Below are 71,623 nucleotides of genomic sequence, written 5' to 3'. Positions count from 1 at the left end.
ATAAGTTTTATATATTTTTATGTGTGTAGAAGATAAAATTATTTTCTATAACATGAAAAATATTAATCTCATAAAAAAATAAAAAATATCAAGAACATTGGCAATTTTCATGCCATGGTACCTTTTAAAAAATGTTAACATAATCACATGTGAAAAATTCAGGTCAAAATGTTAGCAATTAAAATCATCATTTCTTATTTTCCAATTTATGAATTTTGTCATTAAAACTAATGACTGAAATTTCTCCCATAAAACATGTAACACCGTTAATATATGGGGAAAGTAATTCTACTGTTGCAGCAAAATTGATGCTCTCCTGTGGGTGAGAGTTCAATTTGTGTGCCAACATTTCATTTCATTCTTTTTTTTCTTTTAAATTAGTGGGACCCATTTGATTGTATCAGTTGAAAATTATTTTCTTCTTCCCCTTTACGACAAAGTCAATAGGATTTTTCTACGACAAACTCTTGAGGAGATTGGCCTCCATCAACAGATAGTTGAGTTAATTATGGAAGTAGTGTCCTCAATGATATCATGTGTTGTGGGATGGAGCTAAAATGAACTAGTTTATTTACAAAAAAAAAAAAAAAAAAAAAAAAAAGAAAAATGAACTAGTTTACTCTAACTAGAGGCATAAGACAAGGAGACCCTTTTGTCTCCTTACCTCTTTGTCCTATGCATTGAAAGGCTGGCACACATCATATTGGAAGCAACTGACAAAAATTGTCCTTCTCAAGGGAAGGCCACCCTCTCACCCATATTTTTTTTTTTTTTTGCGGATGACTTGCTTCTGTTTACATAAGCATCCATTAAGCAGGTCATGATCATTAGCAGCATATTAAGGTGTTTTTGTGAGTCCTCAAGCAAACAATCATCGAGGAGAAGACAAGGATTTTCTTCTCCAAGAATATAAATCATACCAGAGCTAATGAGATAGCCCAAATTAATTTTTATTGCACCAAATTTAGGAAGGTACCTTGGGATATCGCTAATGTCCACGGTAAGAACCCGCACCGTTAATTAAGGAATTTAATTAATAAATTATGAGAAAATAGGAAATGATTCCATAATTGACCCTAATAATTATTATGAGGCTCTAATAATTATAGTAAGTGAGTAAGAATGTTGAAAGTCGCTTTTCGGAAGAAAAGTGCAGATACCGGTTCTGCTAGTCGGTATAAATGCGTACCGAAAAAGTATCCCGAAAAATTGTAATAAGTACATGATAATTACTAGAATAATGTATAGGACTTGTAGAACGAGTTTCAAGTCCAAATAATGAGAACTGGTGCCAGAAACTGGTACTGGCTATGAAAAGCGTGTACCGGAAAGGTGCTCCGAAAATTATAAGAAAAATATGATAATTCTTGTAAAATTGAGTAGGTTAAGAAACCAAAGTTTGGGATTAAAATGCTAAACGTAGCAATTAAAGCTAATATTGTGTGTTAGTGACTTAATCGCCTATAAATAGTGCTTGGCACTAAATCCTAGGCTAATTTTTCAGCCACTCTACGTGTAACTTGGAGGCCAGCTGCTGCCACCACCTTTCCTTAGCCTCCCATGCTTGTTTTGTGCAAAGTCTTCATCTTTTCTTCTTTGTTTCACCATCTAAACACTTGGTTGAGTGTGTGTGAGCTTTGTGAAGAGGGTGGGTGCTCCATTCTGAGTTGTTGTTAGTGAGGTGTTGATGGTCAGAGTTGGTGTTCCTTTGATGGGAGCTCTTGTTCTTGGCTTCTTGAGCTTCAAGAAGCCACCTTTTGGCACAAAGAACCTTACTTGTGTTGTCATTTTCGTGTGCCTTGAAGGTCAGACCTGTAGAGGCAGTGTAGTGAGCTCCAAGAGCCATTGTTGCTATGTTTTGAGCTTTGGTAAGTTGTACCAACCTTTATCTTGTGTTTTGATGAGTAAAAGAGATGTCTTGGTATGTTTAATGAGTTAAACAAGTAACCAACTGTCATATGAACATAAATGAACCTTAAGATGCATGTTTAAGCTTCTGGAAGTGTTAAAAATGGAACCTTGGAGGGATATCTTCGCGAAATGCAGAAACTGCATTCTGTCGCGAAATATCCAAATATTTGACGTGGAATATCCGAATATTGATATCCGGATATGGATATCCGGATATGGGAATTTGGATATCCGGATATTGCCAGAGTGATATCCGGATATTGCCTGTGAGATATCCGGATATTGCATATCCGGATATGTCCCCGAGGAATATCCGGATATTCTGGGTTTGTGAGGAACAGTAGCCTACTGTTCATCCAGAACTGATCTATGGGTTTGTGGACCCTAGTTTGAGGAAGTTGAACTTCTGTAATTAATTAATGTAAGTCAGAATCATATGATTAAGGGCTTATGGTTTGGTGAGAAGCCTTAAGACGTAAAACGTAATGGAAAGACGTTGTCTTAATATTGTATGTTTGCGGTGCATGTTATTGATATATTGTTGGTCCATAACAGATTGTGAATCTGCTGTGTTTGGACTTTGAGCTGTGGACTCTTGGCTTTGGGTGTTAGCTTACAAGGTAAGCTTTCGTGTCCTCGGTTTAGCCATGTTTTGGTTCCACCATGTCCCATGGGGGTATGGTTATATGCATGCTGTGTTACATGCTTTGAGATATATGAATTGCTGTTGAGCTTTATGTGTTAATGGCTTTTAATATGCATGTGTTGTTCCATCTTGACAGTAAGCCTGGGTATGTGGCGTCATACAATACGGTGATCCGGGGTGGATACAAACGGCATCTTGTACTTATTGTGGGGTTGTAAACGTACATCCTGCATTTCTCTGGCCAGTAGAATAGAATTGACACATATGACATGATTATCTGCTGCATTGCACTGATTTAGAACTGATGATGATAAACTGCTTTTGAACTTATATTGCGCATGTATGTGAGCTTGGGGTGGAAGATCCTTGAGGACCCCTTGTCTTACTGAGATTTCTTGTTTAGAGATCTCACCCCACGTTTGGGAAATGCTTATTTCAGGTTCAGGTAGTATGGTGACTGATACCTCTGGCGGCAGGAGGCCAGAGCTTAGCTGATTATGATATTACTGCTTTTTGCTAGCATGACTGGACTGGATGCTGTTTACTTTTTTCGCATTATTATTATGTTGTTGATGTTGAGACTTATGTTGGGCTTTGTTGCCTTATTTGGGTGAGCATGGGAGTTGTCCATGCCACTATGTTGTTAGTACTTTTGAGTTGAGTTGTATAAATTGATAGTTGGTCTGGTCTACGTGTTGTAGTTCCGTGACTAGAGACATACTTTATGTTGTTTTAATTAATGAGGTATTTCAGTTAGCTGTTTTATTGCAATTGCATACAGGCGATGTTTTATTAATTGGTTAATAAGCAAGTTGGTAATGATAATGACTTCATAATTGAAAAGAAAAAGATATTCCGCATTTTTAATTAAGCGCAGCTTAATACGATAGTATGATAACATTACTGGATATATACGAGGTGTTACATTTATGGTATTAGAGCAATGGTTCGAGGGAAAAGCCTGTATGTATTGCAATAGCTAGGATGTTTGGTTGTGTCTGTCTTGTGTGTTTACTCTGTTGAATTTTATTATGATAATGCATATGTAATCACATTGCGTGGGCCTGATCAACTCATAATTTGTGTAACTTGTGCAGAGTCATGGTAAGGTCCGGGAGAACACGAGAGACTTCTGAGGATCAATCTGATCCTATTCTGACTGCATTGGCTGAGATGCAGACGACTAGGTTAGCCGATCAGGAGGCCACTAGATTGGCCAACGCGGCAATGATGGATGTTGTTCGCGAGGCGAACCGGATAGCCGCAGAGGAGGTTCGTGAATCGAACCGGAGGACCACTAAGGATGTCCTCGAGGTGAACAGGATGGCGAACATGACGATGATGAGAGTCATGTTGTAGGAGATGAGGGCTGGTCCTGCTGTAGGTCAGTTTCCACCGCCACCGCCGTCGCCGCCTCCACCTATTGTTCAGGATGAGAGCCTGAGTCACATTGGCAGTGCTGCTCATGTCGCTGAGACGAGGGAGACTCTTGTAGAGCCTGCTGAGGATCGTGATGTGATAGATCACCGGCTGAATGCTTTCAGGAAGCATAAACCACCTGTGTTTGAAGGATGTTTGGATCCTATTGCTGCGGCGAGATGGCTGGAGTCGCTGGACAAGATATTTTGGGTCATGCAATGTATAGACCCACAGAAGCTGATGTTCTCGACTTACATGCTGGAGGGCGCTGCCCATGGGTGGTGGACGAACACCTCTCGTGCTTATGAGATGCAGGGTCGTGTTTTGACATGGCCATTCTTTGAGGAATGCTTCTTGGGTAGATACTTTCCCTACGATGCGCAGGAGAGGAAGCAGTGGGAGTTTGATAGATTGGTTCAAGGCTTGATGTCTGTTGACGAGTACCTGGCCAAGTTCAATGAGCTTGTGAAGTTTGCGCGCTTCCGGATGGTTCCTCTTACTCCAATGTTTTTGGCTGCTAAGTTCCGCAGAGGAAATAGTGAGGTGATTGCTGAGCATATTGCTGGAGCTGCTTCGAGGGATTTTGGTACACTGGTTTAGCAGTGTAAGGACATTGAGGATGTCTGCATAGCGAGCAAGGCCAAGAGGGTCAAGGTCGGCGAGACCAAGGGGACTGTTAGTTCCACTCCTGTTCCTACTTCTTGGAAAGACATGAAGTTTGCTGGGAAGGGCAAGGGTAAACAGTTGGCGACTAGGCAGGCGCCTGGTCAGTTCAAGAAGACTGCTTCACAGCAGGGGAGTTTTGCTAGGCCTCCTTCCACTCCGAGATGTGCGGGGTGCGGAAAGGAGCATGCTAGTCGTTGTGCTTCGGGTCAGTTGATCTGTTTCCAGTGTGGCAAGGAGGGCCACTTCTCTAGAGACTGTCCATCGTCGACGGCGAGAGCTGCAGCTTTTCAGGAAGTTCCTTTGCAGATGGTTCTGATGGCTTCTACTTCGGCACCTGCGGTGCCACCTTCTGTTGGGAGTGTGTACACCTTGGATAGGCAGCAGTCGGACCGCGCTTCGAACCTTGTTAGAGGTACTGTGTCTATTGGTGGTATTGCTGTTGATGCATTATTTGATTCCGGGGCTACGCATTCGTTTGTTGCTACCCCAATTGCTTTGGTGCTTGAGTTGCCCATGTCTGTGCTTTCTCCACCGTTGCGGGTAACTACCGCCACCGGAAAAATATGTGATTCTACCACTGTACATCGCGATGTAGCGTTTCAGTGGGATGGCCGTGAGTTCTCGGTAGATCTGATAGGATTGCCGATGGCCAACTTGGAGATTATTCTGGGCATGGATTGGTTGTCTAGAAACTGTGCACTGATTGATTGCAGTGCAAAGCGCGTGGTGAAGTCTCCGTGTGATTCCACAGCTAGTTCCTCGCCATATATTTCATTGTTGCAGGCTACGAAGGCCTTGAGAGCAGGGGCATTTGGTTATGTCATGTTGAGAGGTTTGGTGAGTGGGACACAGGAGGATATCACTGGCATTCCTGTGGTGTGGGAGTTCCTCAAGGTGTTTCTTGAGGAGATTCCTGAGTTTCCGCCACAGCGGGAGATAGAGTTCTCAATTGATTTGTTGCCTGGTGTAGGGACGATTTCATTAGCTCCATATCAGATGTCGCCACCGGAGTTGGCTAAGCTTAAGAAGCATATTGAGGATCTTTCAGCGAAAGATTTCATCCAGACGAGTGTGTCTCCTTGGGGAGCACCGGTCATCTTTGTGAAGAAGAAGGACGGGACAATGCGATTGTGCACCGACTACAGGCAGTTGAACAAGGTGACGATCAAGAACAAGTATCCCCTTCCTCGGATTGATGATCTGTTGGATCAGCTCAGGGGCGCTTGCGTGTATTCCAAGATTGATCTCCGTTCCGGATACCATCAGATTCGGGTGAAGCCGGAGGATGTTCCTAAGACCGCGTTTCGTTCGAGATACGGTCACTTTGAGTATTTGGTGATCCCGTTTGGACTCACCAATGCGCCGGCAGTGTTCATGGATTACATGAACCGGATTTTCCAGCCGTATCTGGATCAGTTTGTGATCGTCTTTTTTGATGACATTCTGATTTACTCCAAGACTGAGGAGGAGCATGCGGAGCATCTGAGAATTGTTCTGCAAGTGTTGAAGGAGAAAAAGCTTTATGCTAAGCCTTCTAAGTGTGAGTTTTGGCTCAAATCAGTCAAGTTCCTTGGGCATGTGATTTCAGCGGATGGAGTTGCAGTGGATCCCAACAAGATTGAGGCCGTGCTAGATTGAGAGAGGCCCAAGACAGTTACGGAGGTGAGGAGCTTCTTAGGTTTGGCAGATTACTATCGGAGGTTCATCAAGGGTTTCTCCATGATGGTTCTCCCTTTGACTCGCCTTACCCGAAAGGAGACTCCATTTGTGTGGACTCACGAGTGTGAGGATTGCTTTCAGGAGTTGAAGGAGAGGTTGACTACCTCACCTGTGTTGATGCTTCCTGATCCTGAGGAGCAGTTTGAGCTTTACTGTGATGTTTCTAGAAAAGGGCTGGGCTGTGTGTTGATGCAGTCTGGTAGAGCTGTTGCTTTTGCTTCGAGGCAGTTGAAGCCTCATGAGGAGAACTACTCGACTCATGATTTGGAGTTGGCTGCGATTGTGTTTGCTTTCAAGATTTGGAGGCATTACCTGTTTGGCATGCAGTTTGCGGTGTTCAGTGATCACAAGAGCTTGAAGTATTTGTTTGATCAGAAAGAGCTGAACATGAAGCAAAAGAGATGGATGGAGTTTCTGAAGGACTACAACTTTAAGTTGAAGTACCATCCTGGCAAGGCCAATGTGGTAGCTGATGCTTTGAGTCGGAAATTCGTGAGTCTATCCAGTTTCACGATGGGTGACTTCGACCTCATAGAGAAGTTTCGAGATCTGGAGGTGACAACCTTGTTTGGGGGTGCACTTCTCGAGATGGAGACTGTGAGAGTCAGGAATGAGCTTATGGAGAAGATCCAAGAGGCGCAAGTGCAGAGAGAGTGTCTCGACTACGTGAAGAACCAAGACGGTGTGTCTTGGAATGGGGATGGACTTCTGTTGTTTCAGAAGCGTGTTGTGATTCCTCGAGGTCCTTTGACCGAAGAGGTTATGGCGGAGGCCCATAAGGGACAATTTATTGTTCACCCTGATGCTACAAAGATGTACCAAGACCTGAAAAGGAATTTCTGGTGGCCAGGAATGAAGAAGGACATAGCTGTGTATGTGTCCAAGTGTTTGATCTGCCAGAAGGTGAAGATTGAACACCAGAAGCCGTCTGGTAAACTTCAACCTCTTGAGATTCCAGAGTGGAAATGGGAGAGCATTTCCATGGACTTCGTTGTAGGTTTGCCGAAGACTCAGGTTGGCTGTGACTCGATATGAGTCATTGTGGACAGACTAACGAAGTCTGCCCATTTTCTTCCAGTGAATGTGAGCTTCTCTACTGAGCAGTTGGCTAAACAATATGTTCGCGAGATCGTGAGGCTTCACGGGGTGCCCGAGAGTATCATCAGTGATAGGGACCCGAAGTTCACATCTCGGTTCTGGGAGGCGCTGCAGGGAGCTTTTTAGACTCAGTTGAGACTGAGTACAGCCTATCACCCTCAGACTGATGGACAGACTGAGCGGACTATCCAGACCTTGGAAGACAAGTTTTCGTATAACAACAGTTTCCATGCTAGCTTAGGCATGGCACCCTACGAGGCGCTCTACGGTAGGAGGTGTCGTACACCTACCTGCTGGTCTGAGGTTGGGGATCGTGAGTTGTTTGGCTTGGACTTTGTCCAAGATACCACCCTGCAGATTCAGATGATCAGGGAAAAGCTGAAACAGGCGCATAATCGCCAGAAGAGTTACTACGATGTCAAGCATCGTCCACTGGAGCTCAGTGAGGGTGAGCACGTGTTTGTGAGACTTTCACCTGTCACCGGTGTTGGACGGGCACTCGGAGTAAGGAAGTTGAGCCCGCGGTTTATTGGGTCATACCAGATTCTTGGTAGAGTAGGACCTGTTGCCTACCGGCTTGCCTTGCCTCCGAACCTAGCCAACATTCACGACGTGTTTCACGTGTCTCAACTTCGCAAGTATGTAGCGGATCCGTCGCACGTGGTGCAACCGGATGATGTGGAGGTTCGGGAGAACTTGAAAACTCACGTCGGACCACTCAAGATTCTCGATCGTGGCGAGAAGCAGCTGAGGAGCAAGATCATTCCGATGGTCAAAGTGTAATTGTAAAAACCCGCACCGTTAATTAAGGTATTTAATTAATTAATTATGTGAAAATAGGAAATGATTTCATAATTGAACCTAATAATTATTTACGAGGCTTAATAATCATAATAAGTGATTAAGAATGCTGAAAGTCGCTTTTCGGAAGAAAAGTGCAGATACCGGTTCGGCTAGTCGGTATAACTGTGTACCGAAAAAGTATCCCGGAAAATTAATGTAAGTGCATGATAATTACTAGGATAATATGTAGGACTTGTAAAACGAGTTTCAAGTCCAAATAATGAGAACTGGTGCTAGAAACTGGTACTGACTTGGAAAAGCGTGTACCGGAAAGTTGCTCAGAAAATTATAAGAAAAATATGATAATTCTTAGAAAATTATGTAGTTTCATAATCCAAAGTTTGGGATTAAAATGCTAAGCGTAGCATTTAAAGTTTATACTGTGTGTTTAAGTGTGTTTGGGCTATAAATACTCCCATTATGGGCACAAAACCCTAGACTCTTTCATTCCTGCGTGAGTGAGCTGATCAGCTTGGGAGGGAGCACTGTTCCATTGCTTTCTTCTCTTGTTCTTGACCAAAACTCAACCTTGAACCCATTTTCTTGGTTGTTTCATCATCCTAAACACTTGGTGTGAGTGAGAGACATCATTGTGGGTGGGTGAGGGTGTTCTTCAGTGGTACTCCAGCTGCTGTTGGTGAGAGTTTTGGGGCTGACTTGGTTGGCTTGTTGGTGGAAGCTTGAGTTGGGCATTTTGTTGCTTAAAGAAGCAACCTTTGGGTAGAAATGTCAAGTCTTGGTGTAGCATTTTCGTACACCATATTTCCAGTAGTTGTTGAAGTTATTTTGGGAGCTTCTTGAGCAGTTGAACCTCTGTTTTGGCCTTTGGTATGTTGTACCAACCTTTAACTTGAGTGTTAAGGCTTAAAAATGGTAGCTTGATGCATGTTAAGGTTAAAAGATGATAACTTGTTGTTGGGTAATGTTGAACACGCCTAGAAATGCATGATTAGGTGCTTAAAATCGGTAAAAGGGAACCTTTAAGGGATATCTTCACGAAAATGCAGAAACTGCATTCTGTCGTGAAATATCCGGATATTTTCCCGTGGAATATCCGGATATGTGTATTCGGATATGGGGTTTTGGGATATCTGGATATTGTATATTCGGATATGGGATTCTGGATATCCGGATATTGCATATCCGGATATGTACAGTGAGATATTCGGATATGGGATTCTGGATATCCGGATATTGCATATCCGGATATGTACAGTGAGATATCCGAATATGGTCCCGAGGAATATCCGGATATCCTGGGATTTCGCAGAACAGTAGCTGTGCTGTGCGTACAGTAGGCTATTGGGGGTTTGTAGACCCTAGATTGATGAAGTTGAACTTCTGTATTTAATGGATTAAGCCAGAATCATGGGATTAAGGGCTTGTGGCTTTGTTAGAAGCTTTAAGACTTGAAAACGTAATGAAAATGCGTTGTCTTTAATTTGTATGCATGCGGTACATGTTTATTGATTTATATTTGGTCCATATCAGATTGTGATCTGCTGTGATTGGACTTTGAGCTTGTGGCATTGGATAGCTAGCTTAGAGGTAAGCTTTCGTGTCCTCGGTTTAGCCATGTTGTGGTTCCACCATGTCCCATGGGGGTATGGTTATATGCATGCTGTGTTACATGCTTTTGATGTTTTGGAAATGCTGTTGAGCTATTGTATGTTAGTGCCTTGTTGATATGCATGGAGGTGTTCCACCTATACGGTAAGCCTGAGTATGTAGAACATACAAGAGGGTGAGGCTGTGGGTGAGGTGCAAGCGGTGTTCCTTGTACTACATGTGGGGAATAGACGTATTCCTACATTTCTCTGGCCAGTAGATAGTGATTACACACATGCCATAGATATCTGTTGCACTACATAGTTTTGGAACTGATAATGATATAAATGCTTTTTGAACTTATATTGCACATGTAAGTGAGCTTGGGGTGGAAGATCCTTGAGGACCCCTTGTCTTACTGAGATTTCTAGTTTAGAGATCTCACCCCACGTTTGGGGAATGCTTATTTCAGGGTCAGGTAATGTTGAGACCTCAGGCGGCAGGAGGTCGGAGCTGAGTTAGATTGCTGTTATATTATGCTGCCATGATTGGATGCTGGTTTTGCATGCTGCTTATGCTTATAGCTTCAGTTTATGTTATGGAGTTTTATGTTGAGACTTGTTGTTTACTATGTTTATTTGGTGAGCATGGGGATTGTCCATGACACATAGTATTTTTATGTCTTGGTTATGTCTTGAGTCTTTTGGAGTTGTAATAATGTACCAGGATATTGTCCGGATTACTTGATGTAATGCCGTGATTTAGATACACACTTTATCTATATATTGAGGTATTTCAGTAGATGTCTTAGTGCAATTTACATACAGGCGTTATTTTATGAAATTGATTAAGTAATCAAGTTGGTAATTGATAATGACGTCATAATTGAAAAGAAAAAGAATATTCCGCATTTTTTATTAAGCACCGCTTAATACGATGTAATGTTAATATTCCGGGTATACACAGGGTGTTACAATAATGATTAGGAAGAACTCCTGAGGAGTGTACCTGGGAGCGAAAGGACGAACTTCTCCGGTAGTATCCCGACTTCCGAGACAGGTATATTCTGATTTTGAGGACAAAATCTTAAAATGGTGGGATGAATGTAAGAACTCGCACCGTTAATTAAGGAATTTAATTAATAAATTATGAGAAAATAGGAAATGATTCCATAATCGACCCTAATAATTATTATGAGGCTCTAATAATTATAGTAAGTGAGTAAGAATGCTGAAAGTCATTTTTCGGAAGAAAAGTGCAGATACCAGTTCTGCTAGTCAGTATAAATGCGTACCGAAAAAGTATCCCAGAAAATTGTAATAAGTACATGATAACTACTAGAATAATGTATAGGACTTGTAAAACGAGTTTCAAGTCCAAATAATGAGAACTGGTGCCAGAAACTGGTACTGGCTATGAAAAGCGCGTACCGGAAAAGTGCTCCGAAAATTATAAGAAAAATATGATAATTCTTGTAAAATTGAGTAGGTTAAGAATCCAAAGTTTGGGGTTAAAATGCTAAGCGTAGCAATTAAAGCTAATACTGTGTTAGTGACTTAACCGCCTATAAATAGTGTTTGGCACTAAACCCTAGGCTGATTCTTCAGCCACTCTACGTGTAACTTGGAGGCCAGCTGCTGCCACCACCTTTCCTTAGCCTCCCATGCTTGTTTTGTGCAAAGTCTTCATCTTTTCTTCTTTGTTTCACCATCTAAACACTTGGTTGAGTGTGTGTGAGCTTTGTGAAGAGGGTGGGTGCTCCATTCTGAGTTGTTGTTAGTGAGGTGTTGAGGGGCTAAGTTGGTGTTCCTTTGGTGAGAGCTCTTGTTCTTGGCTTCTTGAGCTTCAAGAAGCCACCTTTTGGCACAAAGAACCTTGCTTGTGTTGTCATTTTCGTGTGCCTTGAAGGTCAGACCTGTAGAGGCAGTATGGTGAGCTCCAAGAGCCATTGTTGCTCTGTTTTGAGCTTTGGTAAGTTGTACCAACCTTGATCTTGTGTTTTGATGAGTAAAAGAGGTGTCTTGGTATGTTTAATGAGTTAAACAAGTAACCAACTGTCATATGAACATAAATGAACCTTAAGATGCATGTTTAAGCTTCTGGAAGTGTTAAAAATGGAACCTTGGAGGGATATCTTTGCGAAATGCAGAAACTGCATTCTGTCGCGAAATATCCGGATATTTGACGTGGAATATCCGGATATGGATATCCGGATATTGCCAGAGTGATATCTGGATATTGGATATCCGGATATTGCTTGTGAGATATCTGGATATTGCATATCCGGATATGTCCCCGAGGAATATCCAGATATTCTGGGTTTGCGAGGAACAGTAGCGTACTGTTCATCCAGAATTGATCTATGGGTTTGTGGACCCTAGTTTGCGGAAGTTGAACTTCTGTAATTAATTAATGTAAGTCAGAATCATATGATTAAGGGCTTATGGCTTGGTGAGAAGCCTTAAGACGTAAAACGTAATGGGAATGAGTTGTCTTAATATTGTATGCTTGCGGTGCATGTTATTGATATATTGTTGGTCCATAACAGATTGTGAATCTGTTGTGTTTGGACTTTGAGCTGTTGACTCTTGGCTTTGGGTGTTAGCTTACAAGGTAAGCTTTCGTGTCCTCGGTTTAGCCATGTTTTGGTTCCACCATGTCCCATGGGGGTATGGTTATATGCATTTTGTGTTACATGCTTTGAGATATATGAATTGTTGTTGAGCTTTATGTGTTAATGGCTTTTAATATGCATGTGTTGTTCCATCTTGACGGTAAGCCTGAGTATGTGGCGTCATACAATACGGTGATCCGGGGTGGATACAAGCGGCGTCTTGTACTTACTGTGGGGTTGTAGACGTACATCCTGCATTTCTCTGGCCAGTAGAATAGAATTGACACACATGACATGATTATCTGCTGCATTGCACTGATTTAGAACCGATGATGATAAACTGCTTTTGAACTTATATTGCACATGTAAGTGAGCTTGGGGTGGAAGATCCTTGAGGACCCCTTGTCATACTAAGATTTCTTGTTTAGAGATCTCACCCCACGTTTGGGGAATGCTTATTTCAGGTTCAGGTAGTATGGTGACTGATGTCTCTGGCGGCAGGAGGCCAGAGCTTAGCTGATTATGATATTACTGCTTTTTGCTAGCATGACTGGACTGGATGCTCTTTACGTTTTTCGCATTATTATTATGTTGTTGATGTTGAGACTTATTTGGGTGAGCATGGGAGTTGTCCATGCCACTATGTTATTAGTACTTTTGAGTTGAGTTGTATAAATTGATAGTTGGTCCGGTCTATGTGTTGTAGTTCCGTGACTAGAGACATACTTTATGTTGTTTTAATTAATGAGGTATTTCAGTTAGCTGTTTTATTGCAATTGCATACAGGCGATGTTTTATTAATTGGTTAATAAGCAAGTTGGTAATGATAATGACTTCATAATTGAAAAGAAAAAGATATTCCGCATTTTTAATTAAGCGCAGCTTAATACGATAGTATGGTAACATTACCAGATATATACGGGGTGTTACATCCACTAGAATGAACTCTTTAACTTTCAAGCATGTGTTACAAAGGATTGATAAGAAGTTGAGTAACTGGAAGGGAAACACTTTGGCCCTAGCGGGTAGGTCTACCTTAGTTCAGTAGGAGATTGTTGCAACCCCCTTATACATAATGCACACTTGCTACCTACCTGTAAGCACGTGCATTGCGATTGAAAAAAGATCAAGAGATTTCCTGTGGGGCTCACCGAGTGGGAAAAGGAGAATCCCCCCCGTGGCTTAGGAGAAGGTGTGCCAACCTAAAAGGACTGGGGGGTCTCAGGTAGAGGAGGATGAAGGAAACTAATCAGACTTTTTTTTAATGAAGATTGGCCATGGTTTACTAACTCAGAAGGATAGCCTTTTAGGCTCGGGTGGCAAGAAACAAATATAGGGTGGAAGCTTAAATAAAAAAAGCCAGTCAAGCTTCTAACCTTTGGAGGGGAATAATTAAAGTTTGGCCTTCAGTTATTAAAGGATCAAGAATTCAGCTTGGAAGTGGTTTGCAAACACATTTCTTCGGGGAAAACTGGCTTCCTGACAATGGCGGCATGCAAATTAAAGAGAATGTGGAGCTTTCAGAGCAGAGTAAGGTGTGAAGTGTGGGAGATTTTGTTAATCCCAATGGTAGGAGGAACTAGACTAAGCTAAAACAATTTGTGACTCAAAATACGTACGATGCAATTGCCAACATCATGCCTCCCCAACCTGATCATGGCTCTGATTTTGTATATGAGGGCACACAAATAATGGTAAGTTCTCGACAAAATTTGCATATGGTCTTCTTATGGAGGAAGAGGAGGAGAATTAGACTTTGCACACGGATGTGGCTTGGTCTTGGAAAGGAAACAAGAGAATTCAAATGTTCATATGGATGTCCTCCAATAATTTTCTATTGACCAACCTGAGGAGAGGTCAAAGACACCTTTCTAATAGTGATCTATGTCCAAGATGCAATGAGAAAGCGGAAGACATGCTTCATATCTTAAGAGATTGCAGGTGGAGCAGAGAATAATGTGCCTATTTTAGGTTGGAGCAGCAGTGATCTGATTTTTTCCAAGTGCCTCTCATTTCTTGGTTAAAACAGAACTTGCGAAGGAAAGTGAGAATCCACAACTATGACTGGAGTACACTGTTTGGAACCCTTTGCTGGTTTACTTGGAAAGCACACAACAATTTGGTTTTTGAGAAGAAAAATATATCTCAACAATCAACCATCTGCAGGGCAAAAGCTTTTGTTTCTCAACCAAACGAGGCCCACAGGATCCTTTGCAACTAAGGGCTCCAACCACGCATCAAAGAGGAAAGATACATTAGGTGGGAGTTCCCTGCCGATGGGTGGTATAAACTAAATGTGGATGGTTCAAGTCGTGATGGAGGTAGGAGATCAAGTTATGGGGGTGTGATTAGAGATGCCTTAGGTGAATGGGTGGCTAGTTTAAGCAAAAATCTTGTGAGGGGATCTTCGACTAGAGCAGAGGTGTGGGGAGTCCTCAATGGTATAGAACTTGCGTGGAACCTTGGTCTTAGGAAGTTATGGATTGAAAGATTGTGAAATACAACACCCTCTAGCTTCCTTATTTAGCAAATTCCATGACTTGTTAAGAAGGCAATGGACAACTAGGACAAGCCACTCTTACAGGGAGGGGAACATGGTAACCGATAAATTAGCATACATATGCTATTCATTTTGTGATTGGGAGTTGCATATTTTCCAAGACGTTCCTGTGGATTGTAATGGTTTAGTCAACAAGGAGCTAATGATTATTGCTAGCCTAAGACTCTATAGTCCTTTGTAGTTTTTATTAATTCCATTCTCTTAAAAAAAAAATATCGAGTCTCTACAAAACCCTTGTGCAACTAAGCTCGCTTTATAACTTACCACTTCATTACACTCATTGTGTTTCTTTACAAACACTCATTTATATCCTACAGGGATAACATTTTTAGGTGCTCAAACAATAAGTCCAAAAATGCCATGCTTGTTAAGTGAGATTAGTTCTACCTTAATTGCCTCTTTTCGTTCATTTCAATCTTAACATTTCTGGAATTCTTGAATGGTTTTAGATCTCAAATCTGAATTATCTCTTGAGACAACAAGAGCTATTGAGAAGACAAATGTGTCGCCAATGACCTTTGTAGTTCTATTATATTTCTCTCTTGTGTTGACATAGTTTATTGCACTTTCTATGTTCACATCAACCAGTGGTGGACCCAAGAATTTTTATGACTGAGGAAGAAAATAAAAAATATTATTATAAATAAAATCACTTGCAATACAATACATACATAATATAAAATTTTTGAAAGAAATTTATTACAGAAATTAAGATCACTTTACTTAACTTTTACTCTACGTGTTTTCATATTGTTAAACTCTTCTTATACTTGAATTCGTGCTAAAAATCAAAATAATTTCTTTTTCAATGCATGTAATCAAAGAATCATAAAAAAATTGGTCTTCCATTCTATTTCGAAGCTTGTTCTTGACTAGTGTGATTTTAAAAATATTAAGATCTGACAACTAAAAAAATAAAAAAATTCACATAAAGGACAATTAAATATAAATTATATAAAAAAAGAACAGAGGACAATGAAAAAAAGTAAGAATAAAGGTACGTAGAAAAGAACAAAAGACAATGAAAAAAATTAAGAATAAAGGTACATCTACAATAATAAAAATATATATACTGTTATGTGTATTTCTTGTTATCAATTCAGCAATAGTAGGGCCTCTGTTTTACAACAAAAAATAATTAAATAAAAAAACAAATAAAAAAATCACACACAAACACATGTCCAACAAACAATGAAACAAAAACAAAATATATAGATGCTACAACACCAATAAGTCAAATAATATATTTTAATGGAAATTTTGGAAATAGTCAATTTTGTTAATGAGATAAAAAAAGCAAAAAATATAAAGAATAAAGACTTAACATCAGTTGCAAAATCCTTGAGAATCAATGGTGAACAATTAATGATTTGGAATGGATGAGGAGTTGGGGACAAAAGAGTTGCTAAATTTAGGCGGAGGAGAGAAGAGCAATGACAACGAAGAAATTAGGGTTAAGAAAAAATGTGTTTGACAAGTGAGAAGAAGAAATATTACGAAAAATTAAAAAATCATAAGATTAATAAAATAATATGTTATTTATTAAAAAATAAAATAAAATATTATTTATTAAAATTAAAATAAAATATTATTTATTAAAAAATACGAATTGGGCTTGGAGGCTTAGAGGCCATGATTGCTAAAACAGACCTGTGATCCATTTACATCCCTGTGACCCATTTACATCCCTATGACGTAGGTAAGGGGATAAGGTTTTCTTTTAGGTTTTTTTATTTTTTAATTAAAGATGATTAATTTTTAAGACAAACAATTCACTAATATCACCAAAATGACACTTTGTATATGAATTTTTTTTTTCTTCAAATTTTAGGGAAGGGGCACAACCCTAGCCCTTTAGGGGGCGTTTGGTACGGGAGAATTTTTTTTATCAGGAAGAAAAGTTTTTTGAGAATATAATGAGAAATTTTTGTTACCGGATAAGTAACGAAAAGGCGTTTGGTATTCCAAAATTTTGCCATGAAACTTGGATTAATTTTACTAAGCTATGTTTGGTTGATTGTAAAAAAAATGATGGAAATATTAACGAAAATTACGAAATTATCCATGAATTTGAATATTGTTGAAATTTGTATGTCAAATGTTATACATTCATCCTCGTTCTCTTTCTCTTTCTCTGTCAAAGATCGTTTTCTCTTCTTTGTCTCGCCATGTGCCACACCTTCCCCTCCGCCGTCGACATTCATGCTCTGCATTCACTTTTCGATTGCTAAAAAAAATATACAGAGGTCGAAGAAAGAAATATCATACAACTTAACGAAAAAGAACGATATGTCTCAACTTTTATAAAAACAAAACGTTGTTAGGAAAAAAATCCAACCTCCATAATAATGGAGCAGAAGGAAGGGCTCGTAACTCAAAGCAGCAAGGAAGGGTTTTTTGGTCTTCAAAAAAATGTTAAAACTTTCCCCTACCTGCGCAAGTTTTTTTACCATGTTTTCAATGGTCAAGTCTTACAACATGTTGATGTGAAAAATAATTTGAGGGGAAGAAAATTTTCCAATCTCATTTTTAAGTCTTCCACTTATCAAACATTGCCAAATATTTATTCAACTCCACTTTCCAGAGAATTTTTTTTTTACATCCTACCAAACAGCCCCTTAAGTCCACCCGTGACATCAACCAAATCTGTGTCGTTTCTTGTGACATTCAAATTTGATCGTTCTATATTCTCGGGATTGTTGCATTGAGTAAATGCACTTATCTCATTTCTCTTCAGATTAACCTTTTTGGGAAACATGATGGGTTGCAAATTCATCTAGCGGTTGACTTGCAACTTGCAAATTAATGATCTTTTGAATTTCAAATTCAATCATACTTGTACGTAAATCAAGATAATTCATATGGTTTTCCTTCTAGAAAATTTTAGTGGCACATAAGGATATTATCATGAAAAAAATATTTTGAAGTTACATCACTCACATTTAATTATAAAACATATTATCATTAAAAAAATTAAGAAAAGTAAAATATTAAAGTGTTATAAAACATAATAGGAAAAAATGTTTATGCAGTTAATGCAGATAAGTTATCTGCATTTATTTCCAAAACGACGTCGTTTTGATATTGAAATCTTAAAAAATTATAAATATAAAGGCTATTATAACCCTGAAATAAATTAAAATTACAAAAACACCATGATTTCCGTCCCAAAATAACGTCATATTGGGCTTACTGCAGATAACTTATCTGCAGTAACTGCAGAAAAAGCGAACCCAACATAATATATAGGATCCGTTCTGAAAAAAATTTCACGTGTAATTACATTAATAATAATTTTTCATGAAATAGGTTGATGGGATGGATATGAATATACTGTAATCTTAAATACGATCAATTTTTTTATTTATTTTTTATTTAACCTCTAAGTTATTTTCTTTCCTAATCAGTCCTTATATTTATAAACATTCTCAAAATAGTCTTTATTGTTATAACATCGTCAGTTAATTACCTCAATAGTGTATGCTCCTTTTATGTGTTTTGTTCCGGAAAATGTCTTGTAAGTGCTCCTTTATTCCAGTAGGCGCTCTTGTAGCTACTTAGGGTGTGTTTGAATGTGTTTTTGTTTTTTTATTTTTAAAAATTGTTTTGAAGATAAATTTTGAAAATTGATTTTGAGAGTAAAAAAATAATAAAACTTGTTTGAATATAATTAATTTTAAAATTATAAAGAAGTTGTAGTTATTTACAAAAATGCCATTAATGAATCCTCATATTTACAAGATTGCCACCGTAAAATAATTTAAAATTAAAATAAAAATCCATTTAATTACGAAAATGCCCTTAATGAAACCCCATAATTACAGAAATGCCACCGCACAAATCAGAAAATAGGAAAACAGCTTTAGAAAACATCCTGGTATTGTTTTTCTTTTTGAGTTTTTAAAACAAAAAAACAGTCATTGTTTTTAGAACAGATCCGACGAAAAACTCTTTCCAAACAATTTTTTTTGTTTTATTGTTTTTAAAAATTTAAAAACTGTTCTGCGAACAGAAATCAAGCAGAGTGCTACTTAATTTTTTGTTGTTGATAAATTGCTACTTAATTCTTTTAAGTAAGCACTCTTTTGTTTACTATGTGTTATTTTAGATTCTCTATTTTCTGTATAAAGTGTTCAGTATTGATTAAATTAATAATTGTACCGTGAAAATGGCGATAAATATTATTTTGAAAATGTGAGTGTTCAATAAAGTGTGTTCCGTAAGTGTGAAGATTGATTTGAAAAAAGAAACCACAAGGTCAGTTTTTAATTTAACCAAAAATAAAACTTCAAGATGTAAAATTCCTAATCCAAGCGTTCCTAAGGCTTTGTTTGGGAGTTTGGAAGGGAAGGGAAGGAAGGGGATCCAAGAGGGAGGGAGGAGAAGGAATAGAAGGAAATTGAAGGGTATTCACTTCCCTTGTTTGGGAGTTAAAAAAGTGGTAAAGAAGGAAAATAGAGGGTTAATGAGATATTTTTTACTTTTTTATCCTTTTTTAAAATTAATATAATTATTCCATTTTACAAATTAAATTAAATTTAAAATTTCTAACAAAATTATGTATGTACTTTTCACAACACCAAAAAAGATAATATTTTCGATGAATTTCTACATTGCAAACGATGAAAATTTCATCACAAAATTATTTTTTTCGTCGGAATACTTTTCGTCAAAAAGCGACAGAATTTTTCAACTGATGGAATTTTTTACAAAAATAAATTTTCTATCGAAATTTTTGACGAAATTTAGTTTCCATCAAATGTTTTAAACGAAAAAAGAATTCTGTCAAAAATTTTGACGGAACATTTACTGTTTGAAATTTCGATGGAAATGTGTTCTGCCGAAAATTTCGACAGAAATTGTATTGTTAGAAATTTTGAGGGGAAATGTTTTATTCGAAACTTTCGACGAAATTTAATTCTGTAAAGAATTTTGACAGAATATTTTTTCAGTCAATTTTTTGTCGAAATATTTTCCGTCAAATATTTTTACGAAAATATTTTTTGTCGGAATTTTTTGACAAAAATGTGTTCCGTTGAAAATTTTGATGAAATTTTTTTTATCAAAAAACTTGACGAAAATATTTTCCGTAAAAAAATTTCGATGGAAATGTGTTTCGTTAAAAATTTCGACAAAATTTTATTTGCCAAAAAATTTAACGAAAATATTTTCGTCGAAAACTTTCAGCGAATTTAAATTCTGTCAAGAATTTTGATGAAATTTTTTTTTATCAACAATTTTCGATAGAAATGTGTTTCGTTGAAAATTTTGATGGAAATATTTTTCGTCAAAAATTTCGATGAATATGTTTTTTTGTGAAATATTTTGCAAAATTGAGATTCCGTAAAGAATTTTGACAAAAAACATTTTCCGTCAAAATTTTTTACATAAATATTTTTAGTCACACATTTTGATGGAAATATTTTCCGCAAAAAATTTTGACGTAATTATTTTACGTCGAAACTTTTCGATGGAATGTGTTTCATCAAAATTTTGGACTGAGATATTTTCGTTAAAAGTTTCGACGGAATTTAGATTCTTCAATAATTTTGACTGAATTTTTTTTTCATACAAAATTTATGTTAGTGATTATGGCAAAATCTGATTCCGTCTCTAATTTTGTCTTTAGTTTTGATGGAAATTTTTTGACGTATATGATTTTCATCAAAAATTTCATCACTATTTTTGACGAAATATTTTTCGTCAATAACTTTTGTTAGTATTTGAGACTTTTCTAATAATATCGCATTTAAAAATGATTCACAATTATGTATGTTTTAACATTTTAATGCTAAAGGTAGATAAGTAATTTTTAATACTTTTCCCCTTAAACCCTCCAAATTGGGGAAACTCTAATTTTAAGAAGAATGAGGATTTTGGAGGGTTTAGTGAAAATCTCCAAATTCTTCCATTTCTTGTTTTAAACTCACAAACAAAGAATGAGCTAAAACCCTCCCTTCCCTTTCCTTCCCCTCCTAAAATCAATTCACACACAAAGTCTTAGTGTTCTGATCCAACTGGGTAAAAACCGAAAAGGCATCTTAGATATATGGGGCGAAAATCTTACATAAACACTACTCAGATCATTATATTTCAATAAATTGGTATTCTAATATCATGTATAAAATGATCTAGGAAATATCATAAAATCTTCAACTTCAACAATGTTAATTCCTTGTTGCATTATTCCCATTTGATTTTCCCTTTATTACTATATCATAATATTTTTAATCCAACTCCACCTCTACCTTCCTAAATCCAAGGTTTTAAATTACCTTGGTTTATTTAGGAATTAGGGATAAAGTTGGGAAAGGAATGTGTTATGCAAAAAATATATAAATGAAAAAATTCATGAATATAATACCTTAGGTTTTGGGTTAAAATATATAGTTTAATGTCTTTCATCTTCTACATACATATAAAAATATATGGGACCCATATTTTTCCCCCTCGCTTTTCTTCAAATGAGCCCAAATAAATCCTACATACTTTTATGTGTATGTGTGTAAGATAATTTTATATATATATATATATATATATATATATATATATTTTGGAGTTACCCAACCCTAATTATCTCTTTGAGACGAGTTGGCTCCCTCCAGTATCCCCACGAGCTTCAACTCTTAAATCTTAAATCCGCTTATTATCATGGATAGTCAGTTATCTCATTAACGATGAAAGGGGTAGCTTTGGTTCATGATTACTGACGAAAGGAAGCCCACTTTGAAATTGACTGAACATACAGTCTTAAAACTAACCATGATAACTAGCATTCATGGTCGATATGGTCGTTGTTGGAGGACAACGCCGTAATGGTCCAGGTTCAAATGCTGGTCCAAAAAAAAAAAAAACCAACCATGATAGAAGTGACGAAATATGTATTCCATTTCAGAAAGGAGGGTCCGTCGCTTCTCACGTGACTGCTGATGAGAAAAGTTGCAGCAAATTTTTAACACTAGGATACACGTGCGGATACTAAGATACACGTGCAGATTCTATCAAAAAAAAAAAACAAAAAAAAAAAAACCAGGATTCGGACGCGTATCCTGTGTTGCTGCAAGTTTTCCCTTCTGCAGTCACATAAGAAGTAGTTTCCCTTAACAATAAACTTTTGTTCTTTTTGGACCAAACATATAGGACTAACATGCTGTACATGTACACGCACCCAAAACTCAACTTTTCTCCAAATCATGGCCATATTGTAACTAACCATCCGGCCAAAAAAAAACCAAATTAATGTTAAAATTTAGTTTCATAACCTCTCTAGAGTTTGGTGTTTGTCATTTTAAATAACATAAGTTATGTCATTTTAAGAGAGAGATAGACACAGAAAAACGAAAATCAAGGGAGAGAGAATGTGGGTGATTTTTTTTAACTTAAAATTCAAATTTTTTGTGTCTGTATCTCTCTTAAGATGACATAACTTTCTGTCATTTAAAATGACAAACACTTTTTCCTCCAAATATACCCTAAATATGTTTTTTTTTTTTTTTTATGGTATCCCAATTGACTCATTGAAAATTCAATTAATTCAGTTGGAGTAATGTCAAACACATATAGGTGGAAGCTTTTCCAACACAATTTTATCTTTTACGAACTCTGAGACCTATATATGTTTCTTTTAATTAGATGAAAGTTTAGATGGAATTAAATACTGATATCCCACATGAGCTACAACAGACCCCCAATCTCTTTGGAAATTTATGGAGGAATTATATATTGCCCCATCAACAAAATCCTCGTATCAACCATTGCGATTCGAACTCACGCTCTTGTGAGATGCAGCCTGATCCTTAATTAACCACGGCCACTCTTGTTGGCATGGTTTTTAGTTTGTAAGAGAATGGAACTATGACATTATTTTAGTAATTGAAGGGTTATTTAAAATTTCAAGCCTCATTTCTTTATATATATTACGGGGGGAAAATGGAAAGAAAATGAGCTTCTTTATACAAACCATGGTGAACTTTTCATGATTGAATTAAAAGGGTGTGCTTGAAAACATATGATGAATCGGGCACTGGTAGAAATAGGGAAGGAGACTTGAATAAAACAAAATCAAAGAGCATCATAACTTGACAGTTTGCTAGCTCACATATTGCTTCTCAAGAAGGCTACCACAGAATGCCAAATCAAATCTCTCCTCAGGAGGATCACCAATGAAGTCAAAGACAGCATCTGCATTTAAGAAATCTTCATCTGCTGTATATCTGCATTTGGGATAAAAAAAAAAGTCAGTGGAAAGCAACCTCATCTTCACAAAACCGTTTGCATTTAAGAACCATACTGAGAAAGTAAAGATGGTTTGTCACTTCTAACAAGCTTTTAACAAGCATTTAAAGGTAAATCAGGAGCCAAAAATGTTTTCTAGAATTAACTAAGGTAAGTTACACTAGAAAGTAACCTCATCATATGAAAGAGCTATTGCATTACGCCATTACCTAATATTGCAGAGAACTACCTTATTATTAGTCTTTGCACTGATTTATGAAAGTAATTAATAACGTTGCTACATATTGCATATAATGGATAAAATATAATTTCCGGATTCACGTGCCAACTTCTGAAATGTGAGATTCAATTGTAATTCTGTAAGTAAAACACTTCACAAGAACAAATATAATTTCAACCATGTGCTGTCGTGTAGCAAACATGTACTTTATGCTCTAAAGGCATAGGACCACCCTAATGTCACCAAATTTTCTAATTTCATAAAAAAAAAAAATTGTTTTCTTTTTCTTATAGTGTGACAATTAGTTGGGTTCTTTTATTTTTCCCAGAAAAGGTATCACTCTTTAATAATAAAATCTACTTCCACTTTAAACATTATTGCAGATAACCACTTCCCACGAAGGCATATAAGGGCTATTTAATGACTAGTACAGCCTTTACATAACAAGCAATAACAGTTCCACAAAGATGGCAGATACAATTTTCTGTAGTCTGGTCAGCTCAGAAAACTTTCAAATCATGCATAGAATAGAAGTATTCACATTGTTTTCAAATATGATAAGATATTGTACGGTAGGATAAAAACACTTCCATGGTATTCATATTGTCCATCAAACAAGTAGAAATTTAGAAAACATAAAGCTGCTTTCCGTTTAGTTAATAGAAATTTACCCGCTCTTTGTTATTATACACTTCATCCCGGCTGCTTTAGCAGCTGCAAGGCCTATGGCACTGTCCTCCACCACAACACATCTGTAGAAAATAAATAATGACATTTCACATTTAAATGTGACATAATCAATGAATAAAAGTGAATGTCAAAGTTAATAAAAAATAAATAAAGTGAATGTCAAACACTTAAGTTGTTGCGTAAGACACACATGACATGTTTGAAAATTGGAAGGTTAAAAAGGATTATCTGCAGAATATTTCCAAATATCAATTCATTTTATTTTCTTGCAAGCCATCACAGCAACTGTAGAACTGTATGGTGTTCTATTTATTTGAATAATAATTTTAACATAAGTTACTATCACCTAGATAGAGGGTGAGCCTAGAACTATGGTAAATATGTTCGGTTGTGACCCAAAGGTGACGGGTGTGAATCCAAGAAGTAACCCCTTTGCAAAAATATCAGGGTAAGAAGATTGTGTACAAGGATTTCCTCACCCTTATCCTCGCAAGTCATGGTTTTATGGAAGTTGTTTTTTTACTATCACCTAGGAACTACTATTGAGGCATACCTTGAAGGTTCAACACCCAGAGTGCTGGCTGCTAACAGATAGATGGCCTGTCAGAAAGAGCGAAATGCAATTAGCTGCTTAGATCATGCCATATTGTAATTCAATCATTTAGAAAGAAAGACTACATAAGTCAACTTTAGAATCAGATTGTTTTACCACAATAAAATTTTGTTTTACATAGAGTCACTGAATATTCCAGAACGCTAAAACAAGTATATTAAGCTTCATACTTGGCATAAAGGACTTTTAATCATTGAGTTTCATTTCCAAATGGATTTTTATACAATAGATGAAATTCTATGTTCATATGCAGGGTTGTAAAATAGGACTACATATATATTTAGATTGTATCCTGAAAAACAACCAAATTAACATTATAAGGATGAAATTCTTACTGGATCAGGCTTTTTGCGGGGAACCACATCTCCTGCAAATATCTTGATTTTTTCTGCTCGCTCAGGTCCCAGCAAGAAGGATACTATTGCAGAGACCTAAAATCAACTTACAATTCAGGTCTGAGGATGAAATAACAAATAAACGTAGATCCAATCACCAGTGCTATGTGATTCACTGATAATTAATCTATTAACAATTTGAAGGTTGATCTATTAACAGCTCAAATTGCCCATATTGCACTTATGAACAATTATACATCAATATCAACAAATAACCACGAGGCTATAACTATTAGGAATCAAATTTCTAAAATATTATGAAACAAGGGATCAGTGAGTCATTTTTCCCTTTATTCAGAAAAGATTTATTTAAGGAATTGTGTAACTGATTATGCATACCGCCTTCTCATTGGAAGTGCTGCAAACAGCAACATTGACTCCTTGAGCTAAAGCCTGATCAATAAGCCTATATGTTTCATAAAAAAGAAACACACAATAAGATAAGACACATACTTCACGCGTCTATAAAAAACCATACAGTTTTTAATCTTGCAAGATATAATATGAAAACTATGAAAGTTGTATCAAAATTAAGGGGTGTCATAAACAATACTAGGTCAAAGTTTTGACAGGTAACTAGATCATGAATTCACAACATGGGATGTTTCACATCTTTTAAATCAACTATTTTGCAGGTAACTAACTACTCTTTTGTTTCAAGTTTAAATAAACTAACTAGTCAAGAACCAGATATCCCAAGTTGTTTTGACATAATTATTAAGAATGGAAACAGCAAAGACCGAAGTCTTGCTTAACCAATAGGTCAAAGAGGTGCTGATATCATGAAAAACCAATGCTTAAGCTATGAGGTAAATGGTTTTATTTATATGTTCAACAAAAACCATTATAAATAAACAGCTTAGATATAAGATAAAGAACAGATAGTAACCAACTTTGCAACACCTGGGCGAAGAGGCAAAAGTTTTTTCTCAATCAGGGCCATGAATAGTTCTGTCTTTCGCTTGTGAAGTGAAGCTATGAAGTCTTTTCTTTCTTGCTCACTTGTTGGGGCATTTGCAGGCCAACCTGTTTTGTTAAAGTATGCTGTCATCCTAGGAAGAAAAAAAGAACAAAAGGCACATCAAGTCTAGCTTCAAATTCAATCAAATGATGAATTCAACAATGGATTAGATTTTGAATTGATGGAAGAGAAAACAAAAAAAGAAGGGAAAAAGAGTGTTTACTTTTAAATAACATAAACTTACGTCATTTTAAAAGAAAAATAAATAGAAAAAGGTGTGAGTCTAGTTCAAAAAAATAAAGAGGTGAGTCTCATTTTTGTGTGTCTATCTCTGTATTAAAAGCATATAAGTTTGTGTCTTTTAAAATGAAGTTCACTTTTCCCAAAAAAAAAGAAAAAAAGAAAGACAAACCTTTCTTTTCCACCTCCAATTTTGAGCAATTCCCCGTACAAGTCCACGTCCCAGGTAACGCCTAGTTCTCTCTGCATGGCCAAAACAAGGAAACAACATATTTGTTAAAGTAAAAGGTCAACAAAGAAAGCACCAACTTGTGTCCTTCACTCCATTGAACAACATTGTTAAGAAATGCAAATGTGCAAGAGTTAAGTGTACCTCTTGGAAGGTTTCGTTAAAAGATATGCGGTGGCCATCTTTCTCAGTGTCAACAAGGACTCCATCACAGTCAAATAGAAGAGCTGAGGGAAGAGTGGAAGAGGAAGACGCTGAGGCTGAGCAACTCAACCTACGTGTAATAATTCCCACTTTTGTTGTTGTTGTTGTTGATCTTGATATCTTAAGAGCAGTTACTGTTGTGTTGCCCATGAAAGAGGATGATGGAACTTGTTCATGGTCCTTCTGCTTTAGCAAACTTTGAGTTTTTGGTTGTGTTGTTGTTGGACTCAAGATTGAAGCAGAGGAAATGGAGATGATGCTACTTGCAGCCATTGCAATTTCTTGGGACAGTTAAAATCCAATGGTTTCCAACTTCCAACATCCAACACAGGTTTTGATTAGGTTGAGACATCTGAGCATTCGCCACGTGGAATAGCCACTTCTCATTTTCAGACTATCAAACCTTTACCATTCTTTTTTCTTTATTTTATTATGGGCCTATAGAGGCCCAAAATTTTAATTCAGGCCCAAAATAATAAATGCTCCGATTTCATTATCCTCATAGAACATTTACACGTATTATTGCATTTTAGAGTCTTCCCTGACGAACTAACAACTTCACTTCTCATTACACCTATTTTCGTTGGCCACTCCTAAAATTATCTATTATAAAATGAAATTGTAATTCACAATATCCTCCCTTAATTATTTGCATTTCTATCTTAAAATATTTGAGTCCTTGAGTATTTAGACGATAATGCTCATAAAATTTTAAATTGAAATTAATATTAATGTTTTCCAGATTTAAATATTCGAAATTTGAAATTAAAATTTAGCATCAATGTTTTTCAAAATATTAATTTTAAAGTTAATCATGTCTTAATGTTTTTAATTGAAGAATTTACAACGAATAAAAAAAAAAACCACCTGACTTTCGCATGGACCCTAACGTTAAGGGTGTAAATAAGTTAGGCTAAACTTAACTTTACCTTAAACAGGCCAAGTCTGTGTAAAAAACATTGAGTCTAGCTTAACCTGTGTAAACCCTAAATTACAAGTTTGATCTGACCTATATTTAAAAAATAAAAATCTTAGCTTAGACCTGTTTAAACTTATTAAACATTCAACAATTAAAATAATAACTAAAATAATATTAGTTTATTATTCAAAAATATTAAAATAATAATTTTATTTAAAATAAATAATATAATATAAACTGACCTATAGACTTATAGGCCCGACATGTATAAAAAAAAACTTATGGCTTCTTTTTTAAATAGATTTTTTTAAAAAGCCTAAACCTGTTCTATTTTACTATTTGTTAATAGATTAAGCCTAGCCTAATATAAACTAAGTCGTAAATCCCTGTAAGCCAGCCTGACCTAACCCATTTACACCCCTACGTATACTTTTGAAACAGTCTGTAGCTTTGAATAGCTTAGAGTTGCACATATTTAAACCATCATTTTACTTACCATCATTATATAATAGGATTACATGATGAAAATATATATACAGGTAAGTAGCAATTAATGGATCATTTTTCATAAACAATTTTACATCTTGATCCTCCGCATATAGCCTGCAGATGAACTAGAAAAGAAAAAATACTATATACTAAATTGCTAATTTTCATAGCACGTAATGATACCAAGGGAATTCCTCTTTGATTCATATTACAAATGGATGTACAGCAGAAGAGAAACTACCTGTCCTTGAGGGACAACAATATCATTCTTTAAGATGGCATGAAGAGAGGCCTTTGCCTAACTTTGACATGGTAACCACCTTAATCAAGTTAGACTTAGCTGCATCCAGCAGTGGATCTGATTGAAGGGCCTTGTCAAAACAATGCTTGGCCGCTTCCCAAAGACCCTCAGCAACAAACACTAGACCCAAATTGTTGAATGCAGGAGCATATCCAGGCTGTAGTTCAAGTGATTTTGTAAACATTGCCTTCGCCCGTTGATATTGTTTCTGATGACGATACAGAATTCCCAAGTTGGATAATATAGCATGTGCTTGTTGAGTTGTTGCTGAAGACAAGGCCTGCTTGTATACTTGTTCAGCTTGTGATGATTCTTCTGATAGTTGAAGTGAGACACCTATACATGCATTTTTGACTCATGAACACCGAAAAAATGGAATAGTTCTTTCATGGGAAAAGGGGGTCAGGAAAGGGAGCCGAAGTGCCAGAACACCGTTGGTAATACCAAAGACATACACTATTGAACATGAGAAAATGCATATTCCTGTTACAGCCAATAAGAGAGAGGGAGGGAGAGTATACCTAGGTTAGACCATGCATAGCAGCAATCCTTGTCACAGGCAACAGCAGCCTTGAGGTACTTCTGTGATGTTTTGAATTGCCGAGCACAAAGACTATGAACACCAAGTTGGAGCCACTGCACAGCATCATTAGGATCTTCTGCTATGGCCTAGTAGACAAAGAATGACACGCCAAACAAAGAGGTGAGAAATTATATCCATCATAGAAACACCTAAAGACATTATGATATATGACATTTCAGATAAGCTGTCTCAACAACAGAGTATGCATGATAAAAGCTCAATTAGCAAGTGGATCATTAAGATAAAGCTTGAAAATTCTTCATCCCATGAGTGATAACTGCACCTCAACCTGGGGATGATAACAAATAAAGCAATAAATTACCTGTTTTAAACTGCAAACAGTTCGCTCTTCCACTTCTGTCAGCCCATGCTGTTCATTTTCATATGCTGCTGCTATCTCATGCTGAGCCTTGTGAACCATGGCAAGCCCGGCCCATGCTATTGGAAGCTCAACCAGGGATGAATCACCATCTCTTATTATAGAAGCCATCTCGTTTCCAGCACACGAAAGCAGTTCACTAGGATCTTGAGATCTTTCTGCTTCCTTTATTCGATGGACAGCAACAGCATATCGAGTAGACATGCAATTGGGCTCCAGTTTTGCTGCCTAAAAAGCAATGGCAACAGAGGGAGGGGGAAAATTAGTAGATGACAATCCACAGTGCCACAACTTCCACAGAAGCTGTTTTTCTAAAAATAAGGGAAAAACGTTAAAATGCAATACAAACGTGACCAATGAGAATAATGCCTGCCTTTTTAAATATGAAAAAGAATGCATTCAAAAGGATCCACAAAAATTTGTTGCACATAATCAGAGATCTAAACATTTCCGCCAAGAACAAGGACCAAGAAACCAATGAACAACCTCAATAAATACGCTATAAATGACTATAGCAAGGGGCCATGAGCACCTTCTCCAAGCACTTGCTGGAACTTCGATGATCACCACTAATAGAAAACGCATAGGCAAGATTTGACCATATATGGGCTGATTTTCCGTCTGCTTTAATTGCAGCTAACAAACATTCCTTAGCAACATTAGCAGCCATGACCTGATCTGCCAAAGCATCTTCAGCAGCACTTGCACCAGCACCTGGAAGTAATGAAGAATCATAGAACAAAAAAACCATATTACAAAAATCTCTTCAACCACTTAATAATAAATAACAAATAAAAGTAATACCCACACAAATTGAGTGCATAGAGCACAGTACCTGCTATAATCGATGCATATTTACACAAAAGAAGGGCAGAATAATTGACCAAAGCTGCAGGATGGTTTTGATCTTTTAGTATCAACCCTTGGAAACATTTTGCAGATAATTCCACATTCCCACTGCAAGGTAATATGGTTAGTAACAGTACAGAGGAAAGATGTAATGTGCTGGTGTCAAAAGAATGGACATACGAAGAGAACACAAGATACAGAAGATTTCTTATTCAGGACAGTAAGGAAGTGTTCTTGCTCAAAGAAAAACACAATAAAAGTGTCACAATAACTCTTCCTCTTCAGAGAATGTCTCTGGCCTACTCACTCTCTTGATTAAAAAATTCTCAATCCCTTTTTCTTCCTTCCCCCTCCCTATTTAAATGAAAACCTCCTTCTAATTCTGTTACAAGACAATTAGGAATATCCTAACTGATTCCCACCCATTAACCGCCTTCATTTAATTTTCCCCCCTGGCCCACTTAGCCTGCCCCTTTATATTTCTTCTAACATAGGTATGAATTGTAGGGAGTTTTCTTACAGATATGAATGGAATAAAAACTCAAATATACCCTTTTTCAATTAAAGCCAAAAAAATATTGGTATTTACCAAATAATTCAATGCACTTATGCACTATTCAGGGAAAAAAGAGTGGAATATCAACTAGAACAGAATAGCAACAGATCTCTATTATAAAAGCAAAAACCAATATTGCATAGATGTTCTAGTCTCCCATTCAAAATTTTCCAGTCTAAACTAGTACCCTTCATAGTCCGCCATAATGTCTTGTATGTGTTATGAAGATGAACTTTTCATTTTCCTCTTAATAAAAACTTTACTATTGGCCACTCTTTTTCAGATAATTTTAATACAATTTTTAATCTCTAAAGGAAAAATTACATTTTTTTGCCATTTTTCTCAAGGGGTTGCGCTTCCTTTCCTGTCTTGTAATAGGCCATAAAACTTCCCTATTTATCATAGTCTCTTTTCCTTGTGTGGTGAATCTGGTGACCAATACTATGGTCTCTCAAAATTATTACATGCGCAAAACAAAAGATTTACATCATATTTCATATGATTTTTGCTTTCATCTATCAATGCAACAGCAATAATCGTCTGTCTCTGTCCATTCAAAATCAACTTTCCTTCTCTATTTTTCATATTTCCATTCCTTCAAGGTCTCTTCAATTATTTCAGGTGCAAAATGAAAAAGGAAATTCCATATGCTATGTCAAAAAATCTTCTCTACTCAATTTTTTTTAAGTAATCATAAGATAAATTTATTTCAAAACCTCTCTGTTTTCAAAGATCTTATCTTCATTTCCTCTGTAAATTGCTTTATTCACAGTGCTATAAAATAACAGATATTAACACACACATAAAAAAAAAAAAGACACTGTCACCACATATCACATGGGGATGAACCAAGAATTTGTTAAAGGTGCTAATTCTTATGGAAATGTTAAATAAAAAAAATAATAACAGCCCCAGTATGTTAATTTAATACCTGAAGAAAAAGGTGAATACCATTCAAACTTACATTTGAAGATAAGCTATCCCAAGATTTCCTAGGCAATCATAGTTCTCTGGCGCAATGACCAACAGCGATGACAAAACTGAGATAGCACTCTACACCAGTATTTGAAGTTTACATTGGTCAGGCAAAGGGGAAAAAAAGTAGTCACATCAAATACTAAAACTGAAACAGAAACATCATATATGCCTTAAGAACAATAAAGCATAAGCAAAGAAGGAAAACAAGGTACTTGTACCTGCACACGACCAGTTTTAAGAAGAATAAATCCTAGTGTATTCCATACAGCTGCCTGTTTTATATCTGACTGCACCGACTCTTTCAGTTTAGAAAGAATTTCCTCAAGTTCGCAAGGTTCAAGTTCTTTATCTGAACTATTTTCTGATGAACTTTCTAGTATCAGGCACTATAAGGATTATAAAATATGTTAATGAACAGAGATTAGAATTATTAATCTATCAAATTAAGATTATTGCACCTGTGCATGGTGAATCTGAACTAAAGAAAGCAACTCTGGCCTATCAATCTCAGCCTCAGATCTGAGTAAGATCTCTTCTGCCTTCTCATAAGCCAATACAGCCTGAAAAATTTTAAAGACCCAATGAGTAAACTATATGTATCGAATAAAACAGATGAATTTTAAACACTACCTTTTGAGGTTGGCTTAATCTTTGGTACATCAAGCCAAGTATAAAATGAGCATGAGCATTTTTGGGCATCTTCTTTGCAACATGAACCAAGCCCTACAAGCATGAACTTATTTTGTCAGTTATAAAGCAAGAACAACAACAAACACAATAACAACAACAGCATGAACAATAACAAAGGTCATAACCATAACAATAAATTACTACTATGTCAAGATTATAGTTTTGGCTTTCCAACCTCCCACTTTGCCACAGAAATAATTGATTCAATGATAGAAAGATGGTGATAACATAGGAAGAAAGTCATCTATAATTCAATCATGGTAAATTTAAATGTTGAGCAAACAGCTTGTATTGAACAAGATTCATGGTCATAGATCCCTATCAAATAAACCCCATCATAAGCTATAAAAAGCAAAACAATAAACGACGACCAATTAAGAGAAATGAGTTAAGCATAAAGCATCTGAAGTGAGTTCAAATTTAAATAATGCTGCTATGCTACATATCAGCTACATCATCTATTTATGCTCACAACTTGAGAAGAGGAACAAAATATTAGGAAGTTCTTTTCTTAATGGAAAAATAGGAACAAGGAAACTGTCTCCATCTTCAACAGGTATGCATCACATCTTACATTATATGGCTAGATATATTTCAATAAATCAAGAAAAGCACAAGGAAAAAAGTCCATCTGCATGCCAAGACATGACCCATCTCCTATATTTTATCCAAAAAAAACAGTTGAAAATTATTTCTGATTTCCTACAAAAAAAAGTACTGATTGCCTAAATACTTCAACAAGCAAAAAGCCAATTCATGAAACAAAATTTTGAGGTCTTTGATTCTGTGTTTCAAACAAAAGGCATTTTTTTAAGTCCGAAAGATAGTTAAATGACCGATTATCGAAGCATTTGTGGTACCAAAAAAAAAATATGTTATCTTCAGATGCAGGATAGCATAGCCCAAAAAAGGGAAATTTTCGCATTCAAAAAAGAAACTGATTTAGAGTTTAAAAGAGAGATAATTAAATTAAAAGGAAGAACTCTAATGATTTTAGAGTAAACTCACAGTCTTCATGCTGCTGACTTTTTCCTCCCGAGATGAAGGAGCCCCATGAACATGCTGATCACCATCCACATCAGCTCCACAATCAAGAGAAGAATCCGTCTTGCTAAGTCTGGAGCGGCATTTCCCCAGTTTATTCAATTTTTTACCTTCACCTTCATTGCTATCAGTGTCTTTGGACAACAAACTCTTAACATGACTGTTTTCTACAGTTGTCAACCTATATATTAATTAAAACAAAGCAATAAATGACAAGAAGCAACAGAAAAATATATTCAGTATTAATATAGATAATTCATTTTGCACTAATAGGTCCCATCATCTCAAGAACTTTTTTTATATAGTTTAGGAAATCTTGATGACAATTAAACGAACGATCAAGAAAATGGTTTCTTTCATAAAACAATGTGGAAAATTTTCCCTCTAACCAAACTTCATTAGACTACAATACTCCAAGAAAATTTCCAAAATGAATAAAATGTTATATAATAACACAAAGAAATTTACAGTCACTGAACAAAGGACGGCAAATTCACATCAATGTGATGCCTATTTTTGTCCTAGGAATTGCATAACTTGGTTAGTTCAACATTCAACTGTATCGCTAGTAATTAATAACAGTCTGTACTTTTTGTTATGAGAGTCATCATCTTCAATAAAATTACAAGTTCCGAACCCTAAGGCCCCTTCTCCATCCTCATAGCCTTTATTGTAGCTCGAAGTCCTTGTGGCCAAAAGAACCCAATCCGAACAAACAGGCATTGTAACACTCTCAAAACACACATGAATACAGCGAAAAATAGATACCAACTCTACATTTTCCAGAATCTCGTAACACACGAGATATCATTCTAATTTACTCACAGTTGAATGGGAAAGAGATTCTCTTCAATAAAAAAAAAGTTCAAAAACGAATGTTCTCACAAATGAGCCTCTGGTAGCTGAGAACAATGAAATGTAGAAACTCAGAAAATCGCTAGGGATACTAGAACGCCCAAACTACCCTTAGTTTAACCTAAACTAAATTAGCAAGAGCTCATAAGGTTCGGTTAATTTTCAAGTTCGAGATTTCAATTTCTTCTCTGTGAATGAAGTAACAAAATATTAAAAAAAAGAAAAAGAAATGAAGGTATATGAGAATGAGAAAGAACAAAAACCTGGTAACTTGCGGAGGAGGGACAAGTGAAGAAACGTCGTCGTCGGCTTCGGCTTCAGGAGGATCGACGTTGAGGTCAGCCAAAACGACGAGCTTCGTTGTCGTAGGCTGAAGACTCTTCGAGTTCGAGCACTCTTCTGCTCCCAACTTCTCCGCCATCTCTTCAGTGTTAGGTTTCGCGTTCCGCATTTTCTGTTTTTGCGTTGCTATATGTAGGTTTTTGTGCACCCTCGTTGTTGTTTTTTCAAATTATCTTTCTTGTAAAATATTTTTGACACATGATATTGTTATTATTAATTATAGTGTTATTATTAATATTATTATCGGTTTATTCTATCGTTAGTTCAATTATTTTGATCCAATAATTTTAATTTAATTTTTTAAAAATCTTCTTTTATCTCCATATATTTAATATTGAGTAAATATTCTTTTTAGTCCCTGAAAATTTTCACGAAGTACAATTTAGTCCCTCGGTAAAAAAAAGTCATATTTCTTTGCCTGATTTTTGAAAAAAAGGGACACGTTTGTCCTTCTGTTACATGGAATGTGACGGCCCATTTGACGGAGGCCAGCTGGAACGTTAAGTGGCTGAGTCACTAATGTTACAGCCACGTGGAGAGAAAGGAACGACGTCGTCTTACATTGGAAGGCTGTATCAGGTGTGTAGAAGGGAACGACGTCGTTTTTGGCATAGACTTCTTGAACCTTTGTTGTTGACTCAGTTAACACAGTCAGACAAGTAACTTGTCCATACCCTCCATTTCCTCAGCTCGTGAGCTTCATTAGCGGTGAAGGTTGGTGACCTACGGTGCTTTGTTGCTGTAGGTGGCTTCTGCAGTTGCAAGCTTTTGGAAGTAGTGTGGTTTAGGGTGAAGATCTTTAAAACGGTTGTGACTGTGGTGACATTCGTGCAAGGTATGTGAGAGAAACTCTTTCTTTATTATCTGTGGTCCCTCTATCCTTTTAGTTCATTGTGTTTTTGCTTAATGTGGTCCTCCATGTGCGGTTAAGGGCAAGAGATGGTTAGGGTTTTTTTTGATGTGGTCCCCTTTGGTAGAATATTTTTGGAACTTGTTGCATGTGGTCCCCCTGTTGTTATTTTAAGTTGCTATGTGTAGTGATTACAAAAAAAAACCCCAATTTTTTAGCAATGCAGCCATTTAAAATAACCGAGTGTGTTACAGTTGTATAGTAATATTGATAAAAATTGATTGGTTGTATGATATTGTAAATTAATATTAAGGTAGTGTAAAAAATGATTATGTTCTGTTTTCTATGCAGATGGATGAATATATAGTCATAAGATATCATCACGGGGGTGTGTTGGTTAGGAATGACAAAGGAAAGCTCACTTATGTAAATGGGAGAGTGGATGACTTACCTAAGATGGATGCAGACTATGTCAACTTGTGTGACCTTGATACTCTGTTCAAGGGGTTTGGCTATCAAAGGTGTAAACAGATGCTGTGGCTGAAGCCTAGTGAAAGTGATTTGGATATTGGGTTATGTGTTCTTGAAAAGGGACCAGCTGCAAGCAAGAGAGGGAGGAGAGCAGCAGCACCTTCACATGCAGTTAATGTGAACATAGCAGCTCCACATGAAGAGGAGATCCCTCTGAGTCAAGGAGGACCTTCAAGGCAGTCCCAGGCAGCTGAGGAAGCCATTAGGGGCAACAACCCACCACCTACTGCCCCACCACCAGCAGAACAATTGTCAACTGAAACTGTAAATGCAACAAGCAGTGGCACAAGGAGCAGGCTTATGGCAATTATGGCCACACCTGGGTTTAGGCCACCAAGACCAGCTTGAATGAAGATGATCAGTTTTTTGTATAGGGATTCAATTTTTGTTGTATAGGCAACAATGGTCCTTAGTACCCAATTTTGTGAATTGTATTAACTGTTAGTTGTACCCCCATTATTATTTTGTATTTAAGGCCTTTAGGTGAAGTACTTGCTTTTTTTTGAATCACAATATGTCTCTGTATGGGTGTATCTTTAAGCAAAAAATAAAATAAAAAATAGGAGAATAGTTCTCTTTTGGGAAGTCCTGTAATTTTAGAATGTAAATGACTACAAGTTCCTCCTTCAATGACTACAAGTTCCTTTTTTTTTAAATCATTTTTTCCCTTTGCTGCAATATGTCTCTGTATTGCACTTTTTGAATCTCTGTATGAGTCTTTTTGATTCTTAGTATATGTTTTTGGAAAAAGTTTGTGATATAATGAGCTACAATGCAGGTGTTAAATGTGATGGGGTTGGTATTTGCTGGTTTGAAGTTGAATATGTGGTTTGAGTTACATTGCTACCATTGAGAATTTGCTGGTTTATGTTTGTGTACTGTCAATTTTTGACTATCCCTTCACTATAGGTCATGTTTGCTGCATTGAGAATTCGGTTCTCAAATTTTGTCTGCTACATATGCAGGTCATGTTTGCTACATATGCAGGTCATGTTTGTTTTTTTGCTGTTTGCTACATATGCAGGTCATGTTTGCTACATATGCAGGTCATGTTTCACTTCATCTTATGCCTACTGAGACTTTTAATTGTTTGTGTTACTGGCATACCTTTTTTTCTCTAAACAACTCATGTCCATTTTTTAACTATCAGGGACCAAATAGGGCCCCGATGGCATTTGTCAGGACTAAATTGGCCCTTGATACAAATTGTCAGGGATCAAATTGGGTTTAGTTTTTCATCATTAGATACCAATGTCCACTTCTCAATTTCCCATTTGCAACAAGGATTTGACTGGATATTTCACTACATCCAACTGTCATTTATCTGTAATGTCCATGTACCACCACATAACATCAGTCCACCCTCACTATGCAGATAAAAATGCTTATACCCCATCATGACAGTGGAATAGTTAAAAGGAATAAACTTCATATGATGATTGCCATGTGGGCTGTATTACTCTATAACTTAGTTCAATTGCTATTGAAATAGGGTCTTAGTATATCATGAAGTTACCAGTATACACAAAATCACATTTTATAGCACAAAAAACAGAAATACAAAGCCATATAATCATGGCATCTTGTGAACTTTAATCATCAAAAAACAGAACTACATTGTCATTACATTTCATTGAAGAAAAAAAACATTTCGTTCACTACATTTAATTGTTACAACAATTGCAATAAAAAAACAAATCATCAAAAACCCTACACAAGCAGCAACTAAGACCCTAGCAGCCCTACCAACATGCTTAATTTCCTTCTCCATCCTATCTAACTCCTCCACCATCTTCTGGTATAGCTCATTCAGCTTTCTTTCCTGCACCTTGATACTCAGTTCTTGCTCACTAATTTCACACCTTGGTCATTCAACTTAGCTTGCAATTGGTCACTCATCATCATGTCCACATACTGAAGCTTGAAATCCATTTCAGCAACATCCAACTCCACCTTGTTCATTCTTCCATCTTCAAGCTCCAGCCTTTCATTACATACATCATCTACCCATCTAAAAAAATTACAAAAGGGCTTCTTATCCTGCCAAAATTGCAAACCACGGTAAGCAAATATTCCAAGTTATCAAAACTCAATTTACAAATGTATACCTTGAAATTAGGGCACCCAAAGAATGCCCTATTTGGGTTTCTCTCTGTTTTGGAGGTATAGATGATTGTTTGCCTCCCACATTTGCACCTTTGACCGCCAGTCCGTGAGGTTGTTCTACACCCAAAAGACGTACTCCCACTTGATCCCCCCAAGCCAGATGACATACTCATCTTCATCAACGCACTACAAAATAGCCAGTAAACACCTTCTACTTGACACTCTTTTCAATCTTCATCGTGGGGAGCTTTTGGGGTTTTTTTGTTCATGGCTTAGGCTGATTTAGGGTTCCTAATTTGACAGGGACTAATTCGGGTCACTGACCCTTTCATGCAAGGGTCACATGTCCAAACATTGGGATAGACACAAGGCATCTATCTGAACGACGTCGCTTTCTTTCCACGTGGCTGTGACGTTAGTGACTCAGCCACTTAACGTTCCAGCTGGCCTTCGTCAAGTGGGCCGTCACATTCCATGTAACAGAAGGACAAACGTGTCTCTTTTTTTCAAAAATTAGACACTGAAATGTGACTTTTTTTATACAGAGGGACTGAATTGTGCTTCGTGAAAATTTTCAGGGACTAAAAATGGTATTTACTCTTTAATATTTTATATTTATTTTCGTCTATGATTGTAATTTTTCATATTTAAGATTTTCATATTAAATATAGAAAGTCATAACCATACAAAAATAGAAATAAATAAACCTATTAAATCAACATAATCAGTCTAATAATGATGTAACATTGGTAGTAATATTAATTCATAGCAACAATATTTTATCTAAATATTTTTAAAAAAAATAAAAGATTGGTGAAAACTGATATCTTATGATTTCGTTTTTTTTTTTTTTTTAAGGATTTCATTTTGACTTCATATAGGTATTATTTTTACCAAAAAAAAATCTAAATCCCTACCCAAGAAAAAAATGGGGAGACAAAAACTCTATTGAATGGTCTCACTCATCATTTTGATAAGAAATTAGAACTGTGGTTTTCTCAACATGCGATCTTATCGATAACCATTATTCGGTTTTTTAATGGTTCCCTCCATAATCGTGTAGCTTTACTACGAATTTTATTTAAAGAAAATTTACTAATTTTTAATGTTCTTTTTCTTTAATACAAATTGGTGTTATTTGTCACAATTTATGAGACAACATTGGAAGCACAACGCAAAAAATTATTTAATTAATTAAAGGTTGAGTTAGTAAATTGCATGTAAAGTTATGAAAAATAAAAAAGTTTTCAAGTAACATTATATTATATGTATCCAAAAATAAATTTAATAATACATAATAAAATAACATAAAAAAATTTGTGAGATTAATTGAATAAAAAAGAATTCAATCTCCTTAATCAAAATTTCAGATTCAAATCTCGCAAATAAAATAAAAATAAGTAGTATAATTATCAGACTCTAAAGTGACCATCTTTTTCAAGTTTTTTATTTTTTATAAACAATTTAGATATAATATAAGAATAAATAAACAGAGAACATAAGGTTCAACTTGATGAAAAATGAGAATTAAGGCTGAAAAACACACTATACTACTGTCATACCTCTTGATGCAACATCATTCTAAAAAGCTTTCAATGGAAAATAAAAGAACTCTATACAACGACTGAGATCATCGGAAACTCGGTCAGTAAGATGATTTTGAAAGAAAAATAAAAAAACAGATATAAAAGGACCATCAAAGTCCAACCATCCCAGATTTAAATATATTCAACGAGAGCTAAAGGGCAACAACAACAAATATAAGAGAAACAATGAAAATATATGTCCTCCTCAAGAAGCTGCAGCCTGGGGCAGTTAGACATCTGTAGCATTCGAATCATATGATGGGAGAAGCCAGCCCTTCCTGAGGGCATGCTCCACATAGAAGCCGAATTTCTCCTTTGCGTTAGGAATGTCCAGAGCAAGATCATCAAGACTATCCTTGATTCGGGTGAACCCTTTAGTCATCTGATTGATGGTGATCAGACCTTCACTAAAGCATTCCTGCAGCAAACCCAGCATCCTATCATTCTTCTTCTCCATGGCCATAACCAAAGCTTTCTTCACAACCTCATGGTTAAAGAAAGGCATTCCTAGGTCACGAATACACTGGCATGCTTCACTCACAACACCTCCGCTCTCATACTCCTCCAAGAGCTTCACGATCTTGTCCTTAGCATCTTCCACAGCCCATCCAGTCCCACCACCCCAACATCTCAATAGCCTCTCACCAGCATGACGAGCAGCAACGAGTGAACGAGCCATCCGCACAGTTTCACTCCCACAGCATTTTGGGGGCAACATGCTGCCAATTTCAACCAAATGCATATGGGCCAATACATCATCAATCACAGCTCGAGCCAAAAAAAGGGCAAGTTCATTTGAAGCATTCAATATATCGAGTGCTGTATCTTCTGCACTTTCCAGAAGCATGAAAAAACCATTAATTATATCCTCTGTTGAGAAGATCTCTATATGAAGAGCAGCTAGCAGTATAGATGCCATTTCCTTTTCCCTGTTCTTTCTGTCCAGAGCAAGTGTTATTAGCTTCTTCAAAAATATTGGGTTATACTCAGGTGTCCCAAGATCTTCAAGACTTCGAATGAGTTCAGGAATGTCATCAGAGAGAAAATATTCGTGAATTATAGTTACCACCTCTTTTTTGTATTTCCTCAAATTTTCATCTTGAACTTGGACATCCCCATCTTCACCAGAGGGTTTCATAAATGAAGCATCAAGCCATCCTTCTGATATTGCCTCATGTATCAATGACTGAAACAAAGTTTTAGCTGATGGAATATCAAGAGCAAGATCATCTAGGACTTCTGCCAAACGAGAAAACCCTTTAACCATTTGGCTGGAACTAACGAGTCCTTCTTCTGCTGCTTCTTTTAATAGCTTTAACATTAGAGGTTCCGCTGAATGTATCTCCATGGCAAGCACCAGAGCCCTCTTCACGATCTCATGATGGAAGAATGAAACCCCTAACTCACGTATACACCTACAGGCTTCAAATGTATCACCGCTACTCACGTATTCTCTTAGTAAATCAGCAATCCTCTTCTTCACATTTTCAACAGTTACGTGAGTACTACCACCCCATCGCCTCTCCACAAGTTCTGCGTGGTGCGGAGCTGAGAGATAACTCTTCTCAGCAGTCTGGATTACCTGAACTCCCTTGGAAGATTCTGGAAGAGCCTTCTTGGCCCTGGCAAGAAAGGCTGGAGGAAGGATGTCATCAACAACAGCACGTGCTAGGAACAAAGCAAGGATGTCAACTGCATCCAGTATGTCTACTGCAAGATCATCAGCAGATTCAATAAGCATAAAAAATCCATCCCTAATCTGTGCAGGACTGATGACATCAGCATACAATGCTGAAAGCAGAACTGAAGCCATTTCTTTCTCCTTATCATGCTTATCCATGGCCATGGACACAAGACGTTTAATGACGTATGGATAATATTCGTTAGAGCCAAGTTCTCTGAGGTCAGATGCAGCCATGTCCACATCCCCAGTACTGAAGAACTCCTCTATGATGGATACTATGGCTTTCTTGAATTCATCTAATGGGTCAGTAACGGTAGATCCAACCAACTGATAAGGTTCCTATAAATAGTAAGAGTATGCCAACAGAAATAAATTACGTGCTTATTTATGGATCCCATTCGCAACAGCCACAAAAAAAAAGTAATGATAATAAGCAGGCAACTATTTGCAATTCAGATAAATTAATTGAAAAGGAAAGAAACTGTTATTTAAAAAAACTAATTACCTAACTGGGGCAATCCTGCACACATAAGCATGCCACATGGACGTCATTCCTCGTGGCACCTTGCAAGGCACCACAAGAAATGGCTCCATATATAAATAGATAAATAAAAAATGCACAGCCTGCCATGTGGCTAGCTCATGTGGCACACTTTCCTCCTCCCTACCGGTAACTGAATTGTTTTTGTATCACTCACGAACACACATTAACCAATGCATTCCCACATAGAAGGCAATGCTTACATTCTCCAAATAATTGACTACTTAACAATGATTCAGGCAGAGCCTAGGAAATGGTGTAATTTACTCTACTTAGAATGGGCTTATGTCTACTGGCCTTCTTTTGCAATAAATGAAGAAATGCCATGAAAAAGAAATACAGAATAAATTAATGTATGGGGACGCAAGAAGTTAGTTTAGATGTTTTCACCAAACTCACAGAGAGAAAGGAATTGATTAGGTCAAAGTAGTTGATTGGGCTAAACAACAGTGAATGCATGGGGTTTCAGTAGGAAATGTGGTTGTTAATTCTTCAAAGAGGCAGTCAAATGTTCTTCCATTCATGCTTTGGCGCACATTTCATGTCAGATGTTGTACTACTAGTGCTGTTAGTTTAAATTTTAAACAAAAACAGCCATCAAAACTGATGGCAAATGCAACCTTTTTTGTTCTCCTTTGTCTAATTAAAGGGGACGAACCGGAGCAGTGGTAAAGCTGTCCCTTCGTGACTGAAAGGTCATGGGTTCGAATCCAGGAAACAGCCTCCTTGCAATTACGCAAAGGTAAGGCTGCGTACAAGGACTGCCTTCACCCCACACTTGCTAATCGGGTATAACAGGGAGTGGTTTTTGTCTAATTATGAATGCAATGGAATAGATTAGTTGTGGTTTATGCTATTGAATTGCAATACATATCGTGAATCAGTTCGCTGTTTTTTTATAGTGAATTGTGAATCGTTTTGAATCATAAGATTGAGATATATAATAAAACATGATTTGAAAATATATCATATCATATAAGTTATGTGTACGCAGTTTGAATGTTTCTGTTTTCGTGAACGTTTGAAACTGAAAGTCTCTGTTTTTGTGTTTTCTTACACAAGTCTCTATTCCTGAATGTTCTGAAGTTTAAATATTCTGAGTTATTCTCGCGCAAGTCTCGGTTTTAGTGTTTTCTTTTCCTAACGTATTAATTTGCATTAATTTGAATGACTCTCCAAATTCGTATAAATTTGAATTTGAACGCCTTTGTTTCCCTAATCTTAAGAGACTTTCTGACTTCGTATTTCATTGAACTCTCCATAGTCATTTCAATTTGAAAATTTGGAATCACAAACCTTGGACTAAATTTCAAATCGCAAATTTCGACACGATACTTAATCGCATGATTCCGCAATTCATGGTCCTTACATGTCTTCGATAAGTATCGTTCAACCTTCGTATCGAATCATATCATGTATCGGGCAATACTAATAACTACGGACTCACAGTCTTCTTTAGTTTGATGTTCTTTGCTATTGTACCCTAAAAAAAAGTAATAACAAAATAATCATGGTCAATGGTGAATTGATGGTGACGTTGAGGGCAATTAATAACTCTCACAATTAATTGGTATTTTGCGTCAGTTAATGTGTGTTTGTGAAAGCTGCAAAAACAATTTAATTACAAGTATAGAGGGGAGGAAAGTGCGCCACGTGGCTAGCATCTATGAAAGATACTATCCACGTGATGTTTTACATGCGCTAGCGCCACCTGGATTGGCGTCTTGCACACGTGGGGTAATAAATTTTTTTTAAAAAATTTAAATATTTGTTTGCTTTTTCAGCCAAAGAAACAAAAGGAACGCAACAAGAAAAGAATCCAGTCTACTGCTGCTACTATAAGCATCACGTAAAATTTTCAAACAGCTAGACTATAAATAATTAGTGTAGTCAGAAACTACCCACCAAACCAGAAAATAGCAATTACCTCGCCACTGTCGTAGTTAGGATCATTCCTGTCTATATGCGAATAACCATCGGTATCAAGCAATTTTCCCCATGTTCCCTTACCACCAGCACCATCTGCATTCAAGAGATACAGCAAATCAAATTACCACATGAAGACCATTAATGAAACAAAGCAAACTATAACATCAAATGTTGATACTACAAGTGAAAACTACAAGCAAGGGAAACAGCACCGTTGATTAACATTGCATGATATGAAATGAATTCACCTTTCTTTACCCTCACAAACTTTCCCGAGTTCGACCGGCGTACATGCCTGCTGCCAGCAACCGCAGCAGTTTGAGGCTTGCCACCCCAAGAAGCTTTGGTAAGATTATGTTCAGAAAGCAAAGACGATGGAGATTTCGGCGACGAAGACAAATTCTCCAAATTCTCAGTAGCAATTTTCAGTATTTCCCTCTGCCCATCGGTCAGAAACCCCTCGCTTGATGCCATTGAATAAAAGCCAACCCTACAACACAAACACCTTCACCAAATTAATCTTATTAACACATCAACAAAGAATATCAAAACAGGATGAAACGTCTTGTGCGCTTCGAAATTAGTGCATCTTCAAACGAATAAATAAGTAACCGCGTTAGGTTGGTGACAAACTGCAAAACTAGTGTTCACTATCCAAAAACTGAGTTTGGTTGCTGAGAAACTGCAAGAAATAATAGTAATACTATATCACACTCAATACTACCACGCGCATGAACTGTTCTGCTCTACTTATCAACATCATGCGAATGTATTCCTTTCCTCCCAAAACACACACAAACACACACGGAAAGAGAACCAAAGATTAAGAGAAAAGAGAGAAGAAGGGAGAGAATATGAACCTGAAGAAAGAGTGATGGAAATGGAAATCTGAATCCGATTGTCCTGTGCTTGGCCCGGATCTCGAGCCAAGACAGGAGAAGCAACCGGATTTCGGAATTCGAAGCTTCCAAGAGAAGGGAGAAGATCCGAAATAACCCTAATCGGATCCGAATCAGAGAGTTTGGGGCTTGAGGTTGTGTTATAACTGCAGAATCAGTTAGTGAAACTCAGGATGAGAATGTGAGGAGAAAATAAACGAAACGAAACGGATTGGAATGAGAAAAAGGAAGGGGACCCACGAAAAACCCCATAAGCCAAGCTTTTTTTTTTACATAAGGACGTCACTGTTACTATTTCCTCTATCCACGTGTCTCGTGATGTACCCTGTCTTTAACTGCCACCTGGCTTCCCAATCTAATGCCCTTTCGAAGGACCAACGTTTTCTTTTTCTTTTTTCTTTTTCTAATACTCATTTTTATAGATTATTTAAAGGAGAAGTGTTTGTCATTTTAAATGACAGAAGGTTATGTCATTTTAAGATAGATACAGACACTGAAAATTTGAATTTTAAATTAAAAAAAATCACTTACTTTTTCTCTCCCATAATTTTTGTTTTTCTGTGTCTATCTTTCTCCTAAAATGACATAACTTATGTCATTTAAAATGATAAATACCAAACCCTTATTTAAATTAATAAGATATGAAATTCTATCCGAAAAGACGCGGAAATAAGGGACTATCACGTCGCATTTTATGAGAAGAATACTAATGTAATTTTCAATTTTGCATATGAATGTTTTATTTATTGGAATACTGAATGTTTTATTTATTGGAATACTGAATGTTTTATTTCTTTATACAAAGTCAGTCTTTGAAAAAAAGAGTAAATACAATCTTTGATCCTAACAAAAAATACGGTCTCCATTTTAGTCCCTTATAAAAATAAATTAGTCAGTTAGTCCCTAACAAATTCAAAATGGACCCATTTAGTTGAAATCGTGGTACTTCACAAATTCAAAAAAGACCCATATTAGTCCCTCAAAAGGACTAAAATGGGTCCACTTTGAATTTGTTAGAGACTAACTGACTAATTTATTTTTGTAAGGGACTAAAGTGAGGACCGTGTTTTTTGTTAGAGACCCAAAAATGTATTTACTCTTGAAAAAAATAACAATCCATAAACAATTTTTTTTCTTTTTTCTGAATATCCATAAATAACACTAAATTTCATTAAAAATTACTTTACTAAAGACCGCCTTCTAGTTGAATTATTCAAACTGTCAATATACCCTCTCTTTTCCCATATCAGGTTATAGTTATCTGTTTTTATACATACTAGTAATAAAGGGAAAAGGGAATCTAGGGTGCACACACTTGGTAGTGAAATATGCCCAAGAATAAGGCCATATATCGATTATTGGTAGACATTTTTTGGGCCAGATTTGCATTCTATACATGTGACCTGCTATCAGGAAAAGAACTGTAATAGCTAAATGATGGTGTGCAATATCGGTCAACCATAGCAAGTCTTATTTGAGGGATTAGTCTCATTTCTTCTTTGATAATAACTATCTAATGCACCTGTTGTATCAATAAGAAACAAGTTTTAGTGGCCATACTTCGAAGGTAAAGTGGCTGAAAGGGGTTGAATGAGAATACCTCTACGTTAATATCTAATTCAAGTATGCAGATGAAATAACAAATAAACGTAGATCCAATCACCAGTACTATATGATTTACTGATAATTAATCTATTAACAATTTGAATGTTGACCTATTAACAGCTCAAATTGCCCATATTGCACTTATGAACAATCATACAGTGAAATCAACAAATAACCATGAGGCTATAACTATTAGGAATCGAATCTAAAATATTATGAAAAAATGGATCAGTAAGCCTTTTCCCTCTTTAGTCAGAAAAGATTCATTTACGAAATTGTGTAACTGATTATGCATACCCCTTCTCATTAGAAGTGCTGCAAACAGCAACATTGACTCATTGACCTAAGGCCTGATCAATAAGCCTATATGTTTCATAAAAAAGAAACACACAATAAGATAAGACACATACTTCATGCGTCTATAAAAAACCACACAGTTTTTAATCTTGCAAGATATAATATGAAAGTTGTATAAAAATTAAGTGGTGAGGTGAATGGTTTTATTTATATGTTCAACAAAAACCATTATAAATAAACTGCTTAGAATAAGATAAAGAACAGATAGTAACCAACTTTGCAACACCTGGGCGAAGAGGCAAAAGTTTTTTCTCAATCAGGGCCATGAATAGTTTTGTCTTTCGCTTGTGAAGTGAAGCTATGAATAGACCTGTCAAAACGGGCCAGAGTCCGCGGGCGAGCCTTACAACCCCACTTTTTAGCCCCATTTTATTTCAGCACATATTTCATAGGGCCATTTTTGACCCTGGCCCCAATAACCTTCATATCTTTTAGGTTGGGATGGGGTTAACCACGGGCCAGCCCAATGTATTTTTTCTAAACCCTAATTCCCACTTTTCTCTAGTTTGCTCCATGCCGTTCCAATTTCTTCTCCTCTCTCTTTCTCTCTCTTGTATCGTTTCTCTCTCTATGCTTTCTGGTTCTAGATCCCTTAAGGTAATTTCAGTTTTTGTTTCTTCAATCTCTTCCTTTGCATTCATAGAAGATGATTTAGTCGCCCTAATTTCACTTCATTTCATTTCGAATTTCCCTTCCCTTTTGGATATTTTGCATCTGAGATTTTTCATCTTGAGCTTCTTCATTTGGATTTGTTTATTTTTCTTGGATGCTTTGGTTTGTTATTGCTATTTGAATCGTTTGATCAGAGGGATTCAGGATCTAGATTCTCCTATCGTTTCCTTTTTTATATGAAATGTCAAGTTGATTTCGTAATTTTCTTTTGTTCGATCCGTTTCGATTCTCGTGTAATGAATATGCGGTGCGACAGATCGAAATGCATGTCGCTTTTTGTTGTTGTTTGGTTTGAGATCTGGCGAATCCAGTGGCATTAATTTGATTTTCTGTTGATGCTTTTAATTAAGCTTGATTTTGTTTGCTGGAAGAAACTGAATTCATTTGTTATTCTTTTTTGTATTTTTTTTAGCTAAATAAAGTGATTTGGTTGAGATTTTGATCTCGAAAACAAACGCAGTGCGGTTAATGTTGAATGAAAGTTGAAAATGTAGGGATCCGCAAGCTAAAGGAGAAATGGGACTGCCATTCACTGAATAAAATTTTTGGCCTGTGGGGTTATATAATTTTTTGGCCCGTGCAAACTGTTTAATATGCGAGCTTTTTGGCCCTGACCAGTGCGAGCTAGGGCCTAACGGGCTGGGCTGGCCCATTTTGACGGCTCTAGCTATGAAGTCTTTTCTTTCTTGCTCACTTGTAGGGGCATTTGCAGGCCAACCTGTTTTGTTAAAGTATGTTGTCATCCTAGGAAGAAAAGAAAAAGAACAAAAGGCACATCAAGTCTAGCTTCAAATTCAATAAAATGATAAATTCAACAATGGATTAGTTTTTGAATTGAGGGAATGAAAAAAAAAAGAGAGGAGGAAATTGTGTGTGCTTTTAAAGGACACAAACTTAGGTCCTTTTAAAAGAGAGATAAAAATACAAAGAGATGTGAGTCCCATTAAAAAAATTAAAGATACGCATAATTTTCCAAAAAAGAAAAAGAAAAAAGACAAACCTTTCTTTTCCACCTCCAATTTTGAGCAATTCCCCGTACAAGTCCACTTCCCAGGTAACGGCTAGTGATAACTCATATTTTATTACACTTATTTGTTACTCTTGATTAGTATTTTTAGGATTTATTTGAATAAAATAATGATGTTTTGAGTTAATTTATATTTTTAGTTTTTGATTGTGTTTAATTTATTTTCGTCAGAATTTTTCACCTGTACGTTACTTCTGTATTTTGGCCATATCTCGATCCACAGTTGTCGGATTGACTTCGTTCTTCTTGGGTTTTTCAGATAACACAGAGGGCTACAATTCTTATGAAGAGTTCGAAACCCAATTCGGACTGGAAGCTGGTCTATTTCTTACGCCAAGTCGGACGCGTTTTGGTGAAGTTTTATTTTATTATTGGACTTGTAATTTAAATTAAAACCCAGTTACTTAAGTGGCCCAAAGCCAAGTTTTAGTTTTATTTTATTTTGAGTAAATACCCTTTTTCATCCCTGGAAATATTTGCGAAGCACAATTTAGTCCCTCGGTTTAAAAAAGTCACATTTCAGTGTTTTATCTTTGAAAAAAAGGGCCACGTTCGTCCTTCCGTTAGTTGGCATCTAACCGCCCAACTAACGGTGCACACGTGGACCGTTACTTTGCTGAGTCACCGTTAAGTATGCCAGCTTGGAAGTAAAACGACGCCGTTTTGAAGGTGCCTTATGTCTTGTTGGAGTTTTGAACAGCTAAAGGTCCTATTTGGTCCCTGAAAAATTTATCGAGGCCCTATTTGGTCCTTAACACTAAAAAATCACCATTGCAGCAAACCTTTCAAACCACCATTACAGCAAACCTTTTCAAGCTAAACAATGAAATTAAAATTTTATTATTAACTGAATGTGTTTAGCAGTTATCCCAAAATATGCATTTACCTTTGGACCAATCTGAACTCCATCTCTCGTTGCTGATGCAACAATTAAGATCTCAAGTAAGCAAATGCTTTCTAAATATAAGAAAGATCAAACTGAAACCAAAAAATATATTTCACTTATTGTGTCTTACTTGTGAGAATAGCACAAGCATCTGAGAAAATAGTTTGGTTTTCACTTGTACAAGGGACATTGGCTGCATAATTTGCGGTGTAATAGTTAAGTCCTATGAAATCAAAAGATCCTTTAACCATCAAGGACTGCTCCCTTGAAAACTTCGGCAATCTTTCACCAGCATTATCAACCATTTCAGCAGGGTATGATCCAGAATTCAGTGGCTCCATAAACCTCGGAACTCAGGAAATAATTTGAGTTAGGTCCGTTTATCCATTAGGCACGTTACCAGAAAAATATTATGATGTTTTATTAAGTCCATATAAACCATAACCACCGCAATTAATGTGAAGCCAAAAGAAGAATAAGTAGGAAAAATTACCAGTCATATAGGAAAGCAAGGGCTCTAGATGCTGCTTCTATATCTGCCTTTGACTGGGAAAGTGGCATTACCCATGGAGAGTTCAATGTTATCCCAATTTGTCCCTTTTGATAATTCTAAATGAAATAAAGCCACTCTTAGTTAAATTTATCTCTACCAATTTACCAACAACTAATTTGATGACTCTCCCTTCAATTTATTCTAATCTGTAGTGCATTACAAATATGGTTTATGTTGGAAAGCAATCTCATGATCATGTCATGTGAACAATCTCAATCATTTATTGACATATCAACAGTGGGGGTTGTAGTTAATTTTTCCTTTTTCAGCTTTCTGTTTGGCTATATATTGTGCATTGGTTGTTTGAATAAAATCAAAAGACTCAATCAATATATTCTCCATACTCTAATTATAGTTTATATAGTAACCTGGTACTTGTTCCTATAGACTTTGACAGCAGCTGCATGAGCAAGAATCTGGTGGTGAGTGACCATGTAGGGCTCAGTACTTGAATCCCCTGCACTGCAGTTCAAGGGCAACCACTTGGAGCATCTTCCTGGTGCAAATAATCCATTTGCATAACCCTGAGTAGTGAAGGTGAGTGGCTCATAAGTACTTTTAAATAGGACTTATGTTGGATGTCCTAGACGTTCAAAGGGGTTGGTTACTGCTTCATTGGGTAAGGTTGTATCCATATTGGCTAGAAAGCTCGTTATATATTGTAAAAGATTGTTGTAATCCTTTTTTTGGTTTCAGGTGGTTGTTGACAATGGGAAATCTAATCGAATAGCATAAGCCTTGGCCAATAGCATAAGCCTTGGTTTGCTGCAATGGTGGTTTGAAAGGTTTGCTGCAATGGTGATTTTTTAGTGTTAAGGATCAAATAGGGCCTCGATAAATTTTTCAGGGACCAAATAGGACCTTCAGCTGTTCAAAACTCCAACAAGACATAAGGCACCTTCAAAACGGCGTCGTTTTACTTCCAAGCTGGCATACTTAACGGTGACTCAGCAAAGTAACGGTCCACGTGTGCACCGTTAGTTAGGCCGTTAGATGCCAACTAACGGAAGGACGAACGTGGCCCTTTTTTTCAAAGATGAAACACTGAAATGTGACTTTTTTAAACCGAGGGACTAAATTGTGCTTCGCAAATATTTCCAGGGACGAAAAAGGGTATTTACTCTTTTATTTTATTTCGTATTTTAGACAGATTGGCCGATCAGAACTGAACCCTAACCCGCTTTGGGTAGGGGTATATGACGGCAGAGTAGGAAACATTTTAGGGATTCTGTAATTTCGATTTTGGTGATCTAAACACTTTCTCTGAAGTGTTCTTCGTGTTCTTCTTCTTCATCTTATGTTCTTATTCTTTTTAATTTTAATTATGTTTAACTTAGCCATGCGAGGCTAAAAACCTTTTAATCAACCTAAAGGTAATGGATTCCATGGATTAGTCTTGAGGGTCTTCATTTCTTTTAAATCAGTTTCGTTTCCCTTCCAAACTCAGATTTATATCGTGCGATCGTGGATATTCAATCTGAGGTTCGCGATTGCGATTATGAAAAAGGATTAATCATCAGATTTGATGATTAGATTGATTGACCCTATGATCTTAAATCAAACGGGCTGATACTCTGCGATTGTATGAGTAGAAGCATCGTATTTGATCAAATGCTAAGCGATCACTTAGAGAGGGTTGTCAATTGGAAATAAGGATTCTGATTCGATTGACAATCAATCACGATGCTGATATCTTCTTATCCGAGGAAAGACGTCCATGGAACCCAAACCTTAGGTTGGTTATTTTTAATTACGAATTTTTATTCCAATTTTATATTCTGCCTTTTTAATTATTCAACAAAATCCAAAACCCCCTTTTAATTTTCTGTCATCATAAGCGATTTTTTCCAAAACAATTTCCTTGAGAGGCGACTTAGGGTTTCCACTTTACTGCAAATTTTCTGAACCCTAATAAAAAAATAATTTTTAATTTGGGCGAGTTCGACAGCTCGTGTCACCTAGTTCTCTCTGAGTGGCCAAAACAAGGAAACAATATATTTGTTAAAGTAAAAGGTCAACAAAGAAAGCACCTGTAAACCTATGGGTTTATTCAATGATTGTATTCTTAAATATGCAGGTTAAACAAGAACACATAAGGATCTCTAGAAATCATGTTTTCACATTTAGCAAACAATGATGAGGACACTAACTTTTGTCCATGGTGATGACAACAAATCTTCAATTAAGAACCCTTTCTGTAGAATGGCTTTTGACAGCAAACTTTAGACTAAGAACTCTTGATGCAGAATGATTTTTCTCAATCTCTTCACCCTCCTATTCTAGGTCCCTCTTCTATATTCTTGATGGCATAAACTCAGAACCTCTTAATGGACAGAGATGAAGGGTTTTACCCTAATCTTTACATAACTGTTTTCATCAAGCAAATTGTTATATGGTCCCTTAACAATCTTCCACTAATAATCAGAATTATCTTTTAGCCTTCTTCTATTCAAATCACGTGAGCCACTTCTAACAGATATATCTAACATTCTACCACTTGGCTCATGTGGTAAACGTTATTATATGATTCGACAAATATAAGACTTGACGCGCACATTTGGCTAAAGGTTACCATACATTGGCCTCATCATAAGTCATAATTAGAAATAGAGCAAATAAGAGTCATGGCGGTTCTACACTCTCACATATTAGCATAGTTCCTTCCATGTACTATCATATCAACTCTTTTTCCCAACACGATACTTTAAAGGGAAGGATACAATAATGCCTTTTATAAAGGCAAATTCTGTTATTCAAAATATCACTCATTCATGCATGCAAACATAAGTTTGAAAACAGAAAATTTCAGAAACTTACACATTATTGAATTCAAAGTGTCAATAAACAATAAACACTAATAGAGCTTAACATTCGCTAGCAGATATATTGCCCATATTATACACATGACAATGAATGTCTTGGGCGGTAATCCCTTTGTTAGGGGATCAACTATCATAAGGTTGGTGCTGATATACTCTTTTGACACTCTCTGTTTCTGAACTTCTTCTTTAACGGCAAAGTATTTCAACTCCATATGCTTAGCACCCTTGGAGTATCTGTCATTCTTAGAAAAGAAGACTGCTGAGGAATTATCACAATAAATTTTCAACGGCCTATCAATATTGTCAACTATTCTAAGCCCTGAAATAAAGTTCATAGCCATTTAGCCTGAACCATGGCTATAAAGCATGCCACAAATTCAGCTTCTATAGTGGATGCAGCAATTACAGACTACTTCGCACTCTTCCATGATATAGCTCCTCCAGCTAAAAGATACAAGTAACCAAAAGTGGACTTTCTTGTATCTATACATCCGGCATAGTCTAAATCTGAATATCCAATAACTTTAAGGTTACTAGATCTTTTGTAAGCAATAATGTGATCTTTGGTTTCTTGCAGGTACCTCAAAACTTTCTTTGCAGCTTTCCAATGATCCATACCAGGATTACTTTGATATCTTCCCAACATTCCAACTGCAAAGCTAATATCTGGTCTTGTACAATTCTGAGCATACATTAAACTCCCAACAAGAGATGCATATGGAATTTCTTCCATTTCTTTTCGTTCCAAATCATTCTTAGGACATAGCATGAGACTAAAATTGTCTCCTTTCAGAATTGGAACAAGTGATGATGAGCATTTTTCCATATTAAATCTCTCTAAAACTTTATTGATATTTGCTTTCTGAGACATACCCAACAATCTTTGTGATCTATCACGGTAAATTTCTATCCTGATCACAAAGGTCGCCTCACCCATATCTTTCATTTCAAAGTTACTAGAGAGAAACTTCCTGGTCTCATTCAAGAGCCCGAGATCATTAGTTGCAAGCAAGATATCATCAACATACAAGATCAGAAATAAAGACTTACTCCCACTGACCTTTAGATATATACACCGATCAACGGTGTTTTCCTTAAATCCAAATGAGACAATAGTATCATTGAACTTAAGGTACCATTGCCTGGAAGCTTGTTTAAGTCCATATATTGACTTCTTAAGTTTACACACCATGTGTTCCTTTCCTTTTTCTACGAACCCCATTGGTTGGTCCATATACGCATCTTCTTCCAAATTCCCATTTAGAAAGGCTGTTTTCACAACCATTTGATGTAGTTCTAGATCATAATGAGCAACCAATGTCATGATAATTCTTAAGGAATCTTTCTTAGAGACTGGTGAGAAGGTCTCCTTAAAGTCAACTCCATCCTTTTGAGTGAATCCTTTTGCAACAAGTAGGGCCTTGTGTCGTTCCAAATTACCTTGAGAGTCACATTTGGTCTTGAAGACCCACTTGCAACCAACTCTCTTACAACCTTAAGGTAATTCAATAAGGTCCCAAACTTCATTATGTTTCATGGCATTTAACCATTTATTAGAATTATCACTATTCATGGCTTGTGAAAATGAAACTGGATCATTATCTATTCCTAAGTCAAATTCATGTTCTTGTAGATAAACCACAAAATCATTAGGAATAGCTGGTCTCCTTTCTCTTTGAAACCTCTTAATGCTATTTGTTGTGGTTCTTGCATCATGGGTTCATTCGGTTCATTCATTACAACTTCATTGTGGTTAATGGTATCATTCATGTGTTGTTCTTCATTATTGTTAATCAGTACAATAAAACATGATGAATAACACCTTTATTAGAGATGCAAGTTAATGGAATTTGCACTCTTATTTCTTGAATCTCCACTTTACGTAGTGGTTCACTCCCACTAACCTCTCCATCCTCAATGAACGTAGCATTTCCAGTTTCAACAATCCTTGTAGTATGATTAGGACAATAGAATCTATACCCCTTCGACTTTTCTGGGTAATCAATGAAAAAACCACTGATTGTTCTTGCATCCTGTTTCTTTTCTTGTGGATTATAATGTCTAATTTCTACCCGGCAACCTGTAAGAACCTGCACCGTTAATTAAGGAAGTTAATAAATTAATTATGTAAAATTAAGAAATAATTCCATAATTGACCCTAATAATTATTATGAGGCTTAAATAAATATAGAAAGTGGTTAATAATGCTGAAAGTCGATTTTCGGACGAAAAGTGCAGATATCGATTCTGCTACTCGGTATAAATGCGTACCGAAAAAGTATCCCGGAAAATTATAATAAGTGCATGAATATTACTAGAATAATATATAGGACTTGTAAAACGAATTTCAAGTTAAAATAATGAGAACTGGTGCCAGAACTGATACTGGCTATGGGAAAAGCGCGTACCGGAAGGATGCTCCGAAAAATATAATAAAAATATGATAATTCTTGTAAAATTGAGTAGGTTCAGAATTCCGAGTTTGGGATTAAAATGTTAAGCGTAGCTATTATTGCTAATATTGTACGTTTATGACTTAAGTGGCTATATATACATAAGTTGGGCACAAAACCCTAGACACCTTATGACTCCTACGTGAATGGAGGCTGACCATTTGCTCTAAACATTGTTCCATTGCCTTGGTGCTTCTTTTGTGTGAGTTTGAAGCCATTTCCTTCTACTTCCTTCTCCAAACCTCCTTGTGTGTGTGAGATAAAGCCTTGGGGGTTGGGTTGAGGCCTTGTTTCTGAACCTTGGGTCTCTGTTTGGGAGGTGAAGGTGTTGAGTTTTCTGAGTTGTGAGGTTGAAGCCTTTGTCTTGAGTGTGGAGGCTCCAAGAAGCTTTCTTTGAAGAGAAATGTGCCACCTTGTAGTACATTTCCGTGGCCCTTTGGTTGCTGCTCTGTAGAGTGGTATTGGAAGCTTCTTTTCACTGCCATTCTCTATTTGAGAAGCTTGGTAAACATACTCAACCTTTGATCATGAGTTTAATGCTTAAAAATGGAACCTTTATGCATGTAATGAGTTAAAGTTGATAACTTAACGTTGGGTAATGTCAAACACACCTAGAAATGCATGTTTAGGCTTATGTAATTGGTAAAAGAGGAACCTTTGGATGATATCTTCGCGAAAATGCAGAACTGCACTCTGTCACGAAATATCCGGATATGGATATCCGGATATTGATATCTGGATATTGATATCTGGATATGTGTTCTGTGATATCCGGATATGTAGTTCAGTGATATCCGGATATGGGGTTCTGTGATATCCGGATATGCCCCCGACAAATATTCATATATTATGGGATTTCGAAGAATAGTAGCTGCACTATTCATACACTAGGCTATTGGGGGTTTGTGGACCCTAGTTGGAGGAAGTTGAACTTCTGTAATAATTGAACTAAGTCGGAATCAAGTGATTAAGGGCTTGTGGCTTGTGTGAAGCCTTAAGACGTAAAACGTAAGGAAAGGCATTGTCTTTATGTTGTATGCTTGTAGAGTATGATTGTTGATATATTATTGGTCCATAACAGATTGTGATTCTGCTGTGTTTGGACTTTGAGCTGTGGACTCTTGGCTTGAATTGTTAGCTTGCAAGGTAAGCTTTCGTGTCCTCGGTCTAGCCATGTTGTGGTTCCACCATGTCCCATGGGGGTATGGTTATATGCATGCTATGTTACATGCTTTGATATATTGAAATGCTTTTGAGCTTATATTGTGCAATGGCTTATGATATGTATGTGGTGTTCACCCGATGGGATGATATCCTAAGGGTAGGTACGACAGGGCGCGTATTGTGTGGGTAATAGACGTATTCCTACATTTCTCTGGCCAGTAGATTATTGTATTGACACACATGACATGATTATCTACTGCATTGCACTATTTTGGAAATGATATTGTTAAACTGTTTTAGAACTTATATTGCACATGTAAGTGAGCTTGGGGTGGAAGATCCTTGAGGACCCATTGTCTTACTGAGATTTCTTGTTAGAGATCTCACCCCACGTTTGGGACGCTTATCTCAGGATCAGGTAGTATGGGGGCTGATGCCTCTGGCGGCAGGATGCCAGAGCTTAGTTGATGATATTGTTGTTTATTATGCTGACATGTTGGATGCTGGATATTCTGCTGATGTTATGTTTTTAGTTGCTTTTATTATGTTGTTGATGTTGAGACTTATGTTGGGCTTGTGCCTTATTTGGGTGAGCATGGGGTTTGTCCACACCACTTTATGTTAGTACCTTGAGTTGAGTTGTATAACTTAGTAGGTTGTCCGGTCTACGTGTTGTAGTTCCGTGACTAGAGACTTATATCTGTTATTTTAATTAATGAGGTATTTCAGTTAGCTGTCTTTTGCAATTTACATACAGGCATGATTTTATTTAATTGATTAATTAAGCAAGTTGGTAATGATAATGACGTCATAATTGGAAAGAAAAAGATATTCCGCATTTTTAATTAAGCGCAACTTAATACGATGATATGATAACATTACCGGATATATACGAGGTGTTACACAACCCAAACATGCAGGTGCCTTAAACTAGGTTTCCTGCCTGTCCACAGTTCAAAAGGATTCTTTGGAACTGCCTTACTAGGAATCCTATTCAATAGATACATGGCAGTCCTTAGAGCATAAGTCCACAATGAAGTGGGTAAAGAAGAATGGCTTAACATACTCCTAACCATGTCTAGAAAGGTTCTATTACGCCTTTCTGATACACCATTTTATTGTGGCGTACCTGGCATTGTGTACTGAGCACAAATACCACGTTCTTCCAGGAATTTAGCAAATGGACCTGGATGTTGTCCACTTTCATCATACCGTCCATAATATTCACCACCCTTATCAGATCTGACAATCTTCACCTTTCTGTCTAATTGCATTTCCACTTCATTAATATAAACCTCCAATGCATTTACCGCTTGAGATTTATCATGCAGCAAATAAATATAGCCATAACGTGAAAAATCATCCATGAAGATGATGAAATATTTTTCTTTATTGAAAGTGTTAACATCAAACGGTCCACAAACATATGTGTGTATAATTTCAAGAAGCTAAATACTTCTTGTGGTCTATTTATTTGTGTGTTTGGTTTGTTTACCTTTCATGCAATCTACACAAATATTCATATCAGTAAAATCTAAATCTGAAAGGATTTCATTCCTTACTAATCTTTCTATTCTTTCCTTGGAAATGTGTCCCAAGCGTTTATGCCACAAGTAAGCAGATCTTTCATTTACTAAACAACGTTTAGTACCGACATTCTGATGCATGGCTATATATGTTTCAGCAAAAAGATTATCAAGATTCAACTTATATAATCCATCACATAACATACCATTACCAATTAAATAGTTATGTCTATACAAACTGAAACAACCACTACCAAATTTAAAAGAATATCCAGCTTTATCAAGTTTGGATAACGAAACTAAATTCCTAGTTATACTAGGTACATAAAGAGTTTCCAATAAGTCCAAATCCCAACAGCTTCCACCGGTGCCTATATTCCATTGCCCATGAAGACAAACTTTTCATTTGTTCTTGTGTTGTGGATTGTAAAGAATCCCTACATCACATTACAAATATGAGTTATACATCCAGAATCAATCCACTAACTATTATGAGGAACTTCAGTTAAGTTTGATTCATAACATACATAAGCACTAGGCTTACCTTTCTTCTCAAACCAAGCCTTACGTTTTGAGCAATCCTTTTGGAGATGCCCAGTCTTACCACAGAAATAACATATGTTTCCTTTATGTTCCTTCTTGTGAATCTTAGAAGAGGAACCCTCATTGATCTTTATAGCTCCTCTTCCATTATTCCCATATTTCTTAATACCTTTCTTTTCAACTCCTTGTTTCTTAACATAATGAATGAAGTGACTTCCCAGGTTCTTAAGTCTGGTCTCCTCCTGAACTAACATATTGTGCAGTTCATGCACATTCCATTTGTCTTTCATGGTATTATAGTTCATTTGGAAAGGACCATACTCAGACGGTAATGAGTTTAGAATAAACTGCACCTCAAAATTTGCAGCCTCTTTCATTCCCAATGATTAAGTCTTGCTGCAATGTTAGTCATTTCGATCACATGCTCATGCATAGTCCTTGAACCATCATATTTCATGGTGGTCAAGGTACTCATTAACGTCCCAGCAAGAGACTTGTCAGCAGTTTGGGAGCATTCTTCCACATTTTTCAGCATTTCCTTGGCACTTTCAGTTTGTGAAAGAGCTGGCTTAATGTTGCCAACTATACTCATCGGCATACATAACAAACTCAGTCTGTTTGACCTTTCCCAGTTTTGATAATGAGTCTTTTCTTCATCAGTGCTAGCATCAGTAATAGCACTTGGTTTTTCTTCTCTTATAGCCATATCCTGATCCAATACACCAAGGTGAAACTAGATTTGCTCTTTCCATTCAGAGAAGTTAAGACCATTAAAAATTGTAACAGTTGAGAGTTGCGAATGCAAGGCAATTTGTACTGCAAGCAATAGAAAACATCAATGCTTTGAATCTAATATATATTAACATGCTTCATAATTTCAAACATACTTCATAAATGCATATTAATGTTCACCTTTAGGGATCCACCAACATGCAACATTCAACAATAATGATGATATAAAGATTTCACATAATTTGACAATGATGCATACCCCAACTAGAAATATTTTCCATCTTTGGATGTCTAAATAAAACCAGAATTGTACAAACGATATCAACGTTCATGTCTATTATTATAAAACAAATAATCATCCTTTGGGTTGATCCCTAATTGTCATACAATAACGAACTTCAATACACCCACAACATAAACAGTAATAAATTTTTTTTATACTATTCATAGTATCACAGTCATGGGTAATTGAAAACACATCTATAATGTTTGGAGTTAAGAACAATATTTAAGAATTTGGCCACTTTGGTGACTAGTTAATCCTCTATACCTTAACTCCAAACCATACACATTTCATAGACAATCATAAGATTTTACATTTAATCATATTATAAACATCGTAAATAATTTCAATGTTAACAAAAGGTATACAACCATTCAATCCATGTTCCAAAATGCAATAACTGTGGCGCACATACATATAATCAAAGGCAATGTTATATATGTAATGGAAATCATATATGCCTTGATTTTTGTCAATAAGTTCAACAATAATGTAATATAAGGCATCATGATTCTTGGTTTAGAATTCAATCACGTAGTGTGTTGGTTTATCTTTAATCATCATGCATATTAGAAATATATTATTATAATCCAAATAAAGAACTCATCACTTTCGTCTTAAATGAATACATGTTGCTCATGAATACACCAAAACTGAAAATTATTTGTTGTTTCTTATGACAACTCAGTGGTTTATTAATCCAAACAAGACTAATTTCAGAAATCAGATCTATGATTCAAACATACAAGGAAAAACATGAATTCTCAAACGCATGCTCTGATACCACATGTAAACTTATGGATTTATTCAATGATTGTATTCTTTAATATGTAGGTTAAACAAGAACACATAAGGATCTTGAGAAATCATGTTTTCACATTTAGTAAACAATGATGAGGACACTAACCTTTGTCCATGGTGATGACAACAAATCTTCAATTAAGAATCCTTTCTGTAGAATGGCTTTTGACATCAAACTTTAGACTGAGAACTCTTGATGCGAAATGATTTTTCTCAATCTCTTCACCGTCCTATTCTAGGTCCCTCTTCTATAGTCTTGATGGAAAAAACTAAGAACCTCTTAATGAGCAGAGATGAAGGGTTTTACCCTAATCTTTATATAGCTGCTTCCATCAAGCAAATTACTATATGGTCCCTTAACAACCTTCCACTAATCAGGCCGCTAATAAACATAATTATCTTTTAGCCCTTCTTATATCCAAATCACGTGAGCCACTTCTAACTGATATATCTAACAACATAAACTTGTGTCCCTTGCTACATTGCACAACATTGTTAAGAAATGGAAATGTGCAAGAGTTAAGTGTACCTCTTGGAAGGTTTCATTAAAAGATATGCGGTGGCCATCTTTCTCAGTGTCAACAAGGACTCCATCACAGTCAAATAGAAGAGCTGAGGGAAGAGTGGAAGAGGAAGAGGAAGATGCTGAGGCTAAGCAACTCAACCTACGTGTAATAATTCTCACTTTTGTTGTTGTTGTTGGTCTTGATATCTTAAGAGCAGTTACTGTTGTGTTGCCCATGAAAGAGGATGATGGAACTTGTTCATGGTCCTTGTGCTTTAGCGAACTTTGAGTTTTTGCTTGTGTTGTTGTTGGACTCAAGATTGAAGCAGAAGAAATAGAGATGATGCTACTTGCAGCCATTGCAATTTCTTGGGACAGTTAAAATCCAATGGTTTCCAACTTCCAACATCCAACACAGGTTTTGATTAGGTTGAGACATCTGAGCATTCGCCACGTGGAATAGCCACTTTTCATTTTCAGACTATCAAACCTTACTATTCTTTTTTCTTTATTTTATTGTGGGCCTATAAAGGCCCAAAATTTTAATTCAGGCCCAAAATAATAAATTATCTCATTTCATTATCCTCATGGAACATTTACGCGTATTATTGCATTTTATTAGAGTCTTCCCTAATGAACTAACAACTTTCTTTCTCATTACACCTATTTTCGTTTGCCACTCCTAAAATTATCTATTATAAAATGAAATTGTAATTCACAATATCCTTCCTTAATTATTTGCATTTCTATCTTATAACATTAAAAATTATATTTGAGTCCTTGAGTATTTAGACGATAATGATCATAAAATTTTAATTTGAAATTAATATTAATGTTTTTCAGATTTAAATATTCAGAATTTTAAATTAATATTTAGCATCAATGTTTTTCAAAATATTAATTTTAAAGTTAATCGTGTCTTAATGTTTTTAATTGAAGAATTTACATAAAAAAAAAACCACCTGACTTTTGCATGGACCCTAGCGTACGCTTTTGAAACAAAATGTAGTTTTGAATAGCCCAGGAGTCATGATTCTCCATATTTAATACTTTATATTTATTTTCACCTTTGTATGGTTATTATTTTGCATATGTAATGCTTTCACATTAAATATGGGACATCATAACCATACAAAGATGAAAATAAATATAACCGTTGGATCAACATAACCGATCTAACGGTGAAATTGATTGGTAATAACATTGGTAGTAATACTATTTGGTTGTTACAATATCCTATCACTTATCTTTATTGTAAAATATGCTTGAGACATGATATTTTTACTAATTATTAATTAGTGTTATTATCAATATTATTATTAATTTATTTCACAGTTAAATCGGTTATGTTGATCCAACGGTACAGATTTAATTTTCTAAAAACCTTATTTCATCTCCCTATATTTAATCTTATATTTATTTTCACCTTTGTATGATTATATAACCATATAAAGGTAGAAATAAAAATCATCGTTCAATCAACATAACCGATATAACGGTTAAACAAATTGGTTGTGACATGGTAGTAACACTAATTGATATTAATAATATTTTATCTCAATATATTTAAAAAATAAATAAAAGATTGGTGAAAACTGAAATCTTATGATTTCGTTTTTTTAAGGATTTCATTTTGACTACATGTAAGTGTAATTTTTACCAAAAAAAAAATCTAAATCCCAACCCAAGAAATAAATGGGGAGACAAAAAACTCTATGGAATAGTGTCACTCATCATTTTGATAAGAAATCACAATTGTGGTTTCTCAACATGCGATTTTAGGCACACAAAAAAATTAAAATATTACTATTTTAATAAATAATTATGAATACATAGCTATTTCGAAACTATCTACGGATTTATTGCACTTATTCACGTCCAAATTAGGCATGACTATTCACGCCCAAATCAGGCGTGACTCCGAAGGCATTCACGCCTAATTTAGGGGGTGAATCATCTGGTGTTGACACGTGGCAAAAAAAGTCAACTTACGAACCATAAAACTTTGGAAAGCCATAACTTTTGACTCGGGTATCCGAATGAGGTAATTCTTTTTTTGATTCCACATAACTTTTCGAGATCTACACAATGACATCTCATTTGATATATTTTATCTCTCACACAAACTTTTTTTTCAAAAACTTGGTAAAGGCAAAAAAATTAAAATATTGATTTTTTAATAAATAATTACGAAGAAGTTGCCGTTTTGAACCTAATTATGAATATATTGCATTCATTCACGTCCAATAATGGTACTATAACATTAAATTCAAAATTCAAATAACCTCCAATAAGTTGATTGTATTTTTTATTTAATAGGAGATGATTGTGTTTGTATTTAATATGAGCTGACTGCGTTGTAATTTTATGAGTTAGTTCGCCAATTCAAATAAATTTCCTAGAGGTTATTTGAATTTTGAATTTAATGTTACAGGAGTTGATTGCGTTTTGTATTTAATAGGAGCTGATTGCGTTTTGTATTTAATAAAAAATTTGGTGCCATCTTATTTGTAGATGAGTTAATCCACTTTGGTGCCATTTTTATAGTATCATTGTTGTAAATTTGAATTGTGTTTGTGAGAGATAAAATATATCAAATGAGATGTCATTGCGTAGATCTCGAAAATTTATGTGGAATCAAAAAAAGAATTACCTCATTCGGATACTCAAGGCAAAAGTTATGGCCTTATAAAGTTTTACGATTAAAGTATTAATTTTTAGTGCCACGTGTCAACACCAGACGAGTTACGCGCTTAATTTAAGGGTGAATGCCTTGGGAGTCACGCCCAAATTAGGCGTGAATAGTCACGCTTAATTTGAGAGTGAATGAGTGCAATAGATACGTAAATAATTTTGAAAGAACTATGTACTCGTAATTATTTATTAAAATATTAATATTTTAATTTTTGTGCCTGCGATCTCATCGATAACCATTATTCGGTTTTTTAATGGTTCTCTCCATAATTGAGTAGCTTTACTACGATTTTTTTTAAAAGATAATTTACTAATTTTTTATGTTCTTTTTCTTTAATACAAAGTGGTGTTATTTGTCACAATTTATGAGACAACATTGGAAGCACAACGCAAAAAATTAATTAATTAATTAAAGGTTGAGTTAGTAAATTGCATATAAAGTTATGAAAAATAAAAAAGTTTTCAAGTAACATTATATGTATCCAAAAATAAACTTAAAAATACATAAAAACAAAATGTGAGATTATTTGAATAAAAAAGAATGCAATCTCCTTAATCAAAATTTCAGATTCAAATCTCGCAAATAAAATAGAAATAAGTAGTATAATTATCAGAGTCTAAAGTGATCATCTTTTTCAAGTTTTTTTTTATAAATAATTTAGATAGATTACGAGAATAAATAAACAGAGAACATAAGGTTCAACTGGATGAAAAACGATAATTAAAGACTGAAAAACACACTATACTCCTGTCATACCACTTGATGCAACATCATTCTAAAAAGCTGTCAATGGAAAATAAAAGGACTCTATACAACGACTGAGATCATCGGAAACTCGGTCAGTAAGATGATTTTGAAAGAAAAAGAGAGAGAAAAAAACAGATATAAAAGGACCATCAAAGTCCAACCATCGCAGATTTAACCACATTCAACGGGAGCTAAAGGGAAACAACAACAAATATAAGAGAAACAATGAAAATATATGTCCTCCTCAAGAAGCTGCAGCCTGGGGCAGTTAGACATCTGTAGCATTCGAATCATATGATGGTAGGAGCCAGCCCTTCCTGAGGGCATGCTCCACATAGAAGACGAATTTCTCCTTTGCGTTAGGAATGTCCAGAGCAAGATCATCAAGACTATCCTTGATTCGGGTGAACCCTTTAGTCATCTGATTGATGGTGATCAAACCTTCACTAAAGCATTCCTGCAGCAAACCCAGCATCCTATCATTCTTCTTCTCCATGGCCATAACCAAAGCTTTCTTCACAACCTCATGGTTAAAGAAAGGCATTCCTAGGTCACGAATACACTGGCATGCTTCACTCACATCACCTCCGCTCTCATACTCCTCCAACAGCTTCATGATCTTGTCCTTAGCATCTTCCACAGCCCATCCAGTCCCACCACCCCAACATCTCAATAGCCTCTCACCAGCATGACGAGCAGCAACGAGTGAACGAGCCATCTGCACAGTTTCACTCCCACTGCATTTTGGGGGCAACATGCTGCCAATTTCTACCAAATGCAGAGGGGCCAACACATCATCAATCACAGCTCGAGCTAAAAAAAGGGCAAGTTCATTTGAAGCATTCAATATATCCAGTGCTGTATCTTCTGCACTTTCCAGAAGCATGAAAAAACCATTAATTATATCCTCTGTTGAGAAGATTTCTATATGAAGAGCAGCTAGCAGTACAGATGCCATTTCCTTTTCCCTGTTCTTTCTGTCTATAGCAATTGTTATTAGCTTCTTCAAAAATATTGGGTTATACTCAGGTGTCCCAAGATCTTCAAGACTTCGAATGAGTTCAGGAATGTCATCAGAGAGAAAATATTCGTGAATTATAGTTACCACCTCTTTTTTGTACTTCCTCAAATTTTCATCTTGAACTTGGACATCCCCATCTTCACCAGAGGGTTTCATAAATGAATCATCAAGCCATCCTTCTAATATTGCCTCACGTATCAATGACTGAAACAAAGTTTTAGCTGATGGAATATCAAGAGCAAGATCATCTAGGGCTTCTGCCAAACGAGAAAACCCTTTAACCATTTGGCTGGAACTAATGAGTCCTTCTGCTGCTGCTTCTTTTAATAGCTTTAACATTAGAGGTTCCGCTGAATGGATCTCCATGGCAAGCACCAGAGCCCTCTTCACGATCTCATGATGGAAGAATGGAACCCCTAACTCACGTATACACCTACAGGCTTCAAATGTATCACCGCTACTCACGTATTCTCTTAGTAAATCAGCAATCCTCTTCTTCACATTTTCAACAGTTACCTGAGTGCTACCACCCCATCTCCTCTCCACAAGTTCTGCATGGTGTGGAGCTGAGAGATAAGTCTTCTCAGCAGTCTGGATTACCTGAACTCCCTTGGATGATTCTGGAAGAGCCTTCTTGGCCCTGACAAGAAAGGCTGGAGGAAGGATGTCATCAACAACAGCACGTGCTAGGAACAAAGCAAGGATGTCAACTGCATCCAGTATGTCTACTGCAAGATCATCAGCAGATTCAATAAGCATAAAAAATCCATCCCTAATCTGTGCAGGACTGATGACATCAGCATACAATGCTGAAAGCAGAACTGAAGCCATTTCTTTCTCCTTATCATGCTTATCCATGGCCATGGATACAAGACGTTTAATGATGTATGGATAATATTCGTTAGAGCCAAGTTCTCTGAGGTCAGATGCAGCCATGTCCACATCCCCAGTACTGAAGAACTCCTCTATGATGGATACTATGGCTTTCTTGAATTCATCTAATGGGTCAGTAACGGTAGATCCCACCAACTGATAAGGTTCCTATAAATAGTAAGAGTATGCCAACAGAAATAAATTATGTGCTTATTTATGGATCCCATTCGCAATAGCCACCAAAAAAAAAGTAAAGCAGGCAACTATTTGCAATTCAGATAAATTAATTGAAAAGGAAAGAAACTGGTATTTAAAAAAACTAATTACCTAACGGGGGCAGTCCGGCACACATAAGCATGCCACATGGACGTCATTCCTCGTGGCACCTTGCAAGGCACCACAAGAAATGGCTCCATATAAAAAAAAAATAAAAATTGCTCCGTCTGCCATGTGGCCAGCTCATGTGGCACACTTTCCTCCTCTCTACCGGTAATTGAATTGTTTTTGTATCGCTCACGAACACACACATTAACCAATGCATTCCCGCATAGAAGGCAATGCTTACATTCTCCAAATAATTGACTCCTTAAGTAGCAATGATTCAGGCAGAGCCTAGGAAATGGTGTAACTTACTCTACTTAGAATTGGCTTATGTCTAATGGCCTTCTTTGGTCTTCACAGCGATAAATGAAGAAATGCCATGAAAAAGAAATACAGAATAAATTAATGTATGGGGACACAAGAAGTTAGTTTAGATGTTTTCACCAAACTCACAGAGAGAAAGGAATTGATTAGGTCAAAGTAGTTGATTGGGCTAAACAACAGTGAATGCATGGGGGTTTCAGTAGGAATAGTGGTTGTTAATTCTTCAAAGAGGCAGTCAAATATTCTTGCATTCATGCTTTGGCGCACATTTCATGTTAGATGTTATACTACTAGTGCTGTTAGTTTAAATTTTAAACAAAAATAGCCATCAAAACTGATGGCAAATGCAACCTTTTTTGTTCTCCTTTGTCTAATTAAAGGGGAGGAACCGGAGTAGTGGTAAAGTTGTTCCACCATGACTGAAAGGTCATGAGTTCGAATCTAAGAAACAGCCTCTTTGCAATTATGCAAGGGCAAAGCCATACAAGGATTGTCTTCACCCCACACTCGCTAATCGGGTTTAACGGGGAGTGGTTTTTGTCTAATTATGAATGCAATGGAATAGATTAGTCGTGGTTTATGATGTTGAATTACAATACATATCGTGAATCACTTGGCTGTTTTTTAATAGTGAATTGTGAATTGTTTTGAATAATAAGATTGAGATATATAATAAAACATGATTTGAAAATATATCATATCATATAAGTTATATGTATGCAGTTTGAACATTTCTGTTTTCTAAGTTGTTTCCTTATTTCGTGAACGTTTGAAACTGAAAGTCTCTGTTTTTGTGTTTTCTTACACAAGTCTCTATTCCTGAATGTCCTGAAGTTTAAATATTCTGAGTTATTCTCTTGCGCAAGTCTCTGTTTTAGTGTTTTCTTTTCCTAACGTATTAATTTGCATTAATTTGAATGACTCCAAATTTGTATAAATTTGAATTTGAACGCCTTTGTTTCCCTAATCTTAAGAGACTTTCTAGCTTCGTATTTCATTGAACTCTCCACAGTCATTTCAATTTGAAAATTTGGAATCACAAACCTTGGATTGAATTTCAAATCGCAAATTTCGACACGATTCACGATACGATACTTAATCGCATGATTCCGCAATTCATGGTCCTTACATGTCTTCGATACGTATCGTTCAACCTTCGTATCGAATCGTATCATGTATCGTGCAATACTAATAACTACGGACTCGCAGTCATCTTTTGTTTGCTATTCTTTGCTATTGTACCCTAAAAAATAGTAATAACAAAATAATTATGGTCAATGGTGAATTGATGGTGACATTGAGGGCAATTAATAAATCTCACAATTAATTGGTCTTTTGCATCAGTTAATGTGTGATTGTGAAAGCTGCAAAAAAAATTTAATTACAAGTATAGAGGGGAGGAAAGTGCGCCACGTGGCTAGCATCTATGAAAGATACTATCCACGTGATGTTTTACATGCGCTTGCGCCACCTGGATTGGTGTCTTGCACACATGGGGTAATAATTTTTTTTAAAATTTTTTTAAATATTTGTTTGCTTTTTCAGCCAAAGAAACAAAAGAAACGCAACAAGAAAAGAATCCAGTCTACTGCTGCTACTATAAGCATCACCTAAAATTTTCAAACAGCCAGACTTTACATAATTAGTGTCTTCAAAAACTACCCACCAAACCAGAAAATTGCATTTACCTCGCCACTGTCGTAGTTAGGATCATTCCTGTCTATATGCGAATAACCATCAGTATCAAGCAATTTTCCCCACGTGCCCTTACCACCAGCACCGTCTGCATTCAAGAGATACATCACATCAAATTACCACATGAAGACCATTAATGAAACAAAGCAAACTATAACATCAAATGTTGATACTGCAAGTGAAAACTACAAGCAAGGGAAACAGCACCGTTGATTAACATTGCATGATATGAAATGAATTCACCTTTCTTTACCCTCACAAACTTTCCCGAGTTCGACCGGCGTACATGCCTGCTGCCAGCAACCGCAGCAGTTTGAGGCTTGACACCCCAAGAAGCTTTGGTATGATTATGCTCAGAAAGCAAAGACGACGGAGATTTCGGCGACGAAGACAAATTCTCCAAATTCTCAGTCGCAATTTTCAGTATTTCCCTCTGCCCATCGGTCAGAAACCCCTTGCTTGATGCCATTGAATAAAAGCCAACCCTACAACACAAACACCTTCACCAAATTAATCTTATTAACACATCAACAACAAATATCAAAACAGGATGAAACGTCATGTGCGCTTCAAAATTAGTGCATCTTCAAACGAATAAATAAATAACCGTGTTCGGTTGGTGAGAAACTGCAAAACTAGTGTTCACTATCCAAACACATGAGTTAGGTTGCTGAGAAACTGCGAGAAATAATAGTAATACTATATCACACTCAATACTACCACGCGCATGAACTGTTCTGCTCTACTTATCAACATCATGCGAATACATTCCTTTCCTCCCCAAACACACACTAAAAGAGAACCAAAGATTAAGAAAGAAGAAGAAGAGAAACGAGAAGAAGGGAGAGAATATGAACCTGAAGAGAGAGTGATGGAAATGGAAATCTGAATCCGATTGTCCTGTGCTTGGCCCGGATCTCGAAGCAAGACAGGAGAAGCAACCGGATTTCGGAATCGGAAGCTTCCAAGAGAAGGGAGAAGATCCGAAATAACCCTAATCGGATCCGAATCAGAGAGAAGGGGGGGGGGGGGGTTTGGGGCTTGGGCTTGTGTTATAACTGCAGAATCAGTTAGTGAAACTGAGGATGAGAATGTGAGGAGAATACAAACGAAACGGATTGGAAAGAGAAAAAGAAGGGGACCCACGAAAAACCCCATAACCCAAGCTTTTAGTTTTACGCAAGGAGGTCACTGTTACTATTTCCTCTATCCACGTGTCTCGTGATGTACCCTGTCTTTAACTGACACCTGGCTTCCCAATCACTTACGCATAGGGGTGAAACTGGGTTGGGTTTGGCCGAGATTTGTTTCGAAAAGTTCAAGTCTATGTCAAAAAATTTCAATTTGGCCTGGTGCGAGCCTAGTACAAGTCTAACTGTTAATCTGGCTTCATCCGTTTACAAAAAAACAAATGTCATAGCTTGACCGTTAGCCAGTTAATTTTTAATTTCCAAGCAGAATCATGAATCAACTTCACAAAATACTCAAATTTTATTGCTAAAACAAAAATTACAGTTTCAACATCTAAACAGAACTATGAATCACAACAAAACCTGTCACAATCTGTATCTAAGTCACTTTCAAAAACAAAATGCTCAAACTAAATAACATATATTTTATCAGATCCAACAAACAAAACTATACTATGTAAATCAAAATAGCTACATGAATCCAACAAACATATCATGATGCTTGTAGTGGCCAAAAACTTCTCTCCCTTACAAATACAATTACAAGATTACATAAGTTGGCAAACAATTTGTAAATGTAGAAAACAAAAAACAAGAATAAAAAATAGAAACAAAAAAAAAAGATTAAGAAACAAAAAATATTTTAATAGATTCATATAAGCAATCTCACATGCTGAGATGTTGATTCCTCCTACATAAAAAGTGAAGTTAAATTTTTATTAAGATTTAATCAAATATAATTAAATTATAAAATTATTTCAATTGATTAAATTTATACCTTTTGTTTTTTCTTCAAGTTATACCTATTACGTAACCAATCTCCGCCGTATATTAAAGCTTGGATGATATCTTCATGCAAGCTAGAACGATAGGCAACAATAACTCTTCCTCCAGCACTAAATGTTGATTCCGATGGTACTATAGAGATTGGTACAGATCTTATGCAACTCTCAAAGATAGTATTGATGAGGAAGCGAACATAAGTCCTTCCACCACCTACTTAGCTCACATGTACAAACTAAACTATCACCTTTTGGTACTACTATGAATAATATTATTTTATTTTATTTAAAATAAATAATACGATATAGGCCGGTCTGAAGGCTTATAAGCCCGGTATGTAAAAAATGTCTATCACCTACTTTTTAAATGGGCTTTTTTAAAAGCCCGGACTTGTTCTATTTGACTGTATATAATAGGCCAAGTCCGACCTGATATAGGCTAGGCCATAGGCCCCTGTAGGTCGACCCGGCCCACTTTCACCCCTACTTACAAAGGACCACCGTTTTATTTTTATTTTTTTCTTTTTCTAATACTCACTTTTATTGATTATTTAAATTAATAAGATATTAAATTCTATCCGAAAAGACGCAAAAATAAGAGACTAGGCAAAAAAAATTTAATATTATTTTTTTAATAAATATTTATGAAAATATAGTTATTTTAAATGTAAATACAAATTTATAGCACTCAAACACGTGCCATAGAGAGCTTGACTAGTTGGAGAGAGACACTCCCCACAGGGGGCGTGTTTGATGAGAGTGACACTCCTCATAAGGGGTGTGACTAGAGGTGGCAATAGGGGTGTTCGCGGTCTGGATTGAATCGGTTTTGAAAGCAAAAATCATCCGACCCAATCCCTTCGGTTTGATCATATAATAATCCATTCGGTTTGGATTTTTTTTCAAATCTGATCCGATTCAATCCAATTTTTTCGGTTTGGATTGGATCGGTTTTCGATTTGTTGAAAATTCTAAAATTTATTTCATGATTATTGTGCAAATAACATCTTTTGTATATATTGGCAATGAAATATGAAGCTCTACAAAGATAATATTTTGTTGATAAGATGTGACTTAATTTTTTATTGGGTTTAGTTGATGGGTTAATGTGTCTTGAATTTAGA

General features: G+C 36.2%; 5 protein-coding genes and 1 pseudogene across 7 annotated transcripts; all 6 read right to left on the bottom strand.

The window, feature by feature from the left end:
* Positions 1–22,898: 22,898 nt before the first annotated feature.
* LOC133304830 (CBBY-like protein) lies at positions 22,899–27,119 on the bottom strand. Its single transcript, XM_061504892.1, has 8 exons — positions 26,752–27,119; positions 26,551–26,621; positions 26,071–26,229; positions 25,517–25,583; positions 25,118–25,213; positions 24,723–24,769; positions 24,151–24,231; positions 22,899–23,237 (listed from the first exon to the last, which is right to left on the bottom strand). The coding sequence occupies exons 1-8, from the start codon at positions 27,082–27,084 to the stop codon at positions 23,114–23,116; spliced, it is 978 nt and encodes a 325-aa protein (XP_061360876.1). The 5' UTR covers positions 27,085–27,119; the 3' UTR covers positions 22,899–23,113.
* A 1,127-nt stretch (positions 27,120–28,246) lies between these two features.
* Positions 28,247–34,933, bottom strand: LOC133304833 (probable UDP-N-acetylglucosamine--peptide N-acetylglucosaminyltransferase SPINDLY). The gene is made up of 11 exons (XM_061504894.1): positions 34,718–34,933; positions 33,564–33,780; positions 32,496–32,588; positions 32,324–32,425; positions 32,084–32,251; positions 31,852–31,940; positions 30,318–30,439; positions 30,015–30,196; positions 29,426–29,710; positions 29,042–29,189; positions 28,247–28,856 (listed from the first exon to the last, which is right to left on the bottom strand). The coding sequence occupies exons 1-11, from the start codon at positions 34,903–34,905 to the stop codon at positions 28,483–28,485; spliced, it is 1,968 nt and encodes a 655-aa protein (XP_061360878.1). The 5' UTR covers positions 34,906–34,933; the 3' UTR covers positions 28,247–28,482.
* A 3,080-nt stretch (positions 34,934–38,013) lies between these two features.
* LOC133304825 (uncharacterized protein At1g43920, Chloroplastic-like) lies at positions 38,014–38,462 on the bottom strand. The gene is made up of 2 exons (XM_061504884.1): positions 38,286–38,462; positions 38,014–38,217 (listed from the first exon to the last, which is right to left on the bottom strand). Exons 1-2 carry the CDS (start codon positions 38,460–38,462, stop codon positions 38,014–38,016), a joined length of 381 nt encoding a protein of 126 aa, XP_061360868.1.
* A 1,357-nt stretch (positions 38,463–39,819) lies between these two features.
* LOC133304828 (MA3 DOMAIN-CONTAINING TRANSLATION REGULATORY FACTOR 1) lies at positions 39,820–45,078 on the bottom strand. Of its 2 annotated transcripts, none has more exons than XM_061504889.1 (4): positions 44,884–45,078; positions 44,272–44,528; positions 44,022–44,116; positions 39,820–41,892 (listed from the first exon to the last, which is right to left on the bottom strand). In XM_061504889.1, exons 2-4 carry the CDS (start codon positions 44,495–44,497, stop codon positions 40,099–40,101), a joined length of 2,115 nt encoding a protein of 704 aa, XP_061360873.1. In that variant the 5' UTR covers positions 44,498–44,528; positions 44,884–45,078; the 3' UTR covers positions 39,820–40,098. The 2 variants fall into 2 exon arrangements, with proteins under 2 accessions (XP_061360873.1, XP_061360872.1); XM_061504888.1 differs by having other exon boundaries at positions 44,272–44,513.
* Positions 44,674–61,221, bottom strand: LOC133304824 (CBBY-like protein; annotated as a pseudogene).
* A 2,993-nt stretch (positions 61,222–64,214) lies between these two features.
* LOC133304829 (MA3 DOMAIN-CONTAINING TRANSLATION REGULATORY FACTOR 1-like) lies at positions 64,215–69,542 on the bottom strand. Of its 2 annotated transcripts, none has more exons than XM_061504891.1 (4): positions 69,385–69,542; positions 68,771–69,027; positions 68,521–68,615; positions 64,215–66,355 (listed from the first exon to the last, which is right to left on the bottom strand). In XM_061504891.1, exons 2-4 carry the CDS (start codon positions 68,994–68,996, stop codon positions 64,562–64,564), a joined length of 2,115 nt encoding a protein of 704 aa, XP_061360875.1. In that variant the 5' UTR covers positions 68,997–69,027; positions 69,385–69,542; the 3' UTR covers positions 64,215–64,561. The 2 variants fall into 2 exon arrangements, with proteins under 2 accessions (XP_061360875.1, XP_061360874.1); XM_061504890.1 differs by having other exon boundaries at positions 68,771–69,012.
* Positions 69,543–71,623: the final 2,081 nt, after the last annotated feature.

The sequence above is a fragment of the Gastrolobium bilobum genome, unplaced genomic scaffold (genome assembly GCF_033153095.1).
Source record: "Gastrolobium bilobum isolate Gb01-03AN ecotype WA unplaced genomic scaffold, APGP_CSIRO_Gbil_v1 utg896, whole genome shotgun sequence".
In the NCBI taxonomy this organism is placed as follows: Eukaryota; Viridiplantae; Streptophyta; class Magnoliopsida; order Fabales; family Fabaceae; genus Gastrolobium; species Gastrolobium bilobum.
The sequence above is the reverse complement of the archived record's forward strand: the minus strand, read 5'-3'. Positions and strand labels throughout refer to the sequence as shown.

Bases quoted from the DNA above. Each gene is read 5' to 3' on its own strand.
- LOC133304828 (XM_061504889.1), bottom strand. From the start codon at position 44,497: ATGGCATCAAGCGAGGGGTTTCTGACCGATGGGCAGAGGGAAATACTG. The intron at 44,117-44,271 runs GTGAATTCATTT...TCTTGAATGCAG, and splicing joins GTTTGTGAGGGTAAAGAAAG to ATGGTGCTGGTGGTAAGGGA. The intron at 41,893-44,021 runs GTAATTGCTATT...TACTATTTATAG, and splicing joins CTAACTACGACAGTGGCGAG to GAACCTTATCAGTTGGTTGG.
- LOC133304830 (XM_061504892.1), bottom strand. From the start codon at position 27,084: ATGGCTGCAAGTAGCATCATCTCCATTTCCTCTGCTTCAATCTTGAGT. The intron at 25,214-25,516 runs GTATGCATAATC...AGTTGATTTTAG, and splicing joins GCACTTCCAATGAGAAGGCG to GTCTCTGCAATAGTATCCTT. The intron at 24,770-25,117 runs GTAAGAATTTCA...TCTTTCTGACAG, and splicing joins CCCGCAAAAAGCCTGATCCA to GCCATCTATCTGTTAGCAGC.
- LOC133304825 (XM_061504884.1), bottom strand. From the start codon at position 38,462: ATGAAGATGAGTATGTCATCTGGCTTGGGGGGATCAAGTGGGAGTACG. The intron at 38,218-38,285 runs GTATACATTTGT...CAATTTTGGCAG, and splicing joins TTGGGTGCCCTAATTTCAAG to GATAAGAAGCCCTTTTGTAA.
- LOC133304833 (XM_061504894.1), bottom strand. From the start codon at position 34,905: ATGCGGAACGCGAAACCTAACACTGAAGAGATGGCGGAGAAGTTGGGA. The intron at 32,589-33,563 runs GTGAGTTTACTC...TCATGCTTGTAG, and splicing joins AAGTCAGCAGCATGAAGACT to GGCTTGGTTCATGTTGCAAA. The intron at 32,426-32,495 runs GTAGTGTTTAAA...AAAATTTTTCAG, and splicing joins GATTAAGCCAACCTCAAAAG to GCTGTATTGGCTTATGAGAA.
- LOC133304829 (XM_061504891.1), bottom strand. From the start codon at position 68,996: ATGGCATCAAGCAAGGGGTTTCTGACCGATGGGCAGAGGGAAATACTG. The intron at 68,616-68,770 runs GTGAATTCATTT...TCTTGAATGCAG, and splicing joins GTTTGTGAGGGTAAAGAAAG to ACGGTGCTGGTGGTAAGGGC. The intron at 66,356-68,520 runs GTAAATGCAATT...TACTATTTATAG, and splicing joins CTAACTACGACAGTGGCGAG to GAACCTTATCAGTTGGTGGG.